Genomic DNA, 70,855 nt, shown 5'->3' with positions numbered 1-70,855 from the left:
ATATATATATATATATATATATATATATATATATATAATTTCATCTCTATTTCATTTTGAATAAAATAAAAATAGCACTTAAGCACTATAAGTGTTTTACAAGCCACGGGGAATATATTACTATGGTAACATTGGTAACATGAAATCCAACAGAAATAGCAACAGTGATCTTGACATACTCCTAGGATTAGTTTTCTCTTGATACACCACATGGCATACAGGTAAGACCTGCAAAGACCTCAAGCAGAACACCTAAGCTACAATTTAATGCAACCTCATAAGGAGGTTATATAAAGCTTTACCCTCAAAGTCACCTTGCAAAATAATCTGACTCCTTTTTAGACCATGCATTTTACATGTTGATAAGAGACCCAAAGCATGAGCAAAAGATGGTTGCTTTTTCAGGGCACACCAGTGGAATAGAAACCTTGTCAGATACTCCTTACTTTTAAGGCAGTGGCAACTGTCTGTGTCCCCTGGCAGACAAAACTCAAAAATCAAAAACCAAACAACGCAACAATGAAATACCTTAAACCTTTCTAGACAAAAGACTAAAAAGGAATTTTAAAGACACTTTACAGTTATAAATAAAATAAAATAAAAATAAATAATAAATAAATGTTATTTGTATAATGTTATAAAAAGTTACTGAATATCACCCTGATACATTTGAATAATATTCCTATGTGTGTATATATGATATACATATTTCTCATTAATTTGGGTATGTTCTATTTCCAAGACTGGTCAGTTTAGCATCTCAGTGTCACTGTGACCTAACCTTACAACTCTCCCAGTAAAATTATTCAGCAATTACTTTGTCTTTGTTCATTCAGCCTGCCCTTTCTCCCCTATTGGGAAAGAGCTGCGCTATCCCTCTACATCTCCCCAGAGAGGATTTCCTGAATAAATTGAGTAGAGACTTCTACATATGTTCCTTCCTCCAGAGGTGTCTTAATCCTAAAACTCCAAATCTTCTTTCAGCCACTTCACAGTTTAAGAAGTACTTTTACACACAGTGCACTCCATCTTCAACAAAAACCAGCTCTGGGGGTTTCCACGGTTGTGTCTGGTACTATCGCACAATGGTGTCTAGCGGTCCATCACCGTGCCTGTCACGGCGAAAAGTAAGTATCTCTGAGTGCCTTTTGAGGGTCTCTCCTAACATAAACACAGAGTCGGCAATTTTGAGTAATACTCGCTTCTGTCAACTTTGAAAAGGCACAGAACTTACTCTATTTGGACATTTACTTAAAATCTTCCTCCTTCTTTAAAAATAACTACTAAAACATCTCTGAAGGGTTCAAAGGACAGATATTATTAGCTGGTTACTCAGCTAAGGAGATTGAGGAATAGGGATGTAAGAGATTTTCCCAGTGATCTCACAGCTCATGACTGGGTGATCAAGGGTTCAACCAAAGCCATCTGACCTCCCGAAATATAGAGCATGGTGTCTCTCTTTGCCTCAAGTCATTAGGTTTTAACTTCTTTACTCTAAGTCTTTTTACTTTTATTAATATTCAAATCTTCCTTTAAATTTTAACAGTAATGTATAAGTTTCTGTGAAAGCGATCCAATACAAAGGTTATAGAGAGTAATGAAAGGAGAGAAATGAAGAGAAAATAACCTTTGCTAAGAGATAGACGTGGTACCAGATTCATAAGTTTACTTAGACTTTTTCCAAACTTTTCTTATCAGAATCTGGTCTCAAACAAAAAGATCATAAACTCATCTTTACCTTAAAAAAATTAGCAGCTGATAACAGATTAAAGTTCTACTTCTGCTTTCAGAGGTGTACTTTAACAGATAAAATTCTTTTTTTTTTTTTTTAAAGATTTCATTTATTTATTTGACAGAGAGAGAGAGAGAGAGAGAGCACAAGCAGGGGGAGTGGCAGGCAGAGGGAGAGGGAGAAGCAGGCTCCCTGCTGCCCTGGGAGCCTAATACAGAGCTCTAGCCCAGGACCAGGGATCATGACCTGAGCCAAAGGCAGCTAACCGACTAAGACATCCAGGTGCCCAACAAATAAAATTCTTAAACAAAAAACAAAACAAAACAAAAAACAAAGACTTTCATGCAGGAGAATTTCAAGCTCCATCAAATGGTGGAAGGCCTTAGAAGGATGAAAAAACTGGAAGGGAAAGAAGAATGTCTCTGCCTGTCTCTGAGAATGCACCCCATAAGAATTTTACTGCTCAGCCTTTAGATTTGATGGTTAGGGTCACTACCAGTCGACGGGCTAACTCCAAACAACATCTATCCCATCTTCATATCTTCAACTGTGTGAAGTTATAAAACACTATTTGAATCAAAAAGGGATCCAAAGAACCATCTAATCTAATTGCTTTATTTTGAACTAATCGAAACCCACAATCTTTATACTGAGTTCTAAATATTTTCTCTATTCAAGAGATTTTTACAAACTTAATTTGTTAGAAGCTTAAAGCACTTCTTGGAATAACTTACAAGGATCAACAACAAAATCCAACTAATATACTTTGTGTCGGAGACACTGAAACTAGTGGTTCTCAATCCTGGGTTGCTTATTATTATTTCTCAGAGGAGTGTTGATTTATTTTTTTCTGGGATGGTGGTCTGGCTATCTTATTTTTAAAAGCTCTTCAGCTCATTGTAATGTGTAGGTTGGGTTGATAAACACTGATTTAGACATTTTATATAAGTGCTTTAGAGCAAATTAGCTGGGTGGTAGTCAAAATATTTTCTTTCCAAAGTAAGTATAAAACCCTTGTATTTTTTAAGGTTTTAAACTGGACATATAGATAAGTTAAAAGCCATCTTCTAAGACTTTAGTTACTAACAGTTTATCAAAAACATTTTCATCTGCTACATCCTAGATTTGCTATTTTGTCATCAAAGTCTCAGAGGAATTAGGTTAGTTATATCTGAATAAGCTACAAAGAAAATACCTCTTCTTGAAGCTTTGAAAGAAAAAGAAATCACGTATTTTTGTTTTATTAACACATTAATTAAGAGTTATTACAATAAAACTAATAATTTGGAAGACTAGAAATCAAGAACTTCTAATGATGCTAAAAGCAAAGTAAAAACACATGTATTTTTATTCTCAAATGGATCAGATTTTTAAGCCACATGATCATGTATATAATACTTAAATAAAATACAAATGTTCTAAGTATGTTCCTGATCACTAGCACAAAGTTAGCAAGAAAGCACTTAATTGGAAATGTAGTGATCAGAAAATATTAGGTTTTTAATTGTGAGTACATGTTGAGCTGTCCAAGAATCCACTTCGGCAAAAGAGCCCAAATTCTTGTATAAAATTACTCAGCAGATTAAAACTTTGAGAGTCCTTGGAGAAAATGCCATGTTGTGTTAAAGGCTCTTATCTGTACAAGGGCAAGTCTGAACACAATCAGAAAAATATCCAAAATATTAGGACTTATCATTTATAATGTTCAGAATAAAAATCTCTAGGCCTTGGCTAGAGACTCTAGAAAGGAACATAGTTCAGGAGAGGAACTCTCAAAATATAACTCCTATGGTAAATTATATAATGCTTCATTAAAGTTAAAAAGGAAAAGAACCTAAGAAAACTTAGGGTATCTGCCTAAAGAGCCCTGAATTTAAAGAAGATACATCATTTTAAAATAATAAGAATATGGGAGAAGGCCAAAGCCCAAAGTGAATTGTGGTTTGTGGAAAATTGTAAAAGTAACCGCAAAAGGCTTTATCATATATTTTCACAGAAAAAGGCAAATCAGGAAAGGAGAAGATCTGTTCTTAGCGACGGATCTTTCACATAGGTAAAGCTCTTCTCAGTGTCTTTTCTCCAAACTGGTTAGGGAAAAACCACATTTTTCATAGAAAAATGGAAGTCTAGGTAGGTGTTAAGAAAGTAAGAGTACCTAACTGCCTCAAATAAGTTTAAATCCATCCACCAGAATAACTTCTGTCCCACGCTACTGAAAGTGTGTACAGAGGAGACCACTGGATGCCTCGTGTTGGTCTATGACGGGCTATGACTGAACAAGACGCGTGCTGGGAGATGGCGCACAAGCAAATGAAACTCAGATTTTAAGAAGAAAGGCTTGGGAACGTGGTATTCACTACAGATGCAATTCTGCATCTCATCATTAAATTCATAGTTTTTTGAGCATATATAAGAAGAAGCCATGATTATCAAAATTCAAGCATGGGTTCACTAAGAGCAACTCACGCCTGGTTAACTTAACAAATGACTATGTCACTGATGGAAAGGTATGTAGATTTCAATATAATGTAGACAGGAAAGGTATGTAGATTTCAATATAATATTATTCAAGAACTACTTTTATAGGGATAATACAATGAGAGGAATCTTTGGTAAACAGAGTATGTTGGACTTTAATACTAGTCATTCATGAACTTTTCAATAAGGATAGTATGGGCTGGATGCCAGGACGATAAGCAGATGAACAATCATTCTCAAAAAGCTGTGATCAAGATGGTCACCAGGTTCCTGCTGATCTTTGAACTCTATCTTTGACCTGTTATTTTCAAAATTAATATATAGAATTGGGATTAAAAATTCAGATTCCATTTCATAGATGTGAACATGGCATGAAGCTGAAACAGGTAGAAGAAAAATAAAACACTTCCCTGAATGCTAGTGAATCTTCCAACTGGATTATGTTGCTATTCAAAACTCTTTATAAGCAGATTGCTTTTAAATATTCTGAAGGGATTATAGGCTTCGATGTCTCAGTAAATCTTTGTTTCTACATATGCCAAATAGTAATGGATGGTTTTACAGAAAGTTAAGTAGGTGAAAAAATAGAAATATTTGAGATATTATGCTTATTGGCCTTAGGAGAGAAGTAGATTTCCTTTTTTTTTTTTTTTTTTTTTTTTTTAAGATTTATTTATTTATTTCAGAGAGAGAGAGAGCATGAGCAGGAGAGGCAGAGAGAATCCCAAGCAGACTCTGGGCTAAGCACGGAGCCTGGCACTAGCCCCATCTCACAACCTTGAGACCATTACCCAAGCAGAAACCTTGAGTCTGATGCTTAACCGAGACCACCTAGGTGGCCCGAGAAATAGATTTTCTCTTATTTATACTTCTCTCGGAGCAGTTTCAGGTTACAAAACCCATCTAAAAAATCAGTTGTGTTTTTATATACTAACAATAACTATCTGGAAAAGAAATTAAGAAAACAATCCAATTTCAATAGCACCACAAATAATAAAATATTTAAGAATAAATTTAACCAAGGAAAGAAATATATACTAAAAAATTTAAGACATTGATGAAAAATATTGAAGACACAAATAAACAGAAGACATCCTGTGGTCACGGATGAGAAAAAGTTAATATTGTTAAAATGTCCACACTACCCAAAGCTATTTATAGATTCAATGCAATCTCTATCAAGATTCCAAGGTCATTTTTCACAGAAATAGAAAAAACAATCTTAAATTTGTATGAAACCACAAAAGACCCTGAATAACCAAAGTAATCTTGAGAAAGAACAAAGCTGGAGGCATCACACTTTCTGACTTCAAAGTATATTACAAAACAGTATGGTATTGTATAAAAAAATTGTATAAAAAAAGTATGGTATTGGCATAAAAATAGACACATAGATAGACATGAATTGAGAGCCCAGAAATAAACCCACGCATATACAGTCAACTAATGACAAGGAAGTCAAGAATACTAAATGGGTAAGGATAGTTTCTTCAATAAACGATGTTGGGAAAACTGGATATTCACATACAAAAAGAGAGAGAGACAGATTGGACCCCTATGTTATACCACTCACAAAACTTAAGTTAAAATGGATTAAAACCCTTAAACATAAGACCTGACAGGTAAAAATCCCAGAAGAAAACATAGGAAAAAAACACTAGCAATGGACAATTTAAAGATTAAATGGAAAAAAATCTACCATTTGTAATAGCATCAAACAGCATAAAATACTTTGTGAAGATTCATCTCAAAAAAAAAAAAATGCATACAGATTAACAGTTGCAAAATTTAGTTGCAACCAGTAGAGGTCAGACATTTAAGTTTTCAATATGATGCTCAGATACTAAAGTCATCCAGTTTAGAATTCTGTTCCTGATTTTCAAAATATCTTTTAAATTTTCTTTCATTATTAAAAGCCCTTTCTGTTCCAAAAGCTCAAAGCATTCCCTGCCTGAATGGAGAGGTGTTTTACATTGTATTTAAGCCAAGCTGCAAAATTCCAAGAGAAGTGTGATCCAGTAACACAGAAAGAAGCAGCACTAACAGCCCAGTGATTTTCTGATGATTTTATGAAAATAAAGTAACTATGAGATATATATTACTTCCATACACATTACCTAATTTAACCATAGGTTAGAGGGCTCTATAGGCATTTCTAGATCTATGAGGAGTCTCAAGAGCCTAAATGCCATTCTCTCTTAGCTATAGATATTAGGATCCTCCTGCATTTGAAGGGTGCAGTCTACGTGCTCACCTCTTACATTTGGGCTGACTCGTACCGGCTTCAACTATTAACATGCATGGCAGAAGATCTCCATGTGTGCTAGGAGGCCAGCTCAAAAAAGATCATGCATATTCTGCTTTTTAAGTGGATAGATGAGCTGTCATGCATGAAGTCCTAACTACTCAGAGGCCACCGTGCTGGAGAGAACACATGGAGATGCCCACCCTGGTAGTCCCAACTGAGCTCAGTCTTCCAGTTGTCAATGCGCTGGACATGTGAGCGAAGACACCGTCTTGGAAGTAGAGCCCCAGGTGTCCCAGCCGGCATCTGACAGTCACTGGAATCTCCCTAGCCGTTCTTGTTTTCCCAGCTGAAGCCACAAACATCGTGGAGCAGGAGGGCTTATAAACAATCCCCATTGTGCACAGTTGGAATCCCTGACCTGCTGACACCGAAGTGCAAGAAATGGATTCCTATTTGATGCCACTCAGTTTGGAGTGATCTGTTGGGCAGAAATAGATAACTGGAACACGCACGCAGAGAAGTTACCTGAGCTCCCCTTCTTCAACTGGGCTTTTATTTGAGGCAGAAATCTCCAAAATGTGGGTCCACATGGCAAATGATGTGGTTGCTCTTCTGTTACCTTCTGGCTATTAATCTTGTAAGAGTAGGGGCTGGGGGAGAAACTGGAGAGAAAGCTGCTGCATGGTAAAAATAGGTGCAGATAGATGTTTAAATACAACTGAAAACTGGACCTAATGTGTTCCAAAAGTGAAGTTCCCAAAATATTCTCTCAGGCTGAAGGATAATTAATTTGCAAACGCTATAGCTTTACGTTTGTTCGGTGATTAAGATTTCTTGTTGTATTAGCACTCTCAGCTCCCAGCCAAAAGAGTAGTTTCCCTGCCACACCTGACATTGTGAATAAATTCCAAACAGTGCTAATGCATATGACCATATCCATTATACTTAATATCTGTTATGGTTATTATTATTTTAACCGATCTCTGCATTATTAAGAGTTTATTCTATTTAATGGAAATGATATGCTAAAGGCTAAAGATGTACAACTGTGTATGTTTGTTTCTATGAAGCTTGAAAGGCAGACTTAAAGAATCCAACGTTTGGGTCACCTGCGTTCTTTAACAGTTGGTTAATCCTGGGATCCAGCCCTGCATGGGGCTCCCTGCTCGGTGGGGAGTCTGTTTCTCCCTCTCCCTCTGCCCTGCTTGTGTTCTTTCTCACTTGCTCTCTCTCTCAAATAAATAACTAAAATATTAAAATGAACAAAAAGATCAAAGTTTTTTTTTCTCATATAAAAGCCAAAGCTTTCACTATTATAGGCCTTTATTTTTCCTGAATAAGAACCACAGAATTAATCTCTATGTCTACTTGAATAATATTCCTCCCCAGAACTGTTTCTAACAATGTCCCCTTCTTTCTGTTTGTTCATTATATACTGGAAAGCTAAGCTGTCCAAACCCCGATGCAGGTCATGCATAACCAGGTATAACCTGAGATCTTGCACGTTGTCTAATTCCACTTTTCCCACAAGTATGGGTGTCACTGGGAAAAAGAATAAAAATATAAAGAATGTTGCACAATTGTTAGCATAAAACAACTAGCAGTTCTTTTCCATTTTTGGTTTACATATTGGTTTACATATGAGAAAATTGTAGTGAATAAAAACCCTTATCAGATCCACACACTTAAAGGAGAATTGACATTTTCAAGTAAATTTGCATAAGAAAGCAGGAAACTTCATGATAATATCGCAGAGGAACAAGAAAGAATCTCTAACAGCAACAATACTGAATCTCTGCAATCGGAAATTAATCATTTAAGACCAATATTTGGAAAAGCAGAAAAAGTTTCTTTTAGAGCAGAATATATTCAACGTCTTTGAGGATAGCAGACAGGTTATGGTTGGAAAATGGGAAGTAACTCAATTTCTCCTCCCTGCCACCCCCAGGCTGGGAAGAAGTACAGATTTTTAGAAGTGGAGGGAGAGAGAATATATACCATGTATTAGAACACTGGAAATAGAAGATGGAGAGAATTTGAGGACAATGTTGGCACGGACAAATAAACAGAGGAGATATCAGCAGACGGGGAGTGTGGGACCTGAGAATATTTCTGTTTCAAAGGGAAAAGGCCCAAGAAGGTGATAAATGGGTGATTATCAAAGATTTTTTTCATATCAATTTCATATAAATTATTTAAATAAAAATGTAACGGTATCTGTGCTTCTAGAAACATGTACTGTGCTTTCTCCACTAGATGTCTCCAGAGAAATACAAGTAAATATTGTTAATAAGAAATGCTGCTAATAAGCACCCGGGGTAAAAATTTTGGAAGTATTCAGTTCAATTAGGGACGACAGTTACATTGATTACTTAGTATGAAAGTGAGATTTATCACTTGATGGGCTTTTAAAGGAAATGAGAGTCTAAATTTTAAAAAGAATGATGGCATCCTCCGCACATTTACCACAGAAAACTTTCTGTATACTTCCAAGTGAATTGACATTAAAGAGAAATCGAATAATGCTTACTTGGAGGCCAAGTTAGTTATCTCTTTCTCTGAATACGATTTCATTACCTTTCACATATCATAGATTTCCTCCACTGGAAATATATTGGGAGTATGGCTTCAAAGGTACCACTTCTTGCGGGCTTTACACTGTGCCAGCCACAAATATCTGAGCCTATATATTGCCCTTTTGACTTCTTTAAGTCGGGCATTGATTTTCAATTTTATTTTGGCTATATTTTTAGCTATACTTCAGCTAATATTTTAAAGAAGTAAAAAAAATCACAAAATTTAATTTTTGCTTAATTTGAATTCCTTTTACTTTTGGCTTTCCCTCACTCGAAGGAAACAAAGATCACTGGAACTTTGTCAGAACTTCAGTTTACACGGCTGCAAACCCAGGTACCAAAAAATGCTAAGACCTTCACTGGCCAAGCACTTGGACACTGAGACATGCTGCCCCCATGAATGTGTGGCATTAACTTCAAGGCCTTGTCATGTTTTATAATCAAGTTCTATTATCTATAGTTTACAAATACACCAGTAAGAAAGTAAAGTGATACTCAAGGAATGTTTGAAGATCCCACACACCATATGTTAAAAAGCAGGAGTTTAGACATAACTTGGGGCAAATAACTACTCTGGATCACTCAAAACCAAGGAAATGCCTTTTAAAAAATCTACTCTTGGCTTGGTTATCCAGGTTTGTTGAATCCATAGACAATGTCCAATCCTAGAGAGTGTAGGTAGGGCATGTTGGTTACGTGCTAGCTAGAGTAAGCATGATGTTACAATGACTTCACAGTCTCCAGAGGCTACAAGACTTGCTACCAAGATCCACTAGATAATTTACAAACTGCCCATAAATTAACATCCTGATAGCTAGAAACAAATGTCTCTGTCTTTCAGACACATTATTTTTCTTTAGTTGCATAATAAGCCATTTCCTTTTCATTAATGACTTACATTTCCAGGTCAGACTTTACAACCCTGAAGGTCAGATTCAATTGCCAAGATCTCAATCCTCCTCAAAATTGCTAATAAAATTACGTAGACAACCCAGGGCAATATCCTTTCATGAAACAGAAGAATAAGGGCCTTGTGTGGGGAGAAAGAATGAGAGAGAGATTGATCTCTGCCGAGTGTTTCAAAAAGAGAGAATGGTGTCCTTCTCAAGCTCTTTCTCTCTTTTCCACATCTTAGACTACCTTTTCTTCCATTCTCTGAAACTACTTTCTTCCCTCACCCTACCCTGCACTGCCAGATATAGACTAGCGTCCAATTGCTCGCCTCAGGGAAGCGAGGATCCTGGCTAAAGCAGTTGCTTGGACTTTGGACCACTCCATAATATCGTATAATATCACACTTCTGGGAGGAGCATGGCTTTTTCAGTATCAGTGCTTCCATGCTTTTGTATTTACCCTAAAGTTTTCCTTCTCTTGGAATGTTCTCTAACCTCTAAATTCACATGTAGTTTATATGTACAGTCTGGCCCTCATTTTCAAGATCCTCCTTGGTGGCATTACTCATTCTGGGTGTAAATATTTGCCAAGGGCTAACATTTGTTGACTTCCATGGGACTTATATAATTTCCAAAATGATGCTCAGGATGGATAGATTTAAGACTCTATTATTTGACACTCTGAAAAAAAAAAAAAGATTTCAGAGCCTTTTTAGTACATGAACATATATCATGCTTTTTATGAAAAGTAAACCTGTATCCCAGTCAGAAAGGAGCAGTCCTCTTTTGAAATATGAATGCATATTCTTTTTTCTTACTCATCTCATGCAATTATTCGTCCATTTAGACCACCGAAGGAATCAAGGTGAATGGACGCCATTTATTCCAAAGGTTACAAGGAACAACTAGGTGAAAATTATTCTTAAAAGTAATCAATATATTTTCAATGTACTGCAGACACTACGAAGAAAGTAGGTAATGTGACAGGAAATTATTGATTCTGCCTTCATCCCGTACTTATAATAAGTCTGTTTGTCATTGTGTTTAAAGACATCTTTTACCCATGATACACATTATCCAAGTCTATATCTCTTTCTCTCAATACCTAAGTCCTTCCTCTCCAATCAGACCCCACCGGATTTAAGCAGATTTCAGCTTCATTACAGAAAACTTCTAAATAGTTGCAGCTGTCTAATAGGAAAAGGGTTGCATTGATATCAGTGAGAATCCAAGTTAAGAGTGAATGACCTTTTATAATGGTGATGTCAGAGAAATCTCTGTATTATAAGTTTTATTTATCCTTCTATAATTCCAAAATTCCATTATTATGTCTTAGAAGATAAGTAATCTACATTATAATGTCTAATCAGTCTAGAATTGAAGACTTTTATATAACTATGTTACCAAGAATATTCTAACAGTTCATTTACTGGTATTAAGAACTTATTTTCATAAAACAGTCTTTCCATCCTACTCAATAAGCAATTACTGACCACCTAACAATGTACACACATAAGAATAACAGAAACTTACGATATAAAGCAAACCGGTAACATAAGATGCTGTTAGAATAATTCCATTCAAAAATATATAAATGTTAGAAGAATCTTCTTCCTGCAAGGGACCAGGGACAGAATCTAATTTACCTTTTATGCCCTCTTCTCTCCAGTTCTCCTTTTGAATTGCTCTTTCATTTTCTATACCTTAATACCAAGACTTTCAAATTGTGAGAAGGCCTCTGAATCATATTTCAGAATATTGTCTAATTGTATGCTTTCTTAATAAACTAGCTGTTGGTTGCAGAATGATTTTGGTGCCCCAAAGCAAAATTCTATAGCAAGTTTAACATAACTCTCCTGATACCTGGAATCATCTCAGGCCCATCGGCCTCCCCTAAAAGCCCTTGCAAGAGAACATGGTGAGGCAGTATCACATTTCTCTATATCGCCAGTGGGGAAACAATACCAATGTGCTATTACAGAGGGAACACTTTGTGACAAGGAGTGTTGGAATTACACTTTTATTTTAGGTTAGTGAGCAACTTGTGTTTTCAAGAAGACTCATTGCAGGTTATCGTTTCAGCTTATTGTTGACATCTGACACTCAGATGTCTTTTACCCAGCGTTCTGAACATTTGACGTACCATGTGTGGAGAGGTAATAGCTCATATTCTTTTGGATTGGAATCGCATGGTGTAACATTGAGACTTTGGTTACTTTCGATAAAAATCAGAAGACGACTTCTGGCAATGCTCTTTTTTCTTAATATGTCTTTAATCTATTACAGCTAGATTAGTAATACTTGTTTCCAACAGGGGCTGCTTTTGTCCAGTGGTTATGAGATGTGCCGCCTAGACAAGTTCATCATCATGTGAAGTATGTAATGAAAAAACAATAAAGCACAAATGTTTTTCTTTTCTGCTTCATTTCAAGAGTTAGGAAAACTTGCCAGAAGTAGATTTTTGTTAACTCTATCTATTCCTTGATATTTGAAAAGAGAAGTGAAATGGGAAGTATCTCCCCAGTTTAGTAGTATTGCAAGGAACATGTGGTCTCTCCTATATTTTCCCTCAGCAATTAAAGTTCTTATTTCATATTTTGTACAAGTTTTAGATCTATCCAACATCTGTTTTTAATCAACAGCCATTACTGCCTTATGATTATCAAACTTACATTTGCTTTCTGGTGAAAAATAATAACCCTTCAGTTCTGATGTGAACTAAATGTAAGAGATGTGATAAGATCAAACAATGATCTCATTGAGCACAGGGACATATACTCTGCAAGGGATGGATTGCAGACTAGTCCTTCAAACCCAAACAAAACCATTTTCCATAAACCCCTCCAAAGTACAAAAGAATAAAACTGAAATATGAACATGCAAAGAGTGAGTTATTAAGGAGGAATATAAATAATTTAACAATAAAAATAAATATCTTCTTCAGAATGAGATGTAAAAGAGGCTCAATGTGTTCAGTAAACATCACTAACAAAAGTGCACGTTAGCTGCCAACTTGAAGCTGCTGATGTTTTTTGGAGAGAGCTCAGATTCCCAGGTTCTACAGTGCTCCCTCCCACGACTCTGACATGTATATAAACTCTGAGCTCTCCAAATCCCACTGCCAGTTCTCTTCGTGGACTAACTGCAATGGAGAGACTAAAGATGATTCCTTTCTTACCCATATTTTCTCTACTCTTGCTGGTTGTTGTTAACCCTGCAAACGCCAATGGCCATTATGACAAGATCTTGGCTCATAGCCGAATCAGGGGCCGGGATCAGGGGTAAGTCAGCGGTTAGGTTTTATAAATCCTTTTTCCCCCCTTAGCTTGCTATATGTATAAGTATCTCTAAAGTTCCTTAAATACACCAGGGGTTTTTCTACTTATTAGAAAGTAGTAAGAAAAAGGAAAAAAGGAGTATTCTGTGATTTATATGTGTGTTTTAAACTTTAAAAATCACTGTCAAAATAATTTGCATGTAATTGCTTTTTCGGAAGCATTATATAATTTTAATCTAGTTGACAGCATTTAACAGGGCATTTCTTTATTATTTCATTTATTTGTATTTTTATTTCCTTCCAAAAATGTGAAATGAGGTTTTCAAAATTAAAAATATATGGTTAGGGCTTTCATTATGTAAACAGCTTTGAAATATCTCACATGATGTTAGGGACATTTTCATTTAAGTTATGTATGAAAATTAAATAATGACTAATGTAACTAGTTCTTTGAATATTTTAAAGCATTTAAGAATGCTTTTAAATCCTGTATTCTGTAAAATTTGCAAACATAACATATTTCTTGGAATAAATTCAACTACAACTTAGCATTTTTAAAGTTAATAGGCATAATTTAGTAACTTAACCAACCATTTATATTTTTTTTTTGAAATGGATCTTGGCACTTCTTCTAATGTCTCAGAGGGATTTTCACAGAGCTCAAAAGTTCCTTTGCTTTACAGTGCAAATAAGACTTCCTATCTTTTTAAGAGAGAAAGACACTTAAAATTCTGGCAGAGGATGTTCTGATCTACTATTTCCATTCAAAGAAATAGATTTTCCTTTGTGCAGCCATATTAATCAGTTAATTTTAGCAATCATTTACTTCTGTGATTACTTACCTAGAAAATTACAGCCTATTGTGTCTTCGGACCTAGTAAAACCTGTCTCTTTCCCTCTCTTGATTCCTCATTGTTCCAGAGTCCGGTGTTGCAGATTAGAGTCCAAAACGAGCACATGTTTGGTTTAAAAAGGGTCACTAGATTGTCTTGCTATTAAAAGTAACAAGAATGAAAACAAAATTAAGTTGAATTTAATGCTGCTTGAATATTCCTACTAGATTAACTTTTGAAACACCGGGGTTCTCCTTTCAAGGATGTATAATTTCCTCTCTCTTTTTTTCTCCTGTAGAGTTTAGTTTTTCTGATGATTCAGTATGCTTGGATCAAGAGGCAGATTTGTGCAAGACTAAAATCACATCTTTGAAAATTGAGTCCACATGTTAACTTTTATTTCTGAACCATCTGACATGAAGATATGAAAAACTCATTGTCATTAGGACACTAACTTTCTTTTCTTCTCTTTGTTTTCCAGCCCAAATGTCTGCGCCCTTCAACAGATTTTAGGCACCAAAAAGAAATATTTCAGCACTTGTAGGAACTGGTACCAAGGTGCCATCTGTGGAAAGAAAACGTAAGTCTCATCTTTTTCTTAATGTGCCAATCCCAAAGATGTCTATGTCTTTCCTTGGACATATACACCATTTTTCTTGAAAATATTCTCCCAGGTTGCAAGCTTTAAAACAAAAATTGGATCATAAACGTCAATAAAGGAATTCTCCCTGCATTTCTCCCTCTGCTAGTGGACCTCTCATGAGCCCTGAATTTATCTGTCGTGGAGATCCAAAGGAAAAAATCATATGGCGATGTATAGAATCAGTGTGAAACTATGTCATTTCTCCCTTGGCTTGGTCCTCTTTTTTGGGCAAGACACTTAATCTCTATGCCTCATTTTATAAAAATGGTTTCCTCGGTTTCCTCATTTTATTAAAAAAAAGAACAAATTGATCTAATATATCAGGATTTTTGTAGCATAAACTAATGTTCGTCTACACTCATTTGGAAATTATCTGAAATACTCCAGTTTACCCTAAAATTTTCATCAAAGCTTGAAGTTGGAAAGAACTTAAGCTTCACCTCTTCATTTAATCCAGTTATTCCATCCCAAACTACCAGATCCACAGGGGTCCACAAAGGTGATAAAGCCCATCATTACATATACCATTTTAATAGCCAAAAAGACAATTACTCTTTACTTAGTTATATATTTCACTAATTAACTTAAAATCAGAAAGTATTTTTTATTACTTGATAGAAATATGTTTTGGTTTAATCTCTCAATAAATGTTGGTAGGAAAATACCATCCTGAGCATATAAAAGTTGAGAATTACTCATATGGTCCAAGTTCATTTTAAAGTGAAGGAGCTGAGTCATAGAATAAGTTACTATATCAAAAAAATTAGAGATACCATTGCTGGTCAAGAAAAGAGCGCTTCCCATTAATTTGGACTCACTCTCAATGAAAGATGCCTTGAGAATCAAATATTTGAATGAGAACCTGCTTAGTACATCATCATTAAACTTTAGTTACCCTAAATAGGTGGAAGGATTGGGAGATTGTTAAAAACTTATTCCTAACTTAATGATATTGGAACAAATATTAAATATAGCATCACTGAACTTGGAGCCTTCATTTCTTTACCTGTGAAATGTGGATTTTATAGTTACAGTTTCTGGGGGTAAAATGATTTGATGAATGTGAAATTGCTAAGTAAATCACAATATCAATTGTTCTTAAATTTAAAGTGCTTAAACAAATGGGTATATATGGGTGGGAAAAGGAGTTGTGACCAGATGCCTATCTAAAATGCATAAGACACATGTTGTGATGAGCACTGGGTGTTAACTAATGAATCATTGAACACCACATCAAAAACTAATGATGTTAGTTAGCCACTATACAGTGGCTAACTGAACATAATAAATAAAATAAATAAAATGCATAAGATTATCTTTATTTCCAGATAAAAATCATGTATTCAATGCATATAACCTTAGCTGGACTCTACTTCTCCATGGTCACTAAACCTAGAACACCACAGAACTTTGCTGCCTGTTCCTGTTAATTTGCTTAATAGAGTTTCAACTGATGATACTTTTTGGCCTGGACCTTATTCTTATTAGTTTGCAGACATCTCCTAGACTTGTGAGTCATTCATACAATTACAATGTAAGTCAGTGGTTGCAGTGATCTTGGCCGTGATGCAGGCTGGGCCCCATTTGGGAACTCCAAGGCTCTGGATTCTCCTCCCTTTTTTCTTCATATTCGTGGTTGCCATGAGGCATATTTGGAATGCATACCAACTGCATAAGGACCTGCTCTCTGAATTATTCAGGGGATATATTTATTACATCCGTCCTAGAAGTTAGGAAAGTATGATATAATCTCACTTTAACCATCTAAATATATTAGAGATGCCAAGGCTTGTACAAAGGTTACGCCAACATTCTTTCTTGTTCTCCACTAGGAAAAAAAAAAAATCCTGCTTTGAAGCCTGGCTTTTTACCAGAAACATAACAGTGTCTCCTTTGTTAAATTATATTAGCTTATTTCCCTCAAGTAGCTTCATTTTCACAAACACATTTACATCTGCTCTCTGAAATAAATGTAAATGCTAGATGCTAGTTTCAAATAATCAAATAAACCAATAACATTGACAAGAGGAATGCCTGTTTTGCCACCTGCTTGCAGCTGCTAAAATTTCCAGAGATATCTTTAGGATTTTGTATCAGTTGACAGAAATGATTGTCTTTTGGTTGAACAGTTGCTTTGCAGATTTGAAGGAAGTAATTGGGCAGGTCTAACGATAAACATGAATTTCCTAAGTTTTAAGATATTTCCTACAACATATATTGGCCGAATATTACAGTATTTTGTAGACTTCCTATCAGCTTGCATTTTCATGAGATTTTAGATAACTAATCAGAAAATGAAGATAAATTTTTCACTTTCAGAGGTGTGCATAGTAATGGTTTTTTCTTTACTCTTGTTTTATCCTACTAACCATATGGGAAATTTAAGTTTGGTGTAGAATAAATGTTCTCCTGAAGAAACCTACAGTTTGTTTTTAAAATATCAACTCAGATAACCATATTGTTCAACTATTAGCTGAAATTGCAACTGATTGTTTTGGAATTTCATTCCATCTGGTGTACTAATTGTCTACATTAAGGATAATCCTTGGGTTATTAGCATGTGTTACAGAAATTTTTGTTACATTAACAATTTCCTCTTCTATTCATTCTTTTACTTTAAGTCAGTACTATAAATACTGGACCAATAAACATGTATCTCATTTTTTTAATTGTTTACAATATATGCTAAAGCTAATGTGGAAGAAATTCTGACTCAATCCTTTGGCATCCAAATATTCAAATTTTTTTATATGGGGATCTAAGTAAATGAATTGTTTCAGGGGCCATTTTAGGATTTGTTTAAGGCTCCCATATAGTTTCCATATGTTCCTAATACCAACTATTCTTGAAGTTATTTTAAAATTGATGAACAATTTGAAATTACCATTTCCCACTTAATTTTGTCCATTTTTTTTATCTGTCAACTATCTTTAAGTCAGTTTTCTATGCCAGAAATTTTTCTTCTCATTCACCTTTTATACTGTACTGCATACATGTATATGCATAAATAATGTTACATTGTACTTTTTAAATTGACATCAAGAAAATAGAGAAATAAGAATCTAAGATCACAAACAAGACCACAAATCATGGATAATCAATTAATGTACCTGGCTTTAATTTGAAAAGTTTATTTACTTTTTAAACTATAGAAGACCATTTCTTACATCATTAATAATTCTACTTTTTATAAACTTGCTATTATTGTAAATTTTTTCATACTAAGAAAACATTTTTTATTCTTATAGTGATCTTTTTCATAAATATATCCAAATACTCTCATTCATTCATACTTTTTGAATACAATTATCAGTAAAAAAAAAAAACAGAAATAAATAATATCTGAACTAGTTAATGCATGTTTAATTATTAAATTACAAGATAATCAGTCTTAAGTAATTATATTAAATTGCATGACATGGAATTTATCAGTTAAAAATTACAAAATGGCTTGTATTTCCTCTTTACTTATAATATTCCCCCATTTACAATTTTTGTTTTCTACATTCACCTTCATATTTCTATTGAGAGGAAACAGAGCATTATGTAAAATTTTAATTAAAAATACTACCTATGCTACATTTTGAAGACCAGAAAATATCAAGTGGAATTTGATAAAATGAAGCTCAGGATTATATTTTTAATAAAGTAAGAAATAAAAGCAATTATATAGATGATTTCAGGATACTATTTTTCCACAAAATAGAGTAATTTAAACAAACTTATTTTGGATATATCTTTGTTTGCTGAATTTTCTGGTTTGTTGCCTTAATTATGCCTTTATATAACTTAATACACTTTGTGAACTTTGAACAAAATAGTATTTCCTCGAATATTGTATTGTAGAAGATTTTTCTCAAGATTGTATTTAAAATGATCAAACTAATAACTCTACTGGCAATTCAAACCTAAAATATTATTTTAGTTAGCAGTGGAACAGCTTTTATTGATTGGAAAGAGTTAACATATTTACTGATGTTTCTTGTTTCCAATAACCTTATACTGATAAACATTTCTAACTATTTATATTTCACAAAATGATTTCCAAAGTATCCTTTTATTTGGGACTCACAACTAGCCTGTGAGTAGGTATCACAGCTACCACATCCATGTTAAATAGGTGGAGAAACTGAGACTCAAATTTGTTAAATTACTTGCTCAAGATCACACATCTACCAAGGATAGAACTGGGAACCGAACCTCAGTCATCTGCCTCAAGATCCTGGAACTTTTCTACAATGTCATGACACTATATAGAGAAATCAAACTAATATAAATAACTTGGTATCAGGAAAAAAATCCAATTCTAGAGTCTCAGAAATCATGGCAAATAAGTGGTATATTTTTTGCTAAGATTATACGGAAATGAATTCTATGTAGTTCCCCATTTTAATATTGTTTTTCTTCCAATATACAGGACTGTGTTATATGAATGTTGCCCTGGTTATATGAGAATGGAAGGAATGAAAGGCTGCCCAGCAGGTAAAAATTCAATTACTGAAATAAGTGAGGAACTTGTCTTGTGTGAGGAAAAAGATTTGAGGTAGCTCAACTTGTAGAGAAGTGGGGTGTGTGTGTGTGTGTGTGTGTGTTTAGCACCATGATAAATCCTAAGATATACCACCATCTTTGTGTTAATCGTGACTTTGTCATGGTGACGAAGTATTAAAACATACTGCTCATGCACTGAATGTTGAACCATCTAACAGAAGCTTGATTATAAATTTAAATTAGTTCAACTTTTCCTTCAAGAATGAAAATCCTTTCTACAAAATCCGTCTACAAACATGGAGTGGACTAGTCGGGAAGGCATAATCTTCTGTAATTGAACAGCTCTGATTTTATAACATCCCTCTTTTTGAAAATTGGTTTTCTAAAATTGCCAACTAGAGAAAAAATAGTTAATCCAGTTCCTCTTTGAAATAACAGCCATTCAGATATTCAACACCAATCATCATATACTTCCTCTGCCTATCCTCTCTTTCTCAACAGAATTCTCTTCTCTGAGGTAATCATCCCCAGTTCTTCTAATAAACATAAACTTTGGGGCCCTCACCATCATGGACACCAATGCACAAGAAGCCTCTAACCCAGTCATCTTCTTTCTGAATGTGATTCTAGACTGGTGTCTGCATTCTCTGTGGGTCCCAGCAGCTGAGAGAATAAAATCAAGACAAATACTTCCCTTTGGGGGGGCCCTGAACTTTGGTTAATGTCATTGATAACCACGTCCTATCATTAGCTCATAATGAATTTATGATTAATTAAAATTAATTACAGGTCTTTCTATCAAGTCAGGCCTTTCTCTAGGATTTACTTTTTTCAACTTGGGTGTAAGGACATACACGGATCTCTGTTACCTTTAACTTGTTAATTTTGACTTGTTTTTCTCATCTTTTTGGGGTCTTTTTAAATCCTGATTTTGTAATTCAATTTATTAATTGTGTCACCTCGTCTTTATATATTCACAAATGTAATAACCATTTCTCTCATGATATTATCCAAATCATATGAGTTTTCAAATAAGGTAGGGTCAAAAAAGGAATAAATTAGCTGCATCAACTTTCAGGTTGACATTCATATATTAATATTGCTTCTGAAGTTCAAGAAAAACATTCTGGAAGCGTTAGATACTTCCATCCTTTTCCTTCCTGAAATTAAGCTGAGAAGAAGTAGTTTCCTTTAGAAACCTAAATCTATAAAAATTAATATCATTAATTATACCATTTAGGAGTTTAAGCCAACATGAAAGAAAATAGTATCTTTGCCATCCTCAGTGAGAAGTGAGGAGCATCTTTTTTTTTCAGTGAGTCAGAAAAGTTTACGGATAATTATGATTGAACAATTATTGACATAGCAGGAGTCATATCTACATATGCTAATTGTTGACCAGGATGATAATATATAATTCATTTTCCCTCAACACAAAGGATATATGAAATAATAGTTTTCAATGGTATTTTATTATTTAGCCCTCAAAAGACAATTTTTGTATAAAATTGATAATCCAAAGAATTTTATTGCTAAAATTATCAGTTAAATGTATTGAGGAACTTAGAGTAAAGCTTAAATGATTGTGAAATAATATTCTTGAAATATTATCCTAAGTAATTCTTCATTTCTTGATTATTTCAGTTTTGCCAATTGACCATGTTTATGGCACTCTGGGCATCGTGGGAGCCACCACAACACAACGCTATTCTGATGTCTCCAGACTGAGGGAAGAGATTGAAGGAAAGGGATCATTCACTTACTTTGCGCCGAGTAATGAGGCTTGGGAAAACTTGGATTCTGTAATTCATCATTTTTATTAATATAATTATTTTATTGTCATTTTAATTGATTTATTAACTTGGAAATTAATAGAAATTTTATATCTTTTGTTTATTATACATATATGAGGATAAATAAAAGAATGAGTTATTAAGTGTAAGGATGAAAGCATTTTGATACATCCATAAATGGAGTAACTCCCCAGCAGATTCATAGAATTATTTAAAAAAGCCGAACCAAGAGTGGACTGAACTGGTGTTTATTATTATTCTATTTTACTCTTTTCCTCTTTCCTTTTTGATTGGGAAGAAACATATTGAATTTTAGATGACATATCTAATAGAAAGGTAAGTTAAGAAGCCTAGTGGAATTTAAAATTTATTATAAGGCATATTATAAAGATACAATTAATTATTTTTAATTATATGGGAATATATTTAGCTGCTCAGATATTGACATATTTATAAATGTGTATAGATGTTTAAATGAAGTATTATAAACAATGCATTTGATTTTCAGACTTTTTGTGCATAGTCTGTAATACACTAAATTTCCAATCTGTAACAATGGTATAGAAATATATTCCTACTTTCTACTTGATATGACGGTGAATCGATATTTACTACTAGAGTCAAATAATATTTAGTAAAACTTAGGCAGATTCCTCAAGATATGATCTTGTTACATTAATTGTGTGGTTAATTGCTTGCATTACGGAACTCTCTCTGCTGGATGTCCTTGACCGCGTCTCTTAACCACCTTTCTGGTTCCTTTTGCTGACTCCCTCTTCTTCCTTCACTTAAGAATGAGTCTTCCTAAAGTCTCTTCTGGGAATTAGACTCTGCTCTTTATATACACTTCTCATGGCTTTAGCTATCACTTTAGAGCATATAACCATGAAATCTGTTTCTGTAGCTGTTCTCCTTGGAAACTCAGGAGAATATTTCTAATGTCCATTTTAATGTTTCTCCTTAGATACAGCACTGCATCTTTAAACAAAAACTTATCTAAAACATGTGCCATTTTATTTCTCCCCACAAACAATTGCCTTTCTGCTGCCTTTTTTCCCCATAATTGGCAGTACCCATCTTAAGTGTTTAGACTTGAAAATGGTGAGTCACCCCACTTCTGCTCTAATTCTTACAAACTGTTGTTAGTCATCAAGTTCTCATGTTTCACCCTCTTCACTAATAACGTCATTTTTGCTATGCATTATCACCAGATTAACCTTCCCAAAGCCCAGACTAATCATTATATTCCAATGCCACAAAATCTTCAGTGGCTCCTTGTTGCCAGTTTACGCAGGCATTAAAGCCTTCCACATTATTGTGCTCCACACTTTTCTAAAATTCTTTCTTAACATTATCTAAGTAACATGAAAGTATGTGCTAGCCAAACTGAACAATATCTGCCCTCCCAACATTCATGCCTGTGTCAGCAACTGGACTTAGAATGATCACTACTATTCCTACCTTATCTACCCTTTAAGGCCTATCCCCAAGCCTTGAAGAGCTGCCTTTCCTCATTTGATCCATAGTGTGATTATAAGTATTTTAATGATGAACTGCAATAAAATAAACTGCTATCATTTCAATTTTTCGTAGGATATCCGGAGAGGCTTAGAGAGCAACGTAAATGTTGAATTATTGAATGCTTTACATAGCCATATGGTTAATAACAGAATGTTGACTAAAGACTTAAAAAATGGCATGATTATTCCTTCAATGTATAACAATTTGGGGCTTTTCATTAACCATTATCCTAATGGGGTAAGTTTCATGAATAAAAGGTACATTTCTGAGTAATATTGCTTTTAATTTTTTCTATACCTTTTATATCATGTTCACAGAAATAGTAAAATGTTAGTGAATATAAGTACTATATGATGCCTTTTCCCCACAGTGGCTGACTTCTACAAGAGAGTGATTGGGAAGAGGAAATTAAATTCACAGTTCTTTGACAGTAGACTTAGATGTCATTAAAAAAGGAAATTTTAGTAGTTGTGTTTGGAAAAAAAATAACCAAAGAAAAAATAGTAAATAAGAATTTATCAAAGAATAATCAGAGAATGTATTCCTTTATTTATCCTTTAGCTACTATACTGATTTAGGTTTTTGTGTGTATAGATAAGTCTTTGTGGGAAACTTCCAGCTGGGTCACAGGGCTCTTTCAATAAATTTCCAGGGATGAAAAGGGTCAGTGGTAAGGCAATAATGGGAAATCACTGGAATAGGACTGATTATATTTGTGCAATAACTATTCCTCTCTCTCAGAACTTACTTTAGGATGGATAGACTTTTTCATGTAATTCATTGACCTATAGCTGAAATAGTTTATGACTATCTCTATAAAGGGAAGAGAAGGAAAAAAAGCAATAACTCAAATGAAAAAAATGCTTTTATGCCTTAGTTTCTAGATATCTTAAGTGTAACTGGATTGGGTTTTCAACTGGCCCTATTTTCTCTTAGTTTCTTTTTTAGACAGAGTGATATATGTCTTTATCCTCAACATTTACATTTAGAATGTTGACTCCTTCATGTTACATTTACTAGTAGAAATGAAAAATAGATAATGGTCTTGCAGTCTCAGTGATCAGTGGATGGCTCTGATTTCGGCACTTTAATTTTCCCAAATAATTATAGGTTGTCACTGTTAACTGCGCTCGAATCATCCATGGGAACCAGATTGCAACAAATGGTGTTGTACATGTCATTGACCGTGTCCTTACACAAATTGGTACCTCAATTCAAGACTTCATTGAAGCAGAAGATGACCTTTCATCTTTTAGGGTAAGTACAAGAAATAACAGCACATTGTCTTGGATCTTTGAAATTTCCTTTTCTGTGTCAGACTCTAACAATAAAAATGCTATTTAAAAAATCTGGCAGAAATGTAACAAATATGTTTCTTGAAATGAAAAGAGTTTTATTTTACACTGAAGAAGTCATCCCATATGACATAATAATACTTGTGTGGACATGATAGGTACGGAGTGGTTAGTTCTGTGCCTGTAGCTTATTTACCGCCTTTAGTATGTGTCCATCTCAGTTATATGTAGTGCTGGATATTGCTACAGTCACACAAATATGGTCAGAATTCCCATTCTTACAAACAGGTGTGAGGAAAATTGGAAAGGTTGTGCCAAAAAATAATGTTTTAAAGATCTAACAAGAACAAACTTCTATAATTTTCTATAGCATCAACTCCCTCATGACAGCCTAGGTTAAGTGTGTTGTAATCTTCTTTTGGATTTGCAATGTGCAAGCCTCTAAAAAGCACATTTGTGTTTCAGGCAGCTGCTATCACATCTGATATACTGGAGTCCCTTGGAAGAGATGGTCACTTCACACTCTTTGCTCCCACCAATGAGGCTTTTGAGAAACTTCCACGAGGTGTCCTAGAAAGGATCATGGGAGATAAGGTGGCTTCTGAAGGTACTAAAATGTCCTCCTCTATGAGAAGCCTCCCAGAATTCCAAAAGAAAAGAAAATTTTAAAAAATGTTTAAGTCATGCCAGTATTATCAGCTTTGATAAACAAAGGCAAAGAAAAACTTTTGTTCTGAAGTGGACCACAAAAATTAAAAAAAAAAACAAAACACCAAAGCCCTTGAAAGAGTCAGCAGAGTAATTAAATAATTAATAATTAATGTAAAAATAAGAACATCATAAAGATCACATTCTTTTTTACTGCTTTCAAGTAAATAAGTAGCAGGCATTAAAAAGGATTTAGCCATTGTTGAAAAGAAATATTAGATGATCAAATTTTAATATCATATATGTGTTATGTAATGCTTTTAATTCTAAATTTATGTTAAAAGGTATAATTAAGTTGAGAAAATTGCATGGTTCTCTTGGGCTATTACTTATTTATAAACAAAATTTGGCTTTGTTCTAGTCTCCCTTTCCATTTTCAAATAGATTTTACATTATGACTAGTGCATTTAATTTACTCAGTCTCTCCCAAAATACATTTAACCAATTTAGAATGACAAATTTTGATGATACAGATATAGATATAATACAGTTGAGGAATAGATACCTTCAGATATCTTCCAAGAAATTGTCTTTATTTTGTCTACTCTCCAGATGTTTTTTGTAGGGGATTATTTGTCTTACCCTCCTCCTCTATTAATCTCTTTGCAAATCACATGCAGTTATTCTGTTATGAGCTGCTAATGGAAGATGCTGCTTGGGTGTTTTGGAATAGGTATCTCTAATAAATACAGGAACCATTCTCCTTGCTTTTCCATCAGAAAATACTTTCTTATGATAGTGGGAAGTTGCTCTAACACATTTTCTAAGTACTACAGAAATCATTTCATGCAACTGACCTTCTCTTCTTACTTCCTACTGAACTGAGCTATTTCTATTGTGTAGCTCTTATAGTTAATTGAAGAAGTGTTCCTAGAGAATAAACAATTTAAACACCTTCAATCAATACTTAGGTCTTATACTGTATTTTATTTCTTAGAAATACTTAGGTCCTTAGTGAAACATGTCTTTTAAGGGTTAAGTGCAATTTCCCTTGCTCTCAAAACGTGCTGCTTTTAATTTGTCTTCCAGCTCTCATGAAGTACCACCTTTTGAACACCCTCCAGTGTTCTGAAGCTATCATGGGAGGCGCAGTCTTTGAGACTCTGGAAGGAAACACCATTGAGATAGGATGTGATGGTGACAGCATAACAGTGAATGGAATCAAAATGGTGAACAAAAAAGATATCGTGACAAATAATGGTGTCATCCATTTGATTGATCAGGTCCTAATTCCTGATTCTGGTGAGCAACAGTTTCAGATTCTTCCACCTACTACTGTTTACCATTTGTGATGCCTCAAGACTAAATCCATGAAAAATGAATGTGTAGTACAAGGAAAGGCATGGGAAGCACAAATACAGCACAGTGAATGTAGTACTAAGTAGCCTGTGTAGTCGTGGGCTCTCCACGCACGGAACTTCTGCTTTCCAGGGCTTCTAACACTTAATATTTATTTATTTACTTATTTATATTTAAAGATTTTATTTACTTATTAAAGATTTTATTTATTTATTTGACAGAGAGACAGCCAGCGAGAGAGGGAACACAAGCAGGGGGAGTGGGAGAGGAAGAAGCAGGCTCCTAGTGGAGGAGCCCGATGTGGGGCTTGATCCCAGATCTCTGGGATCACGCCCTGAGCCAAAGGCAGACGCTTAACGACTGCGCTACCCACGCGCCCCTAACACTTAATATTTATAAAGGTGCTCACAGTACCACAGTTTTGCTTGAAAATGAAAGGAAAGATATAGCCAAATGGTCAGTTTTGGATAAATGAAAGAGCTATGGCACTCACAAGAGCAGAGAGAGGCAGGAGGCGAGCAATAGAGAATTTAAGACAATGAAAATAAGAAGCCAGAAAAATATTTTCTTTCTGAAATCCTCTGTGGTTATTGACCTCCCAAAAAGGAATCTGGAACTCTTACTAGGGAAGAGCAGGATATCTTATCACATTGTCATTGCAGCAAATAGCTTATAGAGAACAGCCAAAAATTGATTTACTAATAACAAAGATGATAATAACAAAGATGACATTGTTGGGATGGTGATGGTTTACTTTACAGCCAAACAAGTTATTGAGCTGGCTGGAAATCAACAAACCACTTTCACAGACCTCGTGGCCCAATTAGGCTTGGCATCCGCTCTGCGGCCAGATGGAGAATACACTTTGCTGGCACCTGTGAATAATGCATTTTCAGGTATGTACTGGACACTGTCATGCCCACTCTACATCCCCAACCAACCCTCACACACCTTTTTTCTTCACCATGATTGTTTGCATTAAGGAATAACAAACGTTTTACAAAGTGTTAATTATTTCTTCATTGGCTACACATCGTTAGCACCATGTTGTCTCTATTAAAATGTCCTTCATTTCCAAATATTTCATTATAATAGGTAATAGCCTACAGGGAGTGAAAGTTTGTGATAAGGAGTGTTCAGTTATTCTGACTCTAATCATATTTCCAGCACACATAAGGGATGTATTAATAGATCTTAAGAAAAATTAAACTGATTCATTTATTTAACACCGACATAATATTTAAGAATAAATAGTTTCATTTTTCATCTCAAAATTTGATATAAGGTGTCAAATTATAAATAAATAAAAGCAGACTATTTTATTTTAACTTCTGTATTATGATGTAAACTATTGTTGTAAGTATTTTATCTAGTAGCTGCTCCTCAAGGATGGTGTTTAGATTTATGTAACCTGTCATTTTTTTCAGAAAAGTGATTTCACAAAACATATTTAAATTGTAAAGCAAAATTTACTAATTAAAACATAAGTATTATTTTAAAAATGTTTTTCTAAATGCTAAATTGTGATACATAAAATTATTAATAAAAATTCAAATTCCTAGAAATGCTGTTATTCCTTTTTCTAATAACTATATTCAGCTGTGTTGACATTAACCCACCTTTAGGACGGTGGATGTGTTTTGAATTTCTTTTCAGAAGTAAAGATAAATTTACAAATGAATTGTCAGTAGTGTTTCATGTGACCAATGTATATCAAATTCTCAGAAAAAAATCTTGGTCAATATTAGACTTTAACTTTTGCTAATGACACCATAAAACTATGTAGCCCTTACATAGATGGAATCCGTTGTTTGGACTCCATAGAATGTCACAGTCATTTGATGGAAGAGCTCAGAGTTTCTAATTGGTGCATGGAATTCATAGCCTTGAGGCTTTAGTTGACTCATATATTTTATGAGTGTAGAAGCCATAATATCCATAGTATTAGGGATTATCCATTTTCACGATTTTCTCTTACCAGGAGGAACTTTAATGCTTTCTAAATAATCCTTTTTTCCTCATGAATTTATTTATAGATGATACTCTGAGCATGGATCAGCGGCTTCTTAAATTAATTCTGCAGAATCACATATTGAAAGTAAAAGTTGGCCTTAATGAGCTTTACAATGGACAAAAGCTTGAAACCATTGGAGGCAAACAGCTCAGAGTCTTTGTCTATCGTACAGTAAGTCAATCAGAAAAAGATAAAATATCCACATTGGCTTAAATGTCAAATGACATGTCCTTGTCTAAAAATACTGTTACAACAAATGTTTCCAGAATTTTGTGAATGAGGTTTTAGTAATAGTAAATATTCATAGGAAGATCAGGGAACTGAGTAATGTATGAAAAGCCCGTGAGGAAAGGACACAAAAAAGAGCTGAGTATTAATAATTCAGATAATTTGCATTTGTTTCATTATAAATAACTTTCTGTTCTAAAGCATTAATTATTTCAATTCTAGAAATTACTACAACTCCTCTAAAATAAGCTTTTGATTTATGGAGTCCTATAAGTTTACAAGGTAATTTTTTATAGACATGTAAAGATCTCTGAAGTCTACAAAATGGTTCTAACATACATTATCTGAGGGAATATTTCTAGAAAATATTGCTTATGAAAATTACAATTCAAGTAGTGGTGCTGTTCAATTTCTGTCCAGGGAACAGATGCATCTAGAGCTCAAAGATTTCACAAAAAGTCAAGCATTACCTGATACAACACACAGCAGCTGCTCACGATGGTTCGACAATCCCAAGACACACATTTTACAGGATTCAGAAAATGGGCCACATATACATATATTTGCTCAAAACCAGTATAACAAAATCAATAATGTGGCGTAATTGATAGAACCTTATAGTCAGGAAAATATAGTTAATATCTGTGAAGATCAAAAAAGGCACTGAAGTCAGGAAACTTTTTGGTTAAAGAGGGTCCTAAGGAGTTAAAGAGTGAAAGTTTCTTAAAGAAGGTGTGGAAGAATGGTTCAAACCTGGAGACGACTGACGAAAAATATAGACATGGAATTCTATGAATTTTTGTTATTTACAGATGAAACTACCTGCCTGACACGTAAGGTAGCTTAACCAGTAGTAGAAAACCTGACTGAATAAGAAGTGTGAGGTCAGATTGTGCCAGACCTTAAGAACAGAAGTGAGATGCTATTTCCTCTGGTCAGAGAATCAGGAGACCTCTTAGAAGAGTCAATCCATTAGCTCAACTATGCATCTACTTCCACATAGGACATTTCAAGTAAGGAAATAGACAGTTGTATCTTTCCCTTCTTTGCTAGGCTGTCTGCATTGAAAATTCATGCATGGTGAGAGGAAGCAAACAAGGAAGAAATGGTGCCATTCACATCTTCCAAGAGATCATCAAACCAGCAGAGAAATCCCTCCATGAAAAATTAAAACAAGATAAGCGCTTTAGGTAAACTTACTGGTTTCACCCCCACAAAAACAAAAACAAAATCACCGTGAGAACCATTGATATAGTTTCGTTTCCCAGTTAGATTTCCAAAAGGCACTCAGTATTCAGTATTACTGAACACAGAATTTAGAATAAGAAGTCCATGCAAATGTTTTCAAAACTGAAATATGTTCTTAACACTATTTTGCTTCTTAGTGCACCATAATATGATTTGGTGAGTGAAACAATCTAATAGATTGACCTACTCCTTGGAATTTTTTTATATTTAAGTTCTTGAAAAATGAGTAAATACCAGCAAAGACTATTTTGTGGAATATTAAATGAAAAACACACACTTCTATTTTGTTATGAAGTATGACCTTGTCAAGTTTTATAAGATAAAAACTGAGTTTAGGAAACTTAAAAACCATATGTATATTTAAATAATTTCCCCATGATAAAACTTTCTTAACAGGTAAATGACATTTGAAACATGAAAATGCATGAACAGGGGGGCCTGGGTGGCAGAGTCAGTTAAGTGTCCAACTCTTATTTTAGACTCAGGTTGTGATCTCAGGGTCGTGAGATCGAGCCTGGTGATGGGCTTCTCGCTCAGCACAGAGCCTGCTTGGGATTCTCTCTTTTCCTTTTCCTCTGCCCCTCCCCCACCCCCTCAAATAGATAAATAAAACTTAAAAACAACAGCAAAAAAGAAAATGCATGAACAATTTCTCATGCTTTCCACCATAAACGGATTCTATTCTATTCCATGCATGCCTACATCTAAATCTAACAGAATAAACCTGTGTCTTTCCTGCTTAGCATCTTCCTCAGCCTACTGGAAGCTGCAGACTTGAAAGAGCTCCTGACACAACCTGGGGATTGGACTTTATTTGTTCCAACCAATGATGCCTTTAAGGGAATGACAAATGAAGAAAAGGAAATTCTGATTCGTGAGTAGAAGTGAATACCAGATATTTGCCCCTAGAGTTCAGGATCTCATTTCTTCCTCAAGCATTCCTGCCCAGAAGAAGTCAGCCTCCAAAATGTCCCCTCTTTAATATTCATGTCTAGCCTTTGTTTCCTTTAATTCCACTTGGAATATGTGGAGGGTCACTCTAATGTGCTTCATTAACTGCTTGCTGTCGTGGTTGTTGACCTAGATGTTCACTTATGCTATTTCTATTGAATTCCACACAATTGGGTGACAAAGAAAGAAGTCGCAATCCCAAAAATAATTTGATTTTTGCCCTCCCAGTACGTTGGCTAATATTTTGATCGAACAGACTGAAGTGACTGTTTTGACATGGCATTGATAGCAACTTGAGAGAACAATGATATGATGAGAAACTACAGTGCGGAAAAAACAAAGACAAAGAGGGGCGCCTGGGTGGCACAGCGGTTAAGCGTCTGTCTTCGGCTCAGGGCGTGATCCCGGAGTTATGGGATCGAGCCCCACATCAGGCTCCTCTGCTATGAGCCTGCTTCTTCCTCTCCCACTCCCCCTGCTTGTGTTCCCTCTCTCGCTGGCTGTCTCTATCTATGTCAAATAAATAAATAAAATCTTTAAAAACAAAAAACAAAAAACAAAGACAAAGAAATATTTCTATTCTTAGTCTTTCCAGCATCAAAATATCAAAAAATATGACATGTTATAAATATATATTTTCCCCCAGGAGACAAAAATGCCCTTCAAAACATCATCCTTTATCACCTAACACCAGGAGTTTTCATTGGAAAAGGATTTGAACCTGGTGTTACTAACATCCTGAAGACCACACAAGGAAGCAAGATCTATCTGAAAGGAGTAAGTTCTCTAGAATGAATTTATGATAGCATTCATTCATTGTTCAATTACCTTAATGTTAACTTTTCATTAATTTCTCATTGACATTATCCCGTTTTGTTAGGTAAATGATACACTTCTGGTGAACGAAGTGAAATCAAAAGAATCTGACATCATGACAACAAATGGTGTCATTCATGTTGTAGATAAACTCCTCTACCCAGCAGGTTGGTAATTATTGAACTCATTAGTGAATTAATCTTTTTCAATAAAAACCTAGACTTTTATTTCACACTTTCTTGCCAATACTCATTTAACATTCCTCTTCATAGACACACCTGTTGGAAATGATCAGCTGCTGGAAATACTTAATAAACTGATCAAATACATTCAGATTAAGGTACAGAACATTATTGGATTTGTTTGTACTGTGCTGAACATATATGGCAATTTTAACATAAAAGACTAGAAATGTATATGTTAATAGGTAGATGTACACTGGACTTGGATTGATCTTTGTTGATTATGTACCACTGGCCCATCTGTGAATAAATGACATAATTTCTTTACGGTTTTATTCAACAAATACCTATTAAAAGCTACTTGGGTCCAAGCAGTGTATTAAGTGTAATGGGAAATATAAGTGGAATCAGAGATGGAACTTTATTTAAAAACTTACAGTCCAGTTGGAAAGAAAAGACATGATGATAAAAAACTATAATCTTTCTATCATTAAATACCTTTGCTACAGAATATAAGTTATTTACTTGTAAAAAATTGTCACTAATCAGAGTGGTTAAAGGCAAAAAAGTGTTTTGCTCCTTTGTCTTTGTAGGGTCAAAGTATCAGAAAACATATGAAACACTATTTAAAAACCTATTTAATTTTAGATTAATATTTTATAATTTTTAAGACTCTGAGTAACAAGTCCCATAGTTTTTATGCCATCTGGCCCAATAGCAGGAGATTACAAAATGAATTAAAGTGGTGCCATCATTTTGTTAATAAAACTACTAATTTCACGTTACTAAATAACAAATATTTATTTTCAGTTTGTTCGTGGTAGCACCTTCAAAGAAATCCCCATGACTGTCTACAGTAAGTACATAATGGATATTTGTCACATACCAGTGGCAAGATGTAAAAAAAAGAAAACACAATAATTTTCTTTGTACTTGGAAGCAGAAATTATTGATAATCTGGTATTTAGAATTCCAAACAATGGCAAATTTCATCCCACTTGAAGCAAGCTTAAGGTATGGATGAGACCTCTCAGCCAGGGCCATACCCTTCAGCTCCTATGAACCCCTTACCCATTCATCAAAAAAAACAGGAATGATAAGATATGAGAATAGCAGTAAAATATAATAGCTAGCATGGAAAAGAGGCAGGGGAAAAATAGACATACAAACATACGAAGAGGAGAGACAGTTAAAAGGCCCTCCAGAGTTATCTGAAAATTCAGATGTGTGGACACAGAAATAACACTGCTGAAGGATTTGTAGCTCATTCTACCCTCAAGCCGTCAGCTGTCTGAGGACAGGGTGGGCCGTGGTGTGCCAAAGAATCCTAACGTTTATGAATTGGCAGTTCAAAAACTCTCCCCATTCAAAATTGGATGAAGGAACAAAGAATCTGCCAGGCAATAAACCTAAGATTTCTAGATGCCAAGGTTCTTTTATCCCTGACTCTACCAGATTATCAAAGTTAAACCTCTCCTACTTAACAACGGTAAAGGGTATTCCATTCTCATAAATGTAACTTGTAGTATTCCTTTTTCAATGTGGCTTTTTCTTCACTTGTCTTTTTTCTTTCTTTCTCCGTAGCTTTCAAAGCAGAAATTCTTTTCATTTTGTTTTGACTCTACAATTAAACACTCAAAATGTACCAGTAGCAAAAGCATTACTTCAATTCCCACTCTTATCCTGGCTAGAAAATAATTCTGTTTTATACTCTGAGCATTCTGTTACTGAATTAAAAAAATTTGCCTTAGGATTTACACTAGATATGGAAAAAGAATGACGACAATGTAAGGAGCAAAACAAAATGTCTGCTGCTCTTACCGATTTCAATTATGTAATAATAAGATACGCAAATCCAGTATCAGGCCAGTTTAGCACTATTTTAAAGATTTAGCTGGACTAGCTCTGAATCAACATGGTATAAATTCCAGTGTGAAAGTATACAATCTTGTATATATTTTAAAATAAATTAAAGAACAATTATGGGCTCTATTCATCAGAAATGTTATGTCATCTTTCTCATTAAAGTTGTATACCTGCACCACTTTTCTTTACCTTTCCTACTTTACCCTTGATAGGTCCACTACTTTCTATATATGCCAATGCAATATTTTGCTTACAATGAGCCAAAATCTTATAATTCCTCTATTTTCCTCTATTAAAATTGAATCCGCACTCACAGAAAAGAGTTACATTTTATGAAATTATGCAGATCTAATAAACCTTGTCTATGTACTCAAAGAACTTGAAACAGCTCTGAGATTTACATTCCAATGCACGATGTTTCTTTAACTCCTGCCCAGACGGGCATGCTGCTATTTAGAAGTGTACTTCAAATAGAGGTAGAGAGTAATTAAACCTAAGATTACATTTTTACATTCCTTCATTGACTTGTCTCTAAAACTCTTAAATTTCCTTGTTGCACATTATTCTTGTTCCCCAAATATCATACATTTTGATTGTATGGGGGGGAATGTTCTGTAATATTCATTACCAAATATATAACATTTGAAGTACAGCAGAATAAAATCAGTATGTAATCCTCAGTCCGGGACCTGTCAAAACTCTAATTCTTCAGGCAAGCAAGACTGAAACAAAACTACCAACGAACTAAACATGTACACTTCAAGTTCCTTAATAAAAAGTAACGATTTAAGCTAAAAGTAATTAACTCATTTTGATAGCAGCAGAGACCTCTGTGGATTTGCCTTCATGGAAAGGTTCCTCCTCTGTGGCAAACCACTTGTGGGATCAGTAATTGGCTGCCTAGATTTGATATATTTTAGAGCTTCATAATTCAAGATTTCAGAATAAAAAATTTGATATGATGGAAACAGTCACAATTAAGATCTCGAAACCATATGAATTTTAAAAAGTTGACATTTCAGAAGCTTGAGGTGAGAATGTGACAGAAACCCAAACTGTGCTAAATCTCACCTCTATTGTGTCAACACAATCTATTGTGATTGCACGGCTAGCTTTAGTGCAGCCCCACTATCTAATGGAGCTATCTTTTAAGGCTTTTAATTAGAAATGACCAAAAGCCAGTAGCCCTGGCTGAAGGCTCCAGAGGCACATTTCCAGTTAATCTCTACCACCAAAAGCCAAAGAGTTTGCTATTTTAAATAAATTTTGCGTATTATTGTTTTAGTTGGGTGAATGACACACATTTAAAATACAAACTTTTAAATTTTGAAGAAATGATCATGATAGGGGGTGCCTGGGTGGCTCAGTTGGTTAAGTGTCTGCCTTCGGCTCAGGTCATGATCTCAGGGTCCTGGGATCAAGCCCCATGTCAGGCTCCCTGCTCCAGGAGGAGTCTGCTTCTTCCTCTCTCCCTGCCCCTCCCCCCTGCTTGTGCTCTCTCTCTCTCTCTCTCACTCACTCTCAAATGAATAAATAAAATCTTAAAAAAAGATCATATATTAAAGCTGAAAATTAAAGACATTTTAGTTGATAACTTAAACATTGATCATATCATGTTTGTTGCATAGAGCTCATATTTGGTTGGCTGAAATTTATTTTTATGTTTAATTATTCTGAACTATTTTTCATATTTTCCTTTCTATATCACTGTTATCAGATGCATGAAAAAAAAATCCTGTCTTTGTCTTTCAATTTTTTCTTTTGAGAAAGAATCCAACAATGCAATTTAAGACATTATGAATTGCATGAAATTAATCATGTTTATTTGTCTTCTGTTGCTATGCAGCCAATATTTTCAAGAAGTACAAAAGAAGGTAAAGAGCTTTAGTGGTGCAGTTCAAAATTACAGATTTCTAGATAGCATTCCTCACTTAACGTGTATATATTTCACTGGAACAAACCCAAGTCACTGGAATTCAGAGTACACCATCTGGACATGAGAAGATAAATAGATAACGTTCCATGAATATTTCCTGTATCTGACTGCCTGAACACATTACCACAACTTATACCTCAGTACCCAACAAAGACTAAAAAAAAAAAAAAAAAAAGAGGACAATTTTGTTCAGGTTGTTTTTATGTAAACATCATTTATGTTCCACTTTCTATGCTTTCAGCAACTAAAATTATAACCAAAGTTGTGGAACCAAAAATTAAAGTGATTGAAGGCAGTCTTCAGCCTATTATCAAAACTGAAGGTAAAAATCAACGTTATACATGGTTCCTTTTATTGTGAAAAAAAATCCAAATAATAGACTGATTTCTATGAATGTGTCTACATTCTTTTTGAAACTAACATGCTAAATATTTCTATATCAATGGCATGCTCATGTAATTGCAGAATGCAGAATGCAAATTATTTAGCAGAGTAGATGGTGCATTCCTAATACTTTCAGTACATTTGCTTGTACTTGATTTCATTTGAACCTAATTGGCCATTGCATTCGCACTAGTACCCAGATAAACAAATAAGTAAACAAACAAACAAATAAATAAATCTCTAGCTTTTTTTACTGCAGTTAAACTCCTTCGTAGTATTTTTTGGTAGGTTTATCTCCAATCTCCCCACATGGTATCTTGTTATAAGAAGCTCTTCCAAAAAGTACAGGCATTTTTCATTCAAGGACCTAAGAGGGCACTGAAGCTATACATTGTTGAAAGCTTTTAAAATTACAACGACATATGACATATTTTTAAATTAGACCACCAGAAACAGAAGAGGGAATAAGTAGCTGGTGCAGTGAGTCAAACCTTAGAATTCTTAATTGGAGTCCTGAACTTCTCCCCTTACTGTCTGTTTATTTTAGCCAATTCCATCAACATCTTTAATGCCACCTTTGTTTCATGTATTTTAATTATTACCAAGGGTCAGACCTTAAGAATGATTTGTTTTTATGTCCAAGCATCTTAATGGGGTGACTTGCCAAAGAGAAAAGTCTAAGTTTTCTTCTTCATTCTGTAAGAAGGTTACAAATGGTCTTCCAAAAAAGGAAAAAATCATGTTTTCAGTTGAATCTCAAGAAAACTCTTATTTTAATTTTCTTTGTTTTTGATATTTCTTTTCATCCTCTTAACTGAGATGGCAATTTCTTGAATATTTTTGTCTATTCCTTTAAAGGCAAGCTATGATTTACATCTAGATATTGGAAATATGTATGCAAAAGTTTATTTCCTAGCTGATTAGTTATCTATATTTTTATTTCTTCTTGAGAACTAAAATTGACATAGTCTTTGAAATCTCTGCTTATTAAAAAATACCTATGGTCATTTGATTGTTTTTATATTTTGATGAGAATTTGGTGTCTTAAGAAATTATATCATAGAAATTTTTTGTTGACAAAATGCTTCTTGATCATTTGAACAAAAAATGATCAACTGATTCTTGGTACTACACTCGATTTTAACGTTTTTGTACTGTTTTTAAAATTAGATCCCCTAAAACTTTGTATGATCACTTGTACACAGCTTCTACAATCAAAATCATTCACATGTGCTGTTCTTATTTTCAAAGATTCCTACCTTTTCTTTCAAGCTTCTTCATTCAACCCATTTATCTTCCCAATCTTTGTCAGTGGGAATCTACTGTATTAATCTTTCTTCAATAAGGAACACAGTGAAGCATCAACTTTACCTGGATTCTTCCTATAAAGGGAGCAAGGATGAAAAATGGGGTCATGTCACCTATGTGTTAAAAACTCTTCAGTTCAGAAATTCAGAAGTTTTACTTCTGTGTAATGTACTGAAGGAAACGAATAATTATTGTGGCAGCCATTTACAATTGTCCAGCTCTAAGATTACTACTGGTATTTCCTTCTCATTGAACTTTTGCAGGTTCACTGATGGATTCTTGAATTCCTTCTAAATGTATTAGGCTCCAAAACACAGTTTTAAGATGTTTCTTATAAAAGGTACTTAACCAAATTATAGAATTAAGAAAAAATCAGCCGAAATTCATTTCAACAAATATTTACTGAGCATCTTATTATTGTGCCGGGACTCTTCTAGGTGCAGGGAGTAAATATGCAAAAAAGATTTGATAAAAATCCCTGCCTTCATAGAGCATAATGATAGAGGGTGTTTCTGAAATTTCAGTTTAGGCTCTTCCAAAGAAATGCCAATTTGGATATTTTATTGACTCATTTCTTGTTCTTAAACTCCTTAAGTGTATTTTCCTTTTGAAATTTCTAGACTTAAAAACCTGGCCTTGCATTTGATACTCAATATCCCTTGACCCAGTAAATCAAATATTATGGTATGAAGCACTCCTTATTTGAAAGAATAATTGTTTTCACTATTTTATAGTAGTTTTAGACTAATTCTGGGTAATGGTGTACATTAACAATTTCTCGGTAAGCAAATAAATCCTCTCAAAGATCAAATATAGTGATATTCAACTGTTGAAGGGTGTTACAGTATGAGTTAAATGTACTGAACTTTACTTTTCTTCTCTATGAAATAGTCTTGGTTAACTAATGTAGTAATCAGCTTTCTAACATGCAAAATGATTTTCTCTGGGAGTGAAATCATTTTGTAAGTCAAATGCAACATTTATTTAACTCTTGCATTTGAAGGACTATTTAATTATTATTAGTAAATTTTTGCATCATTTTCACATGTAAGGTAAGTACTCAAATCCATTTTCCCATAAAACCTGAAATTCAGTGTCTTAAATATAGGCATAAAGTTGAGATTTTTTAATGTTCAGTCTTATGCCCATCTGATAAAATGTATATAATACTGAGTAATTAAAAATTAAATTTAATTTAATAAGGAAAGAGTAATCAATGATACTAGTATAGTAAAGTAAGATCTACACTAGTTACCATTAGAGCAACTCAATTTCATACATACTATATGATTCACAAAGTATGTAACACCGTGTGTGATCCTACTTTACGACTACAAATAAATGGATGGACTTATGCTAAATGCTAAAACAGATGAAAGTAATTTTAGCAGCACACCAATAGACTGAATCATTTGTTCTCATAAATACTGCCTAATTTGAAGACAATGGGAAATGTTTAAAACCGATTTCATTAAGCCTGAAACCACTCTGATGTTTGAATAACACCGAATGTTAAAATAAATTTCCTGTTCTGCTAAAGTTAAAGAACTGCTTTAACATGATAATTTGTCTCCTAAAACAATGCCTCAGGACCCACAATAACAAAGGTCAAAATTGAAGGTGAACCTGAGTTCAGACTGATTAAAGAAGGTGAAACAGTAACTGAAGTGATCCATGGAGGTGCGTTATATGTATTTCCAAAAGTCTAGTTAGGATCACTGTGATTATTTTGAAACAGTTGGTTAAATATATTGAACATCTGATATTTTCTCTTGGCTTTTGTTTTATATAAATTGTGGGAATATTTATCTCATGGGCTCTTCCTGCTAGGTGTTTTTTTTAATTTTTTAATTTTTTATTTTTTTCCAGTCAAATAAAATGCAAATTACCTTTAATGAAGTTAAAATAATTTAGCTACTTGGAACTAATTTACCCATTAAGTCACCAGATCCAACAAAACCATCATTGCTGTGCATACGCCAGTGATGATTATGAAATAGACTAACAATAATGTCAATACAAAGTTATCTATTAGACTTCAAAGAAAAAATGGTCATTGTGTTAAGATTGACTAATAAATCACTGTTGAGACTGATGATAGGGCTCCCACTGTAATAATGTAGAGTTCCCTGGGTTGTCACCAAAGATTCTAAATACTCATTCCACAGTCAGAAAACGAGTGTGACAGTAAGACATGGAGAGTTAACTTGCCAGCTGGCTCTTTCCTTCACCCAAGATTCAGGACATAACTCTACCATTTAGACATTTGTTGACCTGAATCTATTTGAGATATGTCCCCAGAATGATTATGAGTGAATTCTAAGTGCTATTGCTTTGAGAAATATACTTAATCAGAAAATGTCTAGCTTATGTATCCATAAGGGGATGCATCAAATGCATTTTTCTTCCCTTATTTTAGAGCCAATTATTAAAAAATACACTAAAATCATTGATGGAGTGCCTGTGGAAATAACTGAAAAAGAGACAAGGGAAGAACGAATCATTACAGGTAAACTTTGATTCCATACATGGAATAATGCCTGAATTATAAAGGTAAAACCATATTAAATCTTAAAATATCTCTCTCTATAAGAATCATGAGAGAAACTAAGCTATTTTCATGGTGTTTACTGAAGTTAGTTCTTTTTGGCAGAAATAATATTATTCTAAATATATAATCCATGTTTTTCTCTGAATTGGAATTTGTGGACAAATCTATAAGCATGCATTTTTATTATGCAGATTCATACATATTATATAATATTTTCACTTTGCTACTTATGAGTTAATAAATCCTAGAAGAAAAACCACTCCCTCCTTTGATTTTCTATTTAGCTTAAGGTTTACACGTCTACATACCAAAATATATGCAAGTTTGTATAAGACAACTGACATCTAATTTTAGTAAACCGCTGTGTTAGTCTCCCACTAATGAATTAGCCTAAAATTCTGAATTCAGCTATTTTACAAGTATTTGTTTAAGTGAGCAGTCAGCAACTATGGCCTGTGCCACCTATGTATGTAAAGTTCTATCAGAACCCAGTGTGACCATCACTTCATATAATGTCTGTAACTGTTTCGACCCTACAGTGACTACTTGAATAGCTTCAACACAAGTCATATGGCCTAGAAAGTCTAAAATACTTACTCTCTGGCCCTTCAGAGTGGAAGTTTGTCTACTGCTATTTTAGACCTTTTTTAAAAAATTGTCTTTCTTTTCAGGTCCTGAAATAAAATACACTAGGATTTCTACGGGTGGTGGAGAAACAGAAGAAACTCTGAAGAAATTGTTGCAAGAAGGTCAGCATGTCTAGAAAAATAAGAATGTGACTTTACCTAAGCTGTTTCAATGTCTAAAGTAATCTTTGAGGCTTTTTACATATTTTCTACTGTATCTCATTCCTTTGTTCAAATTCCATGCCAACATATGAAAAATGTCCAAAGATAGAGAACGAAACTCAAATGACAGTCATGTTGATTGTTTTGTTATTTATTTGTTATATATTATTCAATAACTTTATAAGAAATTAGGCTTATCAAAAACAGCACTAAAACTGGAGGAAGAATCAAGTGTTGGTCTGGAATTCATTGTTAGCCAGATGCCATTATGTATCACATCAAGCATCCTGTGTTTTTATTACATAAACCAATTTCTGCTATAAACATGTATCCTCTCAGAGGTCACCAAGGTCACCAAATTCATTGAAGGAGGTGATGGTCATTTATTTGAAGATGAAGAAATTAAAAGACTGCTTCAGGGAGGTTAGTAAAAGGGAAACAACTAACCCGCTTACCAGGTTCTGGAGACTGAATTCTTCAACTTTTTAAAGACTGAGCATTCAGGTTTTTCTCTTATTAAGGTTGACAAAGACAACATGGTGTGTTGTCTTAAGAGATTGATTGGTTCAATAATAATCATGAAGAAATGATTACTAGTTTAAACAGTCTTTAAAAAGTTCTATGGTAGGGGCGCCTGGGTGGCACAGCGGTTAAGCGTCTGCCTTCGGCTCAGGGCGTGATCCTGGCGTTGTGGGATCGAGCCCCACATCAGGCTCTTCTGCTATGAGCCTGCTTCTTCCTCTCCCACTCCCCCTGCTTGTGTTCCCTCTCTCGCTGGCTGTCTCTATCTCTGTCAAATAAATAAATAAAATCTTTAAAAAAAAAAAAAAAAAAAAAAAAAAAAATAAAAAGTTCTATGGTATAAAACTTGGGGAGCAATGAATATTTTTTTTCTTTGATACAGATAATTGTAAGGATGTTTTAAGTATCTGACAGGAGAATACGTTTTTAAATTGGTAGCTGTTTAAAGAAGCCCAAATTGACATACTTTTTATATTTAAAAAAATGTATTCACTGCCCCCAAAACAATAACAAAAGGCATGTTTATTGATTTTTTAAGTGCATAGATCTAGCAAAAAAAAAAAAAAACAGTGCATTTAGTGATTTTCTTTTCCAAACTACATTCTTGAGAATGGATATCTGTTTCTTCTAACAGTTTGTGTGATAATCTATACCTGGAGATGTAAATTATTTTGCATATGAAATTAATCTTTAAAGTATGGAATGTTCTCTGTCTCTGGCATTAAAAGGATCTACTTTTAAAAGCAAAGGAGGAAAAAAAAAAGAATTCAAAATCTTACACAAACTCTAAAGGATAATTATTTGAAAAAACAGTAAATGCTAGTAAGATAAAATGTGGGTAATTGGCATTTGAATAAATGAACTTTTAGTGCATTTTACTACCAACAAAGTATTTAGACGACAAATTGCTTTAGAGAAACAAGTATTTAAATTATTCAGAAAAGTCAAATATGCTTCCTGAAATATACTATGAATTGAGAAACACAACTGCAGTTTGGTAGTTATCCAAAATTTCATCCAAGATGGCTTTTCTGCTTAAATTGTATCCCTATGTTCAAGAAGATATAAATTCTCTTGGAACCATACATATTATAGGCAATCGTTTCTTTATTCTTTATTTTAACCTAAATGAAATCTCTTTATATAGTGTTGAGACTGTTCAGCGATAGTAAAAATAAATAATTTTTATTGAACCAATGATTGAATTTCCCCTCAATAGAAAAAATGTGTGTCTGAAAAATACAAGATTTCCTTTCAGACTGCAGGGAGTGTGTGACACAGCCAAACCCATAAAAGAACCAAGGTTTTCTGTATGATCTAATACAGAATTCACTCATCTACCCACAAATGTTTAACTGTCTGCTAGGAAAACAGGGATTTGTGGGAAGAGGTGAAGATATTATGAAGATTAAATTGAATTCTTTTTTTTTTTAAGTCTTTACCATAGTAAGCAGCTTTGTAGAATGGCAGTGCTTTCTAGAGAATGAATCATTTAGTAGCTGTACCTATATATACATTGCTTTACTTTATTTAGGCTTAAACTTCAGGTAAGTATGTTTTCTTCTCCTTTAATAAGCCCCACTTAACAAGTTGATTATAAACAATGAACTAAGGACATAACAATAACTTCAGGCAAAAGAAAATATCTGCTATAAGAATATGATATTCTAATTTTAGTTAATGAAATCTTTAACTTCTGTTTCTTTTATCCCAGGGGGTCGATTCCTTTAGTTCTCAATATTTGGCTTCTCTACATATCTATAAAGCATTAATTTCCACAATGCCACATCATAATTTTTTATCAAAACATTTCTAAGGTTTTTTTCTTCCCATAATACAGACAATATAAGCAGTGTAGTTACTAGTATCTGAACATTAATTGGACATGGTAGGTTTTCTTTCTAGCCCTGTAAAATCAGTGGGTTATCACTGAGTTACAAGTGTCTGGATCCTGAGATATGTATTTACAAAGAAGTTGCTGTGAATAAAGATTACATCATGCAAGACTGGCCTTTGTTCTTTCAGAATATAGATCATTGATCCTTATCCTAACTATAGTCTTCATCTCAAAGTCTGGAGTTTTCAACCTAGACTGTTCATAGTGGTACACAGAGTACATTTTGATGAATTGAGTGTATTCCTCAATTATTTTAGTCATGACTAGTAACGTGGCTAAGTTGTCCTTTCGGTGCCAATATTGTGATTCATCACTGAAGTATTGCAGAGCCCTTAACTCAAAAAATCTTCTCATGAAATGTGTAGAATTTCACACTTATCTTAGGTAAAGCTACATTACTGAAACTACTAAAGTAATTAAGGGAGAATATCAACCTATAGAGAAAGGAACAAAAAAGATGTTATTTTGGATGGTTTTGACAAATCTGCCAATACAACATGTAAAGCCTGTGTAGAGAATAGGGATCAGCTTGTAGGTCTGGCTTTTGATCTGGGCTCCAACTCACACTACTTAAGTAAGTTGATTCTTTTCTGCTTTGCTTTCTTCATCTGAAAATGAGGATGGTAATGTTACCTACATCTTAATGAGTTCAGGTATGAAAAGCACCTGGAATATTGCTTGGCAAATACGAGCTCCAGGTAATGTCAACTATCATTAATATCATGGCCAATTATACTTACATAATATAAACTTAAGAAAGTAATATTTTATACCTAATTTAAATTTCTGAGAGTCACAGCCATATAAATATGCAAAAGTCATAAATAATTGGGCTGGGGCACTTTGCATGTTTCATGAAACATGGTAGAGTACGGCATTTGTGTGGGATCATTCATATGATTGGTTTATCTTCCCACATTTTGCTTCTCTAAGCATGACTTGATATGACTCTCATTCATTTTGAGGTAGCAGAGAGCCACTGGGAACAAATCTGATTTTCTGCACTTTATTCAGGCTTTCTTCTTAAGATTTTGTTTTGCCACAATTAATACTTCTTATTTTACTAGTACCATAGCAAAATAGTAATAAATTAACAAATTACTTAATTTCATTAAGTGGATGCTGTCAAGTGTATGAAAGAAAATCTGAGTATAAGTGTTTTTTTGAAATGTAATGTTGCAAATACTTCTGTGACCTTGTTTTAAATTATACAATAACTGTTACTTGGAGTTTAATAAGTCCACTATAGGGGCACCTGGGTGGTTTAGCTGGTTAAGCATCTGCCTTCAGCTCAGGTCATGATCCTGGAATCCTGGGATTGAGCCCTGGCATCAGCATCAGGCTCCCTGCTCAGCAGGGAGTCTGCTTCTCCCTCTCTCTCTGCCCCTCCGCCTTCTCCTTCTCTCTCTCTCTGTCCCTTTCAAATAAATAAATGAAATCTTTAAGAAATTAAAAAATAAGTCCATTATAAACAATGGTCTTAGTCACTGATTAAAGATTGGATCCATCTTTTCTTGACTAATATTTTTTTTAAAGATTTTTTAATTTCTTTATTCGACAGAGATAGAGACAGCCAGAGAGAGAGGGAACACAAGCAGGGGGAGTGGGAGAGGAAGAAGCAGGCTCATAGAGGAAGAGCCTGATGTGGGGCTCGATCCCATAACGCTGGGATCACGCCCTGAGCCGAAGGCAGACGCTTAACCGCTGTGCCACCCAGGTGCCCCTCTTGATTAATATTTTATAAGCCATTATTTTGTTACCAAATAAACCTGAAGTTAATGAAAATATATCAATTGGAGCATGTTCTATAATAATACTATCTCAAACTTTCCCCTATTATCCAATCTAAAGAGGTTTTCTACAGTTCTGTATTATAGTATTAACATGATACTATAAATGGTTATACACCTTATATTTTGTGGGAAAAAACATATTGGAAATGTGCCACATAGAAACAAACTTATTCAAACACTTTAAAAATGTTTCTTGGTGACATACAGCCAACATTACTGTTGGTGGTAGTTTCTTGCATTACTTTTTAATGGAATTTCACAGAATTGAAAAAATATATATAATAGAAAAATTTTGACCTGATTATTGGGTATAGATAATATATAAAAGCAAGAAGTCAAAATTTGGAGAAAAAACATTTTTAAAGGTGAGCAGAAAAATGAAGTCACTGTAGGAACCACATTTTCTCTTTGATCTTACGCATCGGATAGCAGAGTGAAAACATGAATTAGGTCTTGCTGATGAGTTAAAGAAAAACAAGGACTTGGGAAATAGTTTGCAACTATAAACAAAAAACTGCATAGTTATGAAACACTTGAAATTCTTAAATATGAAAGCTTTTATTATTTTTAACTAGTATTTGATAAATGATCTTGTAGGATTAGAGATAAATTTGGGAGTATGTTGGCACACATTTCCTGAATTGGTTAATATTATATTTCTAAAGTTATTAGGCCAATGCTATTTGTTGTCTTCATGTTTGATAAGGTAATCATGAATTAATTTACAAGGAGAATTTTACAGAGGCAGAAGTCTGATACATCACAAATAGGAATGACTGGAGAAATGACTGGATATCTCTGAAATAAAAGTTCTGCTAAACTTTATATGTTAAACATCCCTTTGTCATAAAGCAATGCTTTTTATAGAAAAGGTGAAAAAGTAATGTAAGCCACTTACTCTACGAAAAAATAACACATTATATGGGGCTCCAAATGCCATACTGAAACAATGTTTTGGAAATAGCAAGCATTCATTATATGTGGAAAACAAATGTCTGTGGCCAATGAAAAAGTCTCACTGTTCCAAAAGAAAATCTACATGTTTAAGTGATGCTTACTTTAAAACTTTATACTTTTCTTTACTTATGGTCTCCTGTCTGATGTTAGCCATAATTTCAAAGTGTTTCTAACTACAGCTATTTAATTTTAGACACACCTGTGAGGAAGATACAAGCCAACAAAAGAGTTCAAGGTAAATGTGTTGATAGTAATGTGCATGTGGGACACATGTTTTGTTATGTTAGGAGAAGCCAAAGGGTGGGGTTTTAATATATTTTATTGGACTTTGTTGTCTTTTAGGGAGAAAAGTCAGTAAATTTGAGGCAAAGTATTTTGATGATAAAAATCAGAAAATTAATTATTCATGCTCTGCTCTATTAGTAAAATCTAAGGATAACAAATGTTAAAGGAAGGGCAATTATACTCACGTGAACTGCTAGATTTTTTGTAGCACTGAGGTAGACTCAAGTAGAGTTAAGTTGAAAAGAAATCCGTGAATATGACCCAAGCAAAAGTTGGTTGCTACCTGAACTCTCTAAAAATATTATTATTTGAGATCAGGCTATGATTTGAAACATAAGTAAATTAAAAACTCTACACATATAGAAAGGTATTCATATAACTTTGTACAAAATTTTGATATAATGTGTCGATTATACACATATGCGTATCACCCATGCACTATAATATTTTTCATAACTATACTTAACATGCTTTTTCTAAACTTTCACTTAGGTTACCTTGAATTCTGATACATTAAATAATCAAAGACTTTCCATGTAGAACTTAGAATAAATTATAAGTTTGAAATTTCTAAAATAATTACATATTTATAGTCAAAAGAAATTGCAGGGCTTGAAAATGCATTATAGGTATATCTGATTTTAAGCCAATCCAACACAGACATTTGAAATTAAAAATCAATTGCATGAATAATTTCTAACTGAAGGTTTTATGAGGGACTTCTTCTAAACATCCTAATCCAACCAAATTTTCAAAGAACTAAAATCCTCAAATTTTAAATTGCTGTTTTCATATACGTTCAATCAAAAGATAACCTTGATTTCATCATCACAAACAGAGGATATGACTGAGAAAACACAATCTTATGTTTATTATGATAAGAAATAATGGTCTTTATAGATGTAGTCATGCACAGAATATCACATTGTTAAATCCTAAAGTTTCATCACATTTACAATCTATGCATTCTCCCTTCTTCCTATCAGGATCTAGAAGACGATCAAGAGAAGGTCGTTCTAAGTGAAAATCCAGCAACCAGACAACAAAGTTTATACAACCTTAAATGAATAACCTGATTAAAGGAAAATTATGAGAGCCACATTGACTTCAGGAAATGAACCACCAGCACAAAAAAGCAATCATTGAACACTTCTGAATACAAATTTCATCTTTTTTTCCCTGAATGAAATTGTGGGGTTGGTCTCCTGTGGGATAGGAACTGAAGGAAATAGAACACCTTACATACAGGTTTTTACATCTTGACATTAAAAATTCTGGCTAACTCTGGAATCCATCAGAGAAAATTCTTGTCAACGGATTTATTACAATTTAAATCTCACATTCCATTGAGAAGATTGAGCCTTGAATCTAAGAGATAGATAAAATGAATGCAAGCAGGTACCTCTCCATGGGAAGCTAAGTTATAAAAATGGGTGCTCACTATTAAAAAATAAAAAAACTTTTACTTCAAAAAGCTTTGCACATTTCTAATACAATGTGGGTTTACCAGTAAATTATGTTATTTCTACAACTAATTTTGTACTCTTGAAATGTTTGTCATATGCTTTTTGCAATACATATTGTTATCTCAAACATTTCAATAAAACATTTTTCTTTCAGTTATAAACAGAATTACTTTAAATTGGGTAGTTCAGAAAACTCAAGGTTTAAATTAATAAGTGTTTTGGACTTGGGAACAGGACTTTATACCTCTTTTTTTATAACAAATACTCATTAAAGTTACTGTCCTCAAAGCGTAAAGAGACAAATCACCAATAATTCACAATTCACCATGAGCTATAGTAGAAGAATAAACAGTACTACACAAACACCAAGACATCAATCAATTTTTCCTAGGCTTTTGCTAGATACAGGAAAAGCCACAGAGATGCCCTTAACTAAGAGTGAAGTAATGTGAGAGTCCATTGCATGGCAAAAGAGGGGAAGAAAAATATTTGTTTGCAGAGAATGGTAAAGAGATCAGTTGATCCAGTCAGATCTCAACAAGTATCATCCTCACTTGGTCTAATTGAAATGAAAGCGATCAGGGAGCAGAACCCGTACTGATGAGAAACTGAGAGGGGACGGTATAATAAAATTGTACCATGCTTCTAAAACTGAGGAACTCCAAACTGAAGATACCAGTCTGGATCAGAGATGTCCAGCTTGGATTAGAGACCTGGGACAAAGGTATCACTAAAGGATCTGGAAATTTTTTTGACTAGGTGAAAGCATAGGGTCATTGAGATGCAGTTAGGATGAAGAAGTAAAATAGAAAATTCTGGCAGTGACTCTTACTGAGGAAATACTGAATAGCCTTGTTTTCCAGAATGCTTTCTGGTCTGGGACAGTGGTGAGATTTATGTAAAGCATTTAAAAAGCCCTTGCCAGGAAGCAAAATGCCCCAGCATCTCCGTACTCATCTAGAGAATTTGGAACTTCAATCTCAACTGGATGGAGTGTGGCCACGATCACCCCAAAGTGATTCAGAGGGGGTGGTCATAGAAGGTGGTACAGGTAGAATATACTAAACCATCAGCAACAAAGATGAGTGTTCCAGACAGCATGTTGTTCATGATCGTCCAGAAGATCCCAAGATAATTACATAGAACAAATAGTAGGTCGGCTTATGCATTTAGCCCCCTTCGAGGTTTTCATTTGATGATGAGCCAGCTGTTCCAGAGGTGGACTTTGAATATGGTAGTCCGGGACAATAGGAATGAGGTTAAAGTCTTTTTAAAGACTACTAATTTTAATGCCCTACATTTTTTTTTTAATCAAACCAAAGGAGAAAAAAAAAATCGGTTTTGGTTAGTACACATACAAAAATCTAGCATAACTCTCTGGTGAAGGACAGAGTCTTTCAAATGACACATGTAAATATATTTAAAGATCAAATTTAAGGAATTATTAATAAAATATAAATAAAGACAATACAAATAAAAAACAAGATTTAAAACATATGAAAATAAAAAATAATTTTAAACCCCCAAATAAGAATTTTAAAGTAGATAAATAAATAAATAATATAAATAAATCCTATTCAAACACATTCTATAAATTGAAGAGGCAGAGCAGTATGCATTTTTACATGCAATATTTAATCCTTTAAAAATTCTGAAGCTTTATCATCTCCTGTTTTCTACGAAAAGATGAGGCTCAATTAGTTTATATAAATTTTTTTGCCTTGTAATCTTAAAACAGGCTATCAATCAACTTACCACATGTTCATTACTCAACAAGTACAAACTTGGGTATAGCACACATGTTTGTTTTCACAATTGTGCTGACTGTACTACCTGATTTCAGCTCTTTCTAATCGTCCTCTGAATAAACAGCATATAGGTTTCAGCACACTGAATTTAAGACTGCAGTTTCAAATAAGCCTTCTGAATAGTCTCCAAAAAACCACTGATCTACTTTCTGTCACTCTAAATAATGGGATTTCCTAGACTTTTTTTTTTAAAGATTTCATTTATTTATTTGACAGAGGGAGAGAGAGAGCCAGCGAGAGAGGGAACACAAGCAGGGGGAGTGGGAGAGGAAGAAGCAGGCTCCCAGTGGAGGAGCCTGATGTGGGGCTCGATCCCATAACGCTGGGATCACGCCCTGAGCCGAAGGCAGACGCTTAACGACTGAGCCATCCAGGCACCCCTGGCATTTTCTAGACTTTTATATAAATTTAGTCATACAGTGTACCTGGCTTCTTCTTTGCCTGGCGTTCCATTCTTTGGTATTCTATGTAGGAGTGGAATGACAGGAAGGACCACACAGAAGGTATATGATTAATGTTTTAGGAAACTGCCAAACATACTCCAAAGGAGTTCTACTCTTTTAAATTCCCACAAGAAGTATACGGGGGCTCCAATTTCTCTTGCCAACACTTTCTATGGACAATTTTTTCATTTTGCCTCTTCTACTAGGTGTGTAGTGGTATCTCATTGTGGTTTAAATTGGCATCTCCCTGATGTATGCTTTTCATGTGCTTATTTGACATTTGTATATATTCTGTGAAGTGTCTGTTCAAATCTTTTGCTGATTTTTATTTAGTTTTTTTTATTATTGAGTACAGAGTTCCATATATATATATATATATATATATAATATATATATATATATATATATATATATAATATATATATATATATATATATATATATAGTTTATATAGCTCCATTAGCTATATAAGATGCAAATATTTTTCTCCCAGTATGTGGCTTATCTTTTCATTCTCTTGGCAGTGTTTTTGAAGATAACAAAATTGAATTTATCTTAATTTTTTTATGGATTATGCTTTTGGTGTCAAATCTAAGGAATCTTTTATTAACCAAAGTTCACAAAAAATTCTGATCTGTTTTCTTTTAGAAGCTGTATTAGATTTAGGTTTTACACTAAAGTATATAATTCATTTTGAATTCATTTTTGTTTATGGCACAGGTATGAATCAAAGTTGGTTTCCCCCCTATAGATAGCCAATTATGCTAGCTCCATTCTCTAAAAAGACTATTCTTTGTCTATTGATATACCTTTACAACTTTGTCAAAATTCCATATATCTATGAATCTATTTCTGTTTCTCTTCTTTCTATTCTGTTCTATTATTCTATTTATCTTAATTGAAACACCATACTGACTAGATTAGTGTAGTTTTAAATACGTCATGAAGTCAGGTTGGGTTAGTCAATTTTGCTCATATTTTTTCAAAGTTGATCTGGGTATTTTAAGTTATTTGCATCTCCACATGAATTTTTAAATCAGCTTGGTAATTCCTACAAAAAGTTAAGGTATCTTCTTAACTTTGAATTGAAATTGTATTGAATATATGGGCAGATTTGAGGATAATTAAAATCTTTACATACTGAGTCTTCAAACCATGAACAAAATACATCTCTCAGTTTATACAGCTCTTCCTTAATTACATTACCAATGTTTTGTTATTTTGAGTGTACAGGTCTTGCACCTCTTTTGTAGATTCTCCATAAGTGCTTAATATTTAATTTTTATGGTATTACCAATGACATTGATGTTATTTCAATTGCTTATGGTTTATTTTCTGTGTATTGGTCTTGTATTCAGCAACCTCATTAAACTCACTTATTAGTTCTAGTAATTTTTTATAGATTGCTTCATATTTTCCACATTGACAGTTATGTTGTGTGCAAATGAAAACAATTTAGTTCTTTTGCAATCTGAATGCATTTGATGTTTTCTTGTCTAATTTCATTGGTTGATATTGAATAGTAGTATAATGTTGAATAGAAGTGGCAAGAGTGACCATTCTCTTTCTTCATGATCTTAAAGGGAAAACATTCATCCGGTCTTTTAATGTTAAGTATGGTGTTTAATTTGATGTTAGCAACATTGTCTTCTGTTTTCTCATAGATATCCATTACCAGGTTGATGAAAGCACTTTCTATTCCAAATTTCCTGAAAACTTGTTTATCAAGAATGAATTTTGGATTTTACCAAATGCTTTTTCTGTATCGTTTGAGATGATCATGTCGGTTTTCTTTTTTAGTTTGTTAATAAGGTGAATTATATGGATTTAATTTTGAATATTAAATCCTCATCCCATTTATCTTATTCATTCTGGGATGAATTCCACTTAGCCATGACATACTCAGTTTGTGAAATTGTGTTAAGGATTTTTACGTGTATGTTCATGAAAGATACTTGTCTATCATTTTCTTTTTTAGATTACATCATATTTTCTATATTGACAATCATGTTGCAGTCTCTTTGTCTGACTTTGGTATCATGGCAATGCAGGCCTCACGAGATGAGTTGGGAAGAATTCTCTTCAGTTTCTAGAAAGTGTCTGTGTAGAACTGATAATTTTATTCCTCCTTAAATGTTTGATAGAATTCACCAGTGAAGACATCTACTCTTAGAATTTTCTTTGAAGAATGATTTTTAGGTACAAATTCAATTTCTTTAATACATATAGGGCTATTTGGATTATCTATTTCCTCTTGAATGAGGTTTGGTACTTTGTATCTTTCAAGGAGCTTGCTCATTTCAATACTTTTAAAATTTATTGGCATAATGTTGTTCAAAATATTCCATTTTTATCCTTTATAAAGTGTTGTCACCTCTCTCATGCCTGATTTTTGTAATTTTTTTCTTCTCTTTTTCCTAACAAATCTAGCTAGCCATCAATCAATTGTATTGGTTTTCTCAAAGAACATGCTTCTAGTTCCACTGATTTTCTGTACTGTGTTTCTGTTTTCTATGTTATTGATTTTCACTCTTTATTATTGTCTTCTGCTTTATTTAATTTTAATTTGATCTTCATTTTCTAGTCTTGTTTAAGGTGAAAGCTGAAATCATTGATTTAAGAACTTTTTTCTCTCTAATACCAGAGTTTAGTGGTATAAATTCCTCTACCAAGTATTACTTAGTGGTATCTCAAAGATTTTTTAATGTATTTTAATTTTCATTCACTTCAAAGTACTTTCTAATTTTCTTTCTAAATATGTTTAAAAAGTCAGTTATTTTTTAATGAAATTTAAATAATAAAAATATCTATTTATACATGTAGTAACTATTTTTTGGGCTCTTTCTTCCTTTGGTAGATCCAAATTTCCATCTGGTATCATTTTTTCTTTTCCTAACATTTCTTTTAGTGCAAATCTGCTGGTAATAAATTTTTTCGGTCTAAAAAAGATCACTATTTTGCTTTTGTTATTTCAAAATATCTTTGTTGGATATGTAATTGTAGGTTGACAATTTTTATTTATGCTATTTTTAAAGATGTTATCTCACTGATATTTTTGCTTGTCTTGTTTCTTATTTGCCCTGTGTACGTCCTTTTTTCCTTCTTCATCACTGCTTTAGAATTTTCTTTTTATCATTGGTTTTGAAAAATTTGATTATTATGTATAATGGGGTGATTTTCCTCATGTTTCTTGTTCCTAGGATGTATTGAATTTGTTGGACCTGTGAGTTTAGAATTTTTATTATATTTGATATTTTTTAGTCATCAATATTTATTCTGTCCCCTTCTTTACATATATATTAAGGTGCTCTTAAATTGTAATACAGCTCACTGTTGCTTTTTCATTTTTTTTTAATTCTTATTTTATCTGTGTAACTTACATTTTAGAAAGTTTCTATTTTTGTGTCTTCATAGTCACTGACCCTTTCTTTTGTAACATAATTTGACCCTTAGCCCATACTTCATTTTTCATTTCAGACATAGTTTTCCTCTCTAGAAACTTTATTTGGATATTTTTATATCTTGCATGTCTCTCTATAACTTTTTGAACATATGGAATATAATTATAGTAAATCTTTCAATAACCTCTGCTATTGTAACAATTGTGCCAGTTCCGGGTCAATTCAATTGATTTTTCTTCTCGTTATTCACCAAATAGTCCTGTTGTTACTTTGCATACCTGGTCATCTTTGATTGGTTGCCAGAGATTGTAAATTTTGCCTTGTTGGGTGCTGGATATTTTGTATTCCTATGAATATTCTTGAACTTTGTTCTAGAATGTAGTTAATTGGAAACAGTTTGATCCATTGGGTTCTTGCTTTTAAGATTTGTTAGGCAGGGCCAGATCTAGGTGTTGTCTGGGGCTAATTACTCCCTGCTATTTAGGCATGGCTCTCCTGAGTACTATTCCCAATTTCCAGTGAATTAGGAGATTTTCCCATCTGCCTGGTGGGAACAGGTGTTAGTTATTCCAGGCCCTGTGTGAGTGTTAGGTTCTGTCCCCCTTAATCCTTTCAGGTGGCTCTTTCTCTGGCCTCTATTAGTTTCCGTAAGTGCCTGTGTTCATCAGCACTCTGCTGAATGCTCAAGGGGGCCTTCTGAAAATCTCTGGAGTTCTCTCTCTGTGCAGCTCTCTCCTCCCTGGGCCCTTGTCCTGTGAACTCAAGCCTTCTTGGTCTCCCTTCACCACCCTGTGAGTGTGCAGGACTCCATCTGGATTCTTACACACTGCAGCACAGACTGGAAAGTCTCTCCAATGCTGAGACAGTCATAGAGCTTTCCTCATTTGTATCCTGCATCTCAGGCATCACTGTTGTTTGTTGCCTGATGCCAGTGTCTTCAAAATCATTCCTTGAATATTTTTTTAATTGTTTCAGTCAGGAGAGTAAATCTGGTTTCTACTATTCCATTTTCCCGGAAGTGAAAGTTCCTCTCTCATTTAATTTAGTTATATTAACTCCATTTCATAATAATGAATTGTAACTTTATTATTTTTTACTTATTTATTCCTTTTTTAAAAATTTTAATTCCAATGCTGTTAACATAGAGTGTTATACTAAGTTCAGATGTATAACACAGTGATTCAACAATTCCATGCATCATCCAGTGCTCATCACAAGTGCCCTCCTTAATCCCTATCCCCTATTTAACCCATCCCCCAGCCCTCTCCCCTCTGGTAACCATCAGTTTGTTCTCTATAGTTAAGAATATGTTTCTTGGTTTCTCTCTCTCTCTCTCTCTTTTGCTTGTTTTGTGTCTTAAATTCCACATGAGTGAAATCATATGGTATCTGTCATTCTCTGACTTATTTCACTTAGCATTAAACTCTCCAGCTCCATCCATGTTGTTGCAAATAGCAAGATTTCATTCTTTTTTGTGGCTGAATAATACTCCATTGAATATATATACCACTTCTTCTTTATCAATTTATCTATTGATGGACCCCTGGGCTCTTCCATAGTTTGGCTATTATTAATAATGCTGCTATAAACATAGGGGTGCATGTATCCCTTCGAATTAATGTTTTTGCATTTTGGGGGTAAATATCCAGTAGTATAATTACTAGATAGTAGGGAAGTTACATTTTTAACTTTTCCAGGAATTTTCATACTGTTTTCCACAATGGCTGCACCAATTTGCATTCCTACCAAAAGTGCAAGAGGTTCCTCTTTTCTCCACATTCTTGCCAATGCTTGCTGTTTCTTTTTTAGCCATACTGTCAAGTGTGAGGTGATATCTCCTTGTTCTTTGATCTATATTTCCCTGATGATGAGTGATGTTGAACATCTTTTCATGTTTCTATTGTTCATGTGATGTCTTCTTTGGAAGAATGTTCATCTGCTCATTTTTAATTGAATTATTTGTTTTTTGTGTGTGTTGGGTTGTATAAGTTCTTTACATATTTTGGATACTAACCCTTTATCAGATATGTCATGTGCAAATATATTCTCCCATTCTGTATGTTGCCTTTTAGTTTTGTTGATTGCTTCCTTCATTGTGCAAAAGCCTTTTACCTTGGTGTAGTCCCAATAATTCATTTTTACTTTTATTTCCCTTGCCTCAGGAGACATATCTAGAAAAATATTGCTATGGCCAATGCCAGAGACATTGCCGCCTGTGCTCTCTTCTAGGATTTTTCATGATTAAAGCCCTTAAAAACATAAGTTTAGAAGGAACATATTTCAACAAAATAAAGGCCATGTATGAAAAACCACAGCTAACATCATCCTTTATGGGGAAAAACTGAGAGCTTTTCCCATAAGCTCAGTAATAAGACAAGGATGTCCATTCTCATAACTTTTATTCAACACCTACTAGAAGCCTAGCCACAGTACTCAGAAGACAAAAAGAAATAAAAGTCATCTAAACTGGTAAGAAAGAGGTAAAATTTTGACTACTTGCAGATGACATGATACTATATGTAGAAAGCCTGAAAGATACAACCAAAAACTACTTGAACTAACAAATGAATTCAGTAAAGTCACAGGATATAAAATGAATGTGCAGAAATCTGTTGCATTTCTATACACTAATAATAGAGCAGCAAAAAGAGAAATTAAGAAAATAATTCCATTGTTTTCAAATTGCACCAAAAATAATAAGATACCTAGGAATAAGCCTAACCAAAGAGGTAAAAGATCTGTACTCTGAAAACTATAAAACACTGATGAAAGAAATTGAAGATGACACAAAGAAATGTAAAGACATTCCGTGCTAATAGATTGGAAGAACAAATATTGTTAAAAAGTCTATACTACCCAATCTATAGATTTAACACTATCCCTACCAAAATACAAACTCCAACTTTAAATAGGAGCAACCTACCGGAAGATGTTCATCACAAGAATAGTCAGATGGGAAAATGCTGATGGGATGCACACAGGTCTATCAAAGTAACAGAAAAGGATTTTAGGATAAAATATCTTAGAGCTAGTATCATTGATATACAATTGTGTACATGTACTCACACATAAACCAATAAGAAATGATAGAAAGGAAATAGCAGTTGAATTTTATTTACTGAGTTTCTTTTGTATTTATCTGAACAGATACTTCTTTCCATCCATAAACACTGAAAATAAAAGTTCTTAAAATTTTAAGCATATCCAGTTTTCTTGAAAATAGGCTCATTGTCTTTACTTCTGTGGGGGTCTTTGGAAGGTTTTACATAACATCTAATAAATATTCATTGATTTCTACAGTGTGATGAGAAAAGACTGGTAATTTTCTAACCAACCTAAGTTCCAAAAACAACAGTTGGAAAATTAAACCATATGTGAACAAGGCTGTTAGATGACTTTCATTTTTAGTACTAATGCAATTAACTAATGCATTTCCTAAACTTTTATGAAGTCTCACAAAAAACTATGGAAACACAGAAAAATATGAAAAATAAAGAGTAATTATAGAACTCCATGAAAGACAAATCAAGCAATTCCATAGCTATAAGCTTCAAGTGATTGGCAAAAACACTTAACTTGAAAATATAAGCAATACCCCATGTGAAGTAAGAATAAAACTGAACAGAAATAGGATCAATAAACAATGTATAAATTAAGTATCCAGTTCAATTAAAACAATTTTAACAAGTGTTTCCCGAATTAATTATTTCTGAAAAATAGTCCCAACTTAATTTGGTTAAACTTCAGAAACTATTTATTAGGCTAAAGTTTTAATATAAAAATCAATCTAGATTTTTTTCTTAATGTGGCAAAACAAGATATTTGGTTTAAAAAAAATATTGAAACTCACTAATTTATTCTGCTCTAAGAGATCTCAATTTTTCCTAAAGTATATTAAATGCCACCAATAGTTGAATTTCGCACACTTAAGCCACAACTTCTGTTTGCTTCTTCTGCTACAATAAAATGATCATCTCTCACACCCTTGAGATTGATAGTGTGCATGTATGTACACAGCCATCAGAGACAGCAAGTGACCGGCCGGAACTGTACATGACTACATTGTTATCACTGTGAACCCAAAGCTGCTCTCCCATATTCCCCACTTTCTGAGCAGCAATAAAAAATAGATCTTCAGAAAAACAAGCATAAAGAGAAAATAAACCCATGGATTTTGTTTTACTAAGACAATTTTCTCTAGTTTCTTGGCCAAACACAGGAAATACCTTGGAAAAATTAATGTAGCTAAAAGACTGAAGAGGAAATTAACACCACTTATGCTACAATACTCTTTGAATATTTGAATATTTCAAATACTTTTTATGCATGTGTTATTTAGGTAATTTCCTCAGTCCTTTATTATCTTTGTGTTTATAGGTAAGCCTTTACATAGGTCAGAGAAATAAGACAGTTAACTCGTTGCATTTCCTTAAATGCAAAAGTGATATAATCTTGAATATAATTACAGGAGTTCTACTAAACAAACAAACAAAGTAGCTTAAGTAGTTAGAGTGCAGATGAAAGGGTAGGTGAAATACGGCCAAATCCAGCCCACTACCCATTTTTGTAAATAAATTTTTATTGAAACAAATAAGACGTAAGTATTTGTGTATTTACTGTCTCCGGCCTCTTTCATGCTGCAAGGACTGAGTTGAAGAACTGTGACAGAGACGGTATGGCCCATGAACCTAAAATACTTACGCTTGGCTTTTTATAGAAAAAAAAGTGCCAGTCTCTGTTATAGATCCCAAATTGGGTAATCTTTCTATAATTTTGTGCTTAACTCACATACTGAATTCATACTTTTGCACCAGGTTGGAACTAAATATTATGTAAAAATCAGTCCCTTTTACACAAATGTAAGTAAGCCCTGCTTTAAAGAGATTTTTGTGTGTTGATGACTTCATATTAATTTCTAGTAATTCAGAATTCTTACATGCTTTCAGCAGTAGAAGAAGAATGCCAATGTATGAAGTAAAGTAAGATAAATTCTATATAATTTGCATATAATCAGTAAGACACAGGAAATGATAATTCATTTCTTTATGGACACTATTTTCCAGCATTGGCTATGTCAGTGATAGGGGCTGAGGGACCAGTCTTCTTCAGGTATCTGCGCCTTCAGAACTGTGGCCAAATTTGAAACATCATTTTTTTTAAAGATTTATTTTTTTATTTTAGAGAGAGAGCATGTGGGAATGAGAGTGAGGAGGGGCAAAGGGAGAGAGAGAATCCTCATGCAGACGCCCTGCTGAGTGCTGAGCTGGACACGGCTTGATCCCAGGACCCTGAGATCATGACCTGAACCGAAAGAAGAGTCAAACACTTGACCAACTGAGCCATCTATGTGTCCCAGAACATCATTTCTAAAGGAGGTATTGCTTGTAGGAAGTTTTAAAGCCTCCAACTCAGGTCTCCAAGAAATAGAATTTATTTCTTATTGATGAATTAACTTAGTCTCTGTTTCTAGCCACATTCTGTATGATGGCAGAAAACTGAATCTTGGTCAATTCTAAGTATTCTGAAGACATTTAGATTTGAATGCAGATGCTTTTCTTCCACTTACTTCCTCAATGTCCAGCATAGTCTCTAGTTCCAGGTGGCATTTGCAGTAATTTCAAGGTATGGAGGGAAGGTATGGAATTGCTTGTATATGCATGGAAATTGGAGACAACTGTTACTTAGATGTAGTTGGGACTCTTTGCTGCTCAGCCCTTCTCAGTTGTTCACACTGACATGTTCTGAGGTGTACGCATTCCCACCTCGTCTCTAATTAGTTTGGCCCATGCTGGGGTACTATTCCATTTGCCCTTCTTAGGAACAACGTTCTATATTCATGCTCACATCTCTGTGGCAGCAGGAAACTTAGATTTTGTCAGTCCCATTCTGCCAAAGCCCCAAACCCCTATACCACCATCCCAAGAGGGCAAATATTTAAAATATAATACTAAACTTGGGCAAAACTAAAAACAGTAATACTAAATTTTGGTGAAAATGGAAGGACAAGGGGGTACTGTTGGCACATTTTCTTCTCTCTATCCCCTCCTCCCACCTCACATACCATACACCATATATATATTTCATGTTCTTACTTCTCTTACTTATCCTACAGTTTGCATTACATAAAACAGTGATGTTTCCTTATCAAGACAAAGATGTATGTTTTTTCACATGTGTGCCCCCATTGCCTTACACAAGGGCTGTCAGAAACAATATCGTTACAAAAGAGCATAAATTAGGGGTGATGACTTGAAGTGTAACTTTCCTAAGTGGATCTGTACTTTCAACTTGGAGCCTGTGCATCCTTAAAGATGGTAGACATGCCCTTGAATAAGAATTGAACTTCAAAAAGGAAAAACTCAACATCTACTTCTAATTCTTACACTTCGCTTCCCTAAATGCGCTTCGTCATCTGCACTGGACAAATCCTTTACGTCCTTCTTCTAGGTTCCCTGGTCATCTGCTCTCTGTCTCCTCCACTGTTCCATCATCACCTGTGCCTTTGTTCTAATAAATCTGTCCATCTTTCTTGCTTATCACTTGTTTATATTTAATATATATGTTTTTTTCACAATGAACTCACACTGGGAAACAGCTTTCCTAGGACTCTCCTTCTCACGCTTATAAGCAATCACCACTCAGACCATTTGACATTTCCAGTGGAACTCAGAAATTATAAAATAAGAATGATTTTTAAAATTAATAAGTCTATTAGGTGCTTATCATATGACAGGACCTATTAAGCACTTTGTATGAATCCTCCCGACAATTCTATGAGGTAGGTATAATTTTTATCTCTTTTAGAGAAGAGGAAACTGGATCACAGACAGTTTAAGTAGCTTTCCCAAATTAGCCAAAAGAAGAAAGAGAATTTGAATCCACATAGCATGGCTTTATAGTCTGAACTCTTAAATTACATGATAGGCTACTTAAAAAAATTAATGCTTTGAGCAAAAGGAGCCAAATTCTGACAACAGAATTAACAGAATTAAGTTAAGTAGTGGATGGTTGCTCTGGCCGATGTCATAGAAGTTGTTGCCTATGTTCTCCTCTAGAATTTTGATGGATTCCTGTCTCACAGAGGTCTTTCATCCATTTGGAGTTTATTTTTGTGTATGGTGTGAGAGAGTGGTCAAGTTTCATTCTTTTGCATGTAGCTGTCCAATTTTCCCAGCACCATTTATTGAAGAGACTGTCTTTTTTCCACCGGATGTTTTTTCCTGCTTTATCAAAGATTAGTTGCCCAAAGAGCCGAGGGTCCATTTCTGGGTTCTCTATTCTGTTCCATTGGTCGATGTGTCTGTTTTTGTGCCAGTACCATGCTGTCTTTGTGATCACAGCTTTGTAGTACAGCTCGAAATCCGGCATTGTGATGCCCCCAGCTTTGTTTTTCCTTTTCAACAGTTCCTTGGAGATTCGGGGCCTTTTCTGGTTCCATACAAATTTAAGGACTATTTGTTCCAGTTCTTTGAAAAATGTCCTCGGTATTTTGATCGGGATAGCATTGAAAGTGTAGATTGCTCTGGGTAGTATGGACATTTTAACTATGTTAATTCTTCCAATCCATGAGCATGGAATATTTTTCCATCTTTTTATGTCTTCCTCAATATCTTTCAAAAGTGATCTATAGTTTCTAGGATATAGGTCCTTTACGTCTCTGGTTAAGTTAATTCCAAGGTAACGTATGGTTTTTGGTGTTATTGTAAATGGGATGGATTCCCTAATTTCTCTTTCTTCAGTCTCGTTATTCGTGTATAGAAATGCAACTGATTTCTGGGCATTGATTTTGTATCCTGCCACCTTACTGAATTGTTCTATAACTTCTAATAGTTTGGGAGTGGATTCCTTTGGGTTTTCCATATAGAGTATCATGTCATCTGCAAAGAGAGACAGTTTGACTTCTTCTTTGCCGATTTGGATACCTTTGATCCCTTTTTGTCTTCTGATTGCTGTTGCAAGGACTTCTAGTACTATGTTGAATAATAGTGGCGAGAGTGGGCATCCTTGTCGTGTTCCTGATCTTAAGGGAAAGGCTTCCAGCTTTTCCCCATTGAGAATAATGCTTGCAGTAGGCTTTTCATAGATGGCTTTTATGAGATTGAGAAATGTACCCTCTATTCCTACACTCTGAAGGGTTTTAATCAGGAAAGGATGCTGTATTTTGTCAAATGCTTTTTCTGCATCAATTGAGAGGATCATATGGTTCTTGAGTCTTTTCTTGTTGATATGATGTATCACATTGATTGATTTGCGAGTGTTGAACCATGCTTGCATCCCAGGTATGAATCCCACTTGGTCATGATGGATAATCCTTTTAATGTACTGTTGGATTCTATTAGCAAGGATCTTGTTGAGGATTTTGGCATCCATATTCATTAGAGAAATCGGTCTGTAATTCTCCTTTTTGAGGGGGTCTTTGCCTGGTTTGGGGATCAAGGTAATATTAGCCTCATAGAATGAGTTTGGTAGCTTTCCTTCTGTTTCTATTTTTTGAAATAGCTTTAGGAGAATAGGTATTATTTCTTCTTTGAATGTTTGGTAGAATTCCCCAGGAAAACCGTCTGGGCCTGGAGTTTTATTATTTGGAAGGTTGTTTATCACTGACTCAATTTCTTCATAGTTAATTGGCCTATTTAAGAAATCTATTTCTTCCTGTTTCAGTCTTGGTAGTTTATAGGTTTCCAGGAAGGCCTCCATCTCTTCCAGATTGTTTAGTTTTTTGGCATATAGCTGTTGATAAAAGTTTCTAATAATCCTTGCAATTTCAATGGTGCTGGTCGTGACCTCTCCCTTTTCAGTCATAATTTTAATAATCTCAGTCCTTTCTCTTTGTTTTTGGACAAGTTTTGCCAGTGGTCTATCAATTTTATGGATTCTCTCAAAGAACCAGCTTCTAGTCCTGTTGATCTGCTCTACTGTGGTTCTGGTTTCTAATTCATTGATTTCTGCTCTAATCTTGGTCAACTCCTTCCTTGTCAGTGGGTTAGGCCTGTCCCTCTGTTGCTGTTCCAGTTTCTTGAGGTGAGAATATAGAAACTGCATTTTAGATTTTTCTATTCTTTTGAGTGAGGCTTGGATGGCTATGTATTTCCCCCTTAGGACTGCCTTTGCAGTATCCCATAGGTTTTGGACCGTTGTGTATTCATTCTCGTTGGTCTCCATAAATTGTTTAATTTGTTTTTTGATTTCCTGGTTTATCGAGTCATTCTTGAGCAGGATGGTTCTTAGCCTCCAAGTGTTTGAGTTTCTTCCAGGTTTTTCCTTGTGGTTGAGTTCCAATTTCAGAGCGTTGTGGTCTGAGAATATGCAGGGGATAATTTCAATCTTTTGGTATTGGCTGAGACCTGTTTTGTGTCCCAGAGCATGATCTATTCTTGAGAATGTTCCATGGGCATTTGAATAGAATGAGTATTCTTTGGTTCTGGGGTGTAGTGTTCTATATATATCTATGAGGTCCAACTCGTCGAGTATGGCATTCAAAGCCTTTGATTCTTTGCTTAGTTTTTGCCAGGGTGTTCTGTCTATTTCTGATAGTGGGGTGTTGAGGTCCCCTACTATTACTGTGTTCTTATCTATATGTCTCTTTATTTTGGTTAAGAGTTGGCTTGTGTATCTTGCTGCTCCCCTGTTGGGGGCATATATATTAATAATTGTCATATCCACTTGTTGAATACTTCCTTTAAGAATAATATAGTGCCCTTCTGTATCTCTCTCTATGGCCTCTAGTTTAAAATCCAGTCTATCTGATATGAGAATTGCTACTCCAGCTTTCTTTTGAGGTCCATTTGCGTGGAAGATGGTACTCCATCCCCTTACTCTAAGTCTGAATGCATCTTTGGGTTCAAAATGAGTCTCTTGTAGACAGCAAATAAAAAAAAAAAAAAAAAAAAAAAGTTAAGTAGTGGATGGAAGGATGTTGCCAGGCATCAAGGGGGTTTTCCTTTCCAGGAGACATCACTATACATGGGATCAGAGGTGGAAACTGAATATAAGGGAAAGACACTTTACTGGATTTTATCTACTTTATACTCAGAGAAACTACTTTGAAAATGATAGTACAATGTAAATACAAAGATAAAAATTTGCATATTTACTTATTTTCAGAACTACATGAGTTTTATTTTTATTTGACACATGAGTTATTAGAGGCCAGGAACTTCACTGTAACATTGATGGTGCCCTGCACAGCCACATGGATTCATATCAAATATAATTATTAATATATGTACTAATGCATGGCTTCTAATAAGAAATAATTTCAAGGCTTCTGGGAAAAGGCAACACCTTTACAAATGCTAACTCATCTCAATTTTTAACTAGTAAGATCAATTCCTTAATATGTTAAAATTGTTCAACTTCTGTGCATCAGAAAACAAAACTAAAAGCACCTATTTACTCTATAATCTAGAATTTCAACACATCAGTATGTGACGGAACATATAACTTTTTCTTTTTAATCTTATTATAAATACCATCTTAAACACGAATATCTTGATTGGTGATTTCATGTTACCTTATACATTGCTCTTTTTTTTTCTTAATGAAGAGTTCAAGTTTTATTTTCAGGTCCCTCTTGACACACTTGGACTTCCAACTAGTAAAGTGTTGATATCAACAGACAAAAATACTATACTTTTAATTGTCTAGTTTTGGTATATAAATTTTGGTTTTCATTATTATTTTTCTTGTTTAAATCTATTCTCTTCCTAATATTAGTTCTTTTTAGTAGAAATGTGGCTGAAAAGTCTGGTAGTATTATTAACACATGGGTACACGTAAAGGCTTTTAGGCTGTCTTAATGGCAAGACTAATTTCAAGCCCTGTCCTCAAGTTTGCTCAATCTCTTTTCACAGTTTTCCCTGAATCTGACCTGGAGTCCAGTTAGTATTGTTTGGATCTTTATGATTCATTTTCTAGACTATAGCAACAGTTTCCCAACTGGGCCTCATTCTTCTTGGGTCTCTCTCTTTGTCCTATTTCATGTGTAAAAAATCAACTCATTTTTATTCCTAAAACCCAGCTCTGATAGCATCACTCCATTGCTCAGCAACTTTGAACACTTCCACTTAACTATAGAAGTAAGACTAAACTTCTGTTCAGGCATACAAGACGCCCTTCAACATGAACGGAACCTCACGCTAACTTGACAAATCCTGAATATACACCTAACTGTATTACTCTTGACTTCCCAGGTCTGATATTTATCACATCTCTTTCCTCTTCATGTTGTGAAGGCTCAGCTCAATCCATGACACATCATCCATAACACCCACCTTGATTTCTCCAGTCAACCATCCTCTCCTCTTCTGATCTCACATGCTGCTTTGGTGGAACCTCTCTATTGTCACACATTATAGCGGATCTTAATTTCTCCCGTGTTAATTTATTCAGCAAACATAAAGCTATATATTCATGCCCTTTTTCTTACAATATTTTAGATTTTAGAGAAAGTGCTAGATTTTGTCCTCTTAATATCCCTATAGCTCCTAATCAGCTGTGTTTTACACAGATTATACTTCATGAATGATTGATATAAATACTTGTGTTTGTTCAAGATTTATTGAATACTTTTCAGCAATTTCTCCTGAATCAGAGTTGTAGTGTTTCCATTTGTGAATCAGTCCAATTTGTCCCCATTTTTAGCAGTCATTCCTCAACAATAAGGCTGTAAACAAGACATTTGTGGGAAAAAAGTGGTCTCAGAATCTTCTCAAGCTGTTGTTCATCTGTATACATCTGTTGGTCATTATTGGTCACAGGAAAATGTCTAAGAGTTACAAGTTTTATTTAAATTCTCCTTCACAGTCTCTTTATATTAGCCAACCATCATTAGATCCTGGATATACTAGCCCTTCCCATGTACAAAAACTTGGCTTCCTGCTCTTGAGTCTTTTTGCTCATTTTTTATATTGGTAAAATGTAAAAGCCCATAATCAGTATCGGGTTGAACATAGTTCTGGGAACTCCAGATGCCCTTTTTCTTTCCTTCAGAAAGAAGAACAATTCACACAGAAACATTACTTTGAAATCACTACATATTTTTACCATTTTGAAGTTTTGAGAGATTATTTGGTTCTTAAGGTTTTTTTTTTAAAGATTTTATTTATTCATTTGACAGAGAGCAGGAGTGGTGGGGTGAGGCAGAGGGAGAGAGAGAAGCAGACTCCCCACTGAGCAGGGAGCCCTACATGGGGCTTAATCACAGGACATTAGGATCATGACCTGAGCCAAAGACAGCTGCTTAACCATCTGAGCCACCCAGGCACCCTGAGATTATTTGGTTCTTAATAGTGTGTTGTTAGTGAGCAATTGCATTTGGCAGAAATGATAGCCCCATTATGAAACCGATCTCACTAACACAGACCCAATCACAAATATAAGCTCCTGAAAATTCATAAACCTGTAGAATTTCATTCTATAAATACTAAAATTGTTATTTATTCATAAGCATAATGATAAATACTTGTCAGGTCTGTGCATAGAGCATATACAAATGCCTGGACACAGAATTCAGAAACATGCTAAATTTAATACAGTATGCTATTCCTCTCAATTTTATAAATCACTACAAGCAAGAGCTAGACAAAATCAATTTAGATGTTATGCTCTCATATTATCTAACTGAATATTACACATTACTTTTTTAAAACCAAACTTCTTAGTTTTTGTATTTATGTAAACAACAGAAAGTCAACTCATAATAAATTGAAACAAAACAATAAACATTTTAGTTTATAGACTAGTAAATATAATAAAATAGCTCCTAAGTTTCAAAAATAGGGCTGCAGACCAGAACCTTACAAACTGGACTGGAAACTCAGTGCAAATAAGGTCTAGCTCTTCCTGAAGTTTTTGTTTTTGCCTCTGGTGTTCCCATGGTATGAAACATGGTTACCGATAATCCCAGTCCAGAAAGCCCAGAAGAAAGAATGGTTTTATATTTCTATGCCTACAAAGGAGACCAATTGATCTTCCTAAGTTATATGTCCACTCTTTGGACCACTCACTGTGGGAAGGACAATGTGGTAATAAGGATGCATATAATTTTATGAAGACCAAGATCTCTCCCAAGAAAAAGCTACCACAATGTATAACAATGTGTATTATGTTGGGGACTTCTGTTATAAAATCAGGAGAGAAAGTCCAAGATAACACAGGAGAGTAAATCAGGAGAGTCCATGCTTCATGGAGAGAGTGAAGTTTGCATGAACAACATGGGAGCTTAATAATGTGATACTATTTTAACATGTATGGTTAGATAAAATGGAGTTTCTGGGCACTGAAAGGGTTCATAATAGTTCAGACATTTTCCCAAAATGGGAGATGAAATGTGGAGATTTCTGTTGTTGCCGCTCCATCTGTCACTGTAAATGATGCCCCCATCCTATGTGGCACTAGCCCCTTTACCTGATGGCTTCTGTACCTGCCTTCACTTTTTTTTCTAAACAGGTTTCCTTGTTCAGGTAAGGAAATGTGAGTAAAAACGTTTATTCTAATTTCTGATTCTTATATCTTTTTAAAAAAGATTTTACTTATTTGAGAGAGAGAGAGAGAGAGAGAGAATGAGTGGGGGAGGGGCAGAGGGAAAAGCAGGCTCCCCACTGAGCAGGAGATCATGATCTGAGCCAAAGGCAGATGCCTAACCAACTGAACCACCCAAGTGCCCCTGATTCTTACAGTTTTAAAGCAAAATTTAATCTTTTAAAACATTAGTTACTCTTCAAAATGTAAGAAATATATGAAGATAGACATCAATTGTAAGAAATCATCAAGGTCATACTTAGTCCTTTCCATACTTGGGTATTCTTTATGTACACCTGGGTGATCTAAAAATCCACTACCAACTTCTCTGATCCTTCTAGCTATAGAATATTTTAGTGGAGTATATCATATAATATAAAGAGGAAATGATCTTTCCTATCTTAGAAAATACTTGCTGGAATTTAGTTTTAATATTTGTCACCAAAAACATGAGCTTTAACTTCTTAACCAAAGACAAATTTCCAAAGAACTACCAGATCTATAAAGTCACAAGCTGAGACTTACTCAAACTAGTGTCTGCTTAGTAGAATACTATTGTTTCTCATGAATTTTAGATCTCCCCTAATACTTACCACTGAAATCTATGGGCTTATGACCATCACATACCCACCACAAGAGTTAACTCTCTGATGACTGGCTATTAACAGAAAAGTTATTCAAATCACAGAAGTTATAAAATATATTATAATCTTAACTTTAGTAATGTTCTTTATAAGATGTGGTTTGCTTATTTCCTCTTACATTATCCTGACAGTGCACCTGGGTACCCTCATACTTTGGTGGTAAAAGCAGAAATAGAGCCAGTTTTTCTAGGGGTCCTTTTAAATTATAAACATAGCAACCTTATGGCCTAGTAATTCAACTTACAATAATTTATTCAAAGGAAATAATCAGAAAAGCACAATACACATTTATTAAAATGTTCACCATGGGTTTATTTATAATAGTGGAAAATGGAAATAAGCTTCATGTCACATTTCACAAGAATGGTTAAGTTATGGCTATTAGAATAATATTCATGCAGAAAATGTTTTAATATGCTTTTATTAAAGAATCTGACAGAATGATTGAAGAACAATAGAATAACATGTTATAAAAACAGGTTACTACAAAGAACATACAGAATGGACCCATTTGAATAAAATACGCATGCGTAGGAAAAAATACAACTTTTGGCAATATTTTTAAAGTGATTATCTTTAGTGGTAAAATTACATTTTTTATGTTACATAATTTTTAAAAACTAAGATGCACCTGTTAGAATAAAAAAGTTATAGAAATAAATCTTCAGTTATTTAATGTCATGCTCTAATATATTTACATGTACTTCAACCAAGTGTGAAAGAATATGTGGTGATATTTATGAAGGCAAACGTAAGGACAGGTAGGGAACATTTCTTCCAATTTACAAAGGGGAAGGTTAGGGGGGTATAATTTTCTGTTTATAAAGACAGGGATTGCCATTTGTTTGTTTATTTATTTATTTATTTATTTATTTTTAATGATTTTTTATTATATTATGTTAGTCACCATACAGTACATCCCCGGATTCCGATGTAAAGTTTGATGCTTCATTAGTTGCGTATAACACCGAGTGCACCATGCAATACGTGCCCTCCTTACTACCCATCACCGGTCTATCCCAATCCCCCACCCCCCTCCCCTCTGAGGCCCTCAGTTTGTTTTTCATAGTCCATAGTCTCTCATGCTTCATTCCCCCTTCTGATTACCCCCCCTTTCTTTATCCCTTTCTTCCCCTACCGATCATCCTAGTTCTTATGTTCCATAGATGAGAGAAATCATATGATAATTGTCTTTCTCTGCTTGACTTATTTCACTTAGCATTATCTCCTCCAGTGCCGTCCATGTTGCAGCAAATGTTGAGAATTCGTTCTTTCTGATAGCTGAGTAATATTCCATTGTATATATGGACCACAGCTTCTTAATCCAGTCATCTGTTGAAGGGCATCTCGGCTCCTTCCATGATTTGGCTATTGTGGACAATGCAGCTATGAACATTGGGGTGCATATGGCCCTTCTCTTTACTACGTCTGTATCTTTGGGGTAAACACCCAGTAGTGCAATGGCTGGGTCATAGGGTAGTTCAATTTTTAACTTTTTAAGGGACCTCCACACTGTTTTCCAGAGTGGCTGTACCAACTTGCATTCCCACCAACAATGTAGGAGGGATCCCCTTTCTCCACATCCTCTCCAACAATTGTTGTTTCTTGCCTTGTCTATCTTTGCCATTCTAACTGGCGTAAGGTGGTATCTCAGTGTGGTTTTGATTTGAATTTCCCTGATGGCTAATGATTTTGAACATTTTTTCATGTGTCTGTTAGCCATTTGTATGTCTTCATTGGAAAAGTGTCTGTTCATATCTTCTGCCCATTTTATGATTTGTTTATTTGTTTCTCGTGTATTGAGTTTGAGAAGTTCTTTGTAGATCTTGGATACCAGTCCTTTATCTGTGGTGTCCTTTGCAAATATATTCTCCCATTCCGTGGGCTGTCTCTTAGTTTTTTTGACTGTTTCCTTGGCTGTGCAGAAGCTCTTTATCCTGATAAAGTCCCATAAGTTCATTTTATCTTTTATTTCTCTTGCCTTTGGAGATGTGTCGTGAAAAAGGTTGCTCTGGCCGATGTCATAGAAGTTGTTGCCTATGTTCTCCTCTAGAATTTTGATGGATTCCTGTCTCACATTGAGGTCTTTCATCCATTTGGAGTTTATTTTTGTGTATGGTGTGAGAGAGTGGTCAAGTTTCATTCTTTTGCATGTAGCTGTCCAATTTTCCCAGCACCATTTATTGAAGAGACTGTTCTTTTTTCCACTGGATGTTTTTTCCTGCTTTATCAAAGATTAGTTGCGCAAAGAGCCGAGGGTCCATTTCTGGGTTCTCTATTCTGTTCCATTGGTCTATGTATCTGTTTTTGTGCCAGTTGTTTATAAAAGCAGAAAAGAGGTGCAAATACTCTGTAAAGCTTTCTTCTAATGGATAGAGGTAGGAACATCAGGCATAGGGTCCACTGTAAAAGAAAAATGAGGACCAGTTAGAAAGCCACTGAGATAGCCTGGGTAAGAAATCCTGGTGGCCCGAACAAAGATAGTGGCAATGAAGATGAAGAGAAGACAATGGTTTTAAAATATATTTTGAAAGTAGAAATGACTGGTCTTGGTGCTGGAGTGGGTGGAAGGAGAGAAAGGAATCAAGGCTGATTCCCAGATTCCTAGCTTGAGCAGCTGGCTTGATGGTTATGTAATTTAATAAAATAGGAAAGTTTGGGGGAAAATAGGTCAACAGAAAAATTAAGAGATAAATTTTGTACTTGATAACTCTCGGGATCTCTAGAAACATAAAGTGGATATATCTAATAGGTTTTGGACATAGGGATTTGGAATTCAGAGATGTTCTAACTAGAGTAGATATAAATTATGTAGGTATTGGCACATTGATGTTTTTTGAATTTATAAAATGAATTTGATTAGGGGACAAGTTAGAGAAAAGAAAGAAGGGATATACATCCTGAAGAACTTCAATAGCTGGAGCTCAGGTGGAAGAGAAGGAGCTACGAAAGGAGACTAAGACAGAGGGGTAACAGAGGTGGGAGAGAAACAAGATCATACTCTCAAAGGAAGCAGGTGTCTCAAGAAGAACAGAGTGGGCAGATGTGTTGGTCGATGGTAGGAGGATAAGAAGGAAGATGGCGGAAGTGCACTCATTAGGAGCGCCTGGGTGGTTCAGTCAGTTAAGTGTTTGCCTTTAGCTCAGCCTGCATGGGGCTCCCTGCTCAGCGGGGAGCCTGCTTCTCCTATCCCTCTGCCTGCAGCTCTGCCTACTTGTGCTCTCTCTCTATATATCAAATAAATAACAAAATATTTTTTTAAAAAAAGAACAACAACAGAAGTGTACTCATTGAATATCCCAACAGAGATGCCATTGTGGGTCCTGGCAAGGGCAGTACTGGAAGCAGAAGCCAAACGTCAATGACAAGAAGATGAAAAGTAAGAGAATGAAAGCAGCAGAAATGGATAAACAGCAAATGAGGCAGTCCTTGAAGAGGGCTGAGAAATCAAGGGAAGTGATTTGTTAAGGAAAAGCTTTCATTATAATTTTTGTTACTGAAAATATTCAGTAAAAAGAAATTAATATAAATTATAAGTATTATATAAAGCTAGATGTTTTGCATTACAAACAGTTAATGAAAATTTTCTAGGAGATAACTTAAAAATGTATCTCAAAGAACTTTTAAAATCTATACATCCAGTTGAGGTAAACATAGATTCAGTATTTTCTTTCTGTCACCACTTCTTCATTACCCCCTTATGATATTAATTTTTCTACCATAATTTTTCACTTGGATTACTACAGTAGCCTCTCACTGCCTCTAGCCTTATTATCAGTAATCTTTCAAAAATTTAAAATGATTATGTAGCACTATTAAGGCCAAATCTAAAGTTTTCAGGATAAAGGCTGAACTCCTTACTTTAAACCATTAAATCAGCCCCTACCTACTAAACATCTCCCACCCTTTCATTCATCATGCACCATTTACCCAAAGTACAATGAAGTACTCAATACATTCTGACTCCCTCCTTCATACTGTTGCATATGCTTAGAATACATATTTTCTTAGAATGTTCTCTGCAATAATCCCAATACTCAAATCATACCTGTAAATACA

The 70,855-nt window shown here is 34.4% G+C and overlaps 1 protein-coding gene across 8 annotated transcripts; it reads left to right on the top strand.

The window, feature by feature from the left end:
• Positions 1-13,038: 13,038 nt before the first annotated feature.
• Positions 13,039-47,140, top strand: POSTN (periostin). 8 transcript variants are annotated; one of them, XM_019807011.2, is made up of 23 exons: positions 13,039-13,208; positions 14,519-14,617; positions 19,098-19,162; positions 20,816-20,973; positions 22,558-22,722; positions 23,596-23,742; positions 24,246-24,387; positions 25,518-25,730; positions 26,549-26,683; positions 27,824-27,972; positions 29,083-29,219; positions 30,021-30,151; positions 30,875-31,005; positions 31,109-31,211; positions 31,317-31,384; positions 32,037-32,082; positions 35,270-35,350; positions 38,311-38,400; positions 39,140-39,229; positions 39,943-40,020; positions 40,399-40,482; positions 45,422-45,463; positions 46,500-47,140. In XM_019807011.2, exons 1-23 carry the CDS (start codon positions 13,075-13,077, stop codon positions 46,535-46,537), a joined length of 2,526 nt encoding a protein of 841 aa, XP_019662570.1. In that variant the 5' UTR covers positions 13,039-13,074; the 3' UTR covers positions 46,538-47,140. The 8 variants fall into 8 exon arrangements, with proteins under 8 accessions (XP_019662570.1, XP_011231957.1, XP_019662571.1 ...); XM_011233655.3 differs by lacking the exon at positions 35,270-35,350 and having other exon boundaries at positions 13,040-13,208; XM_019807012.2 differs by lacking the exon at positions 40,399-40,482 and having other exon boundaries at positions 13,040-13,208.
• The last annotated feature ends 23,715 nt before the right edge of the window (positions 47,141-70,855 follow it).

Source organism: Ailuropoda melanoleuca, chromosome 7, assembly GCF_002007445.2.
Source record: "Ailuropoda melanoleuca isolate Jingjing chromosome 7, ASM200744v2, whole genome shotgun sequence".
Taxonomy (NCBI): domain Eukaryota; kingdom Metazoa; phylum Chordata; class Mammalia; order Carnivora; family Ursidae; genus Ailuropoda; species Ailuropoda melanoleuca.
This window is presented reverse-complemented; position numbering and strand designations above follow the sequence as displayed.

Coding starts and splice junctions, on each gene's coding strand:
- POSTN (XM_019807011.2), top strand. CDS start 13,075: ATGGAGAGACTAAAGATGATTCCTTTCTTACCCATATTTTCTCTACTC. Junction 19,163..20,815: donor AATGAAAGGCTGCCCAGCAG/GTAAAAATTCAA, acceptor TGATTATTTCAG/TTTTGCCAATTGACCATGTT. Junction 22,723..23,595: donor TTAACCATTATCCTAATGGG/GTAAGTTTCATG, acceptor AAATAATTATAG/GTTGTCACTGTTAACTGCGC.